The sequence below is a fragment of the Tinamus guttatus genome, unplaced genomic scaffold (genome assembly GCF_059628265.1).
Source record: "Tinamus guttatus ecotype Peru unplaced genomic scaffold, ASM5962826v1 Tinamus_guttatus_pri_ptg000459l, whole genome shotgun sequence".
Classification (NCBI taxonomy): Eukaryota; Metazoa; Chordata; class Aves; order Tinamiformes; family Tinamidae; genus Tinamus; species Tinamus guttatus.
Window position 1 is genome coordinate 4,861,835 of NW_028288993.1, and position 70,354 is coordinate 4,932,188.

A 70,354-nucleotide genomic window follows, 5' to 3' on the forward strand; every position below is an offset into this window, starting at 1 on the left:
GAGCAGACACTTCATCTTTCACTTGGATGTTCATGGTAGAGCACAAGACAGGGCTCTCTTCTGCACTAAAACTCCGTGACAGAGGCTAAGCGTGCAAGATGCTTTCATGGTGTAGAGATTCAAAACGGACGTGAGGTTCACTTGAAGATAGGCTGTCTCACACCTTCCCAAAGGCAGCGGAAGGAAGTTCTATGAAGAGAACAGATGTCCTCCTCCGCCCAGCAAGGGTTAGAGCTAAGCTCTAAGGGCTCCCATAACTCTAAACAGGGATTTCTGCTACTGGTTAGAAAGGTCACGCTGCCCCTCTGCACCAGGGCCCTTCTCCTTGCTCATGTTTCACGCACAGGTGTCTTCAGAGGGGATGGTCAGACCAACTACCAGCAACCAGGCTTCCCTTCGGAGCGACTGCAGATTCCAGGCTTCTGCAATAGGTTTAAACACCGTTACTAAGTTCTGCTAAGTGCTTATTTTAAAATGGCAATGCTGCCTTCACAAAGGCATTGCTGTTACACAAGTGGGAATTGAAGTAACATTTTGTGAAAACCGTCACTGTGAACTGATTTTGGACAAACTGATGTGGTTATAGCCCGCTCTAAAGAAAAGCCTTATTGAACGCCTCAACTTAAACAGAAAAAAGCATTAACTTACTTTTTATAATCAATCCCAAGCACTACTTGAACACATTAGGTTTCTAACACAAATAGTAGAGATGACTACACAGAAGATTTTTTTTTTCTAACAATCCGAGCTCAATGCTTTATTCACAGACAATGCAGCAAGTTGATGCATTAACTGAACTCCCATGTCTACACGAAAGGGAAAGTCTTCACAGTATCCGGGCAGAGGAGTAAGAACAGATACTTGACACATGCACAGACTGATAATTCATCGCATAAGTAGGAGATTAGGTACAGGAGTGTTGATTTAAACATTTCAGTCATTTAAGTCAGCAATGAGAACCACCACACTATTTTCAGCAAAATAATCTAAAGCTTTAATGAAAGTTGGTTTCCTGCACGTGACCTCATGATCCTTATGATGACACATGAGTGTTAAGACTGAAGCCAAGATCAGCCCTGGGTCTCATTCGAAAGATTAGTTTTTGTATAGAGTCACATTTAATGGATAATTATTAATACAAACCTTCCCCTATATACCCTGACTAGCTTTAGAATTCACAAAACATTTCAAATTTCTCCTAAAAAAAATAAAAAGAAGAAAAAAAATAAAAAAAAGAACAGTATTTTATATTCTGTCAATGAACTTATCTCCCCAGGTAGAGTGGAGGAGAAAGCAAATTAGTTACCAAAAGGATTAGACCTGAATCTTGAGCCTCAGGCTAGGCCTATATATCAAATATTTAAGTCATGCACACATTAGTGAAAAACATTTCCCAAAGAGAAAATAAAATGAAATACAGGAAAAATATCAGTGTACTGCTCAACATATGAAGCAAAACAAAGTAGTGCTTTGCTTCTCAGGAAGTTGCCTCTGTTTAGCTCAAAAATGCCTCCTAATTTTTCTTTAGAGGGTGATCCTTAATAGGATTTAGCAAGAGAAATAAGAAGATCTTTTAAAACTCAATCCACCATACAAAAAGACACACCAAAGTCAAACCTAAGTGCCAAGCCCTCTGTTTTGCACACAAAACAGTTTTAAGTCTTGTAAAAACCTACCATATGTTTCTCAGCTATAAAAAGCAGCCAGGATTTGGATGTGTCCAAGAGGAATTCTGTCATATAAGAGCATACACTTTTTTGTCAGAAATATTTATTAAAAAAAAAAAAAAGGATACTGATGCACATGTAGTCAAGTTAACATTCCCTAATAATAATAAAAAAAAAAAGCAAGCCTGTCGGTCAAGACCAAAATTATCTTCGCTTCTGGAAAATGTTGCCACGGCCCATCCCACGGCCTCTTCCTCTTGCAGCCACTGAAGGAAGAAAATATTAAGGATCAGGTGAATTGTGTATAACTGCATTTTTTTTTTCTCCCCCACAGAAACTGAGAAAAACATAAATGTCAAAGTCTCTTGTTTAGCAGTATGAAGAGTACTGTGCAAAGTTCAGAAGCTGATATAACATTAAAAACAAACAAACAAAAAAACAAAACAAAACAAAAACACAAAGAGAGAGAGAGAGAGAGAGAGATAGGACTGTTCTGTGAGAAGAACCAGGCCCAACATCTACAGTTTTGCCACTTGAAACAACGCAGTGTATAGAGACAGAAAGGCATTAATACAGCTTGTGTATGTTCTCATCTGTCACAATTCTGAACCACAGGAAATTTGCGTCATGGTAGAGCTGCTGTGTCAGAAACTTCATTGATGTTTAAAACCTCACACTGGGATTTTGCAGCAGAACTCGGAATATCCCAGCAGGTCCCACTTACTCGCTACCCCTGCTAAAGTTAATGCAGGATTTTGTAGCCAAAAAAGTCTTACTCAAACTTGTTGTAACCACACTACTCAGAGGAGTGCTAACGAGGGACAGGTAATTACAATCGCGCATAGGTAATTACAACTGCCAAATTATTTAGAGATTCATATTAAGAGAATACTTTTTTTTTTTTTCTCTATAAAACACTTCCTTAACAAAAACACTTAGCTACTTATCCAAGTGGTCCAAACTGGTAAAGGCCACGTTCACAGGAGAACATGCAAACAAAGACAAAATGTATGGGGGAAATAGAGAAACCAGTCATTATTCTGTATTGTAAGTTACTTGTTTCCTCAGTGATACAGATGAAAACTTTTGTGCTCCTCCATATCAAAATGCTAAAGCTGCAGAGGAGCAGGGGGCAAGGGCTCCATAAACCACCAACACTCACCTTGAGCTTTGAGAATAGCTGCTTTTCCTCGCCCAGCCCCAGAACCCTGGTTTTTATTCTTCATGCTCTTCAGCATAGGAGCGTTCTTCAGCATGTCTGGTAAAATGAGAAACCGTATCTTGCTGCCTCTGATGTACACCTGCTCCAGCTGGGCCACTCGGCCGTCTCTGTATGTCACGGTTATGTTGGACATCTGGGAAGAGAACAGCCAGCGTTTACAGAGACCTCCAACAAATAAAGTTTCTCTCACCTTCAGACTCCTCTGTGTGAAGACTACCCGGGTCAAGTACTTAGACATTTCTACAGAAAGCCTTTCTAGGCCTTTTTGGAGGTTTCAGAAGCTGCAGCAAGTTGTCAGGTTTGCATCAGCAGAATATGAATTAAGTAGGCTCAAAAAATAATAACAAAAAAGAATATTGAACGTGATTATTCCAATAAAAGGGTTGCTACTTGCATCCATTTTTATCTCACTTATGTTCATAGCATTTCCTTGCTACATAATTAGAGTAACTTGCACCTAATGGCATGCAACTGATTTAAAGTAATACATATAAGCAAGATACAGAACCACAGAATGCTTAAGGGTGAAGGGACCTCTAGAGATCATCTAGTCCAACCCCCTGCTCCAGCAGGGATTTCTAGAGCACGAGGCACAGGGTGGCATCCAGGCGGGTTTGGAAGATCTCCATGGAAGGAGACTCCACAGCCTCCCTGGGCAGCCTGTTCCAGGGCTCTGGCACCCTCACAGTACAGAAGTTCTTCCTCACATGAAGGTGGAACTTCCCATGTTTCAACTTACACCCATTACCCCTTGTCCTGTCACCGGCCACCACAGAGACGAGCCTGGCCCCATCCTCCCTACATTCACCCCTCAGGTACTTGAACGTGTTGATCAAATCTCCTCTCAGCCTTCTCTTCTCCAGACTAAACAGGCCCAGCTTGCTTAGTCTTTCCTAATACGACAAATACTCCAGTCCCTTAATCATTATCATACAGCAAGAAGAGCAGATGCAGCAACAAGAGCAGATAACACACAGAGTTTGCTTACAAAATGGTGCTAAGGAACACTCCAAGATTCAAGTGCCAAGGCCAAAATCCTTAAAGGCAAAGCCCTCTGACTGTAGCTGTGGCACAAGGTAGCCAGGACCATTGACACATAAGCCAGGCCTCCTACCAGTCAGGCAGAAGCAGCACATTTATTTTATACTGAATCAGAGCTAGAACAAACTCTGAGAGGAATAAAACTCAGTTTTGCTTCTCACATTAAATCACTTCTAATAGAACTCTGTTTTTCTTAAGTATTAAGAAAACACGTTGACTTGAAAAATAAGATTTTTATCAAAACGAAGAAAAAAAATAAGGCCTCTTGAGATGCCTTAAATCAGACGCATTTAAAACAAACAAACTCTTCAGTTGCTTAAATGAGACCTTGTAAGAAATAAATCTTAAGCCCCAAGCAATAAAGTGAAGAACTCCAGCAGGAACACTGTTCATGGAAAAAAGTCTTAGAGAGACCCTGACACCATTGAAGGGACTGCCCTGTCCTACTCGGGACACAGAAAACAGCAGCTCTACCCTCTTTGGAGCAATCTTAAGACCGCTCCACACAGCAAGAGAGTGCGACAAGAGGTTACTGCGGCTTGGCAAGAGCCTCACTCTTTAAGCTGAGCACCGCTGAGCCCGGGTCCTTTGTGGCCAAGACGAGAGCTCCCTGGCGACGGGGGACGCACCTGGCAGTTCATGTTGTCCTCGGCCTCGATGAGCTTGCCCCGATAGACCTCCCCCGTGTTGGTCTCGCATGTCACGATGTGGCCCTCGGCCTCGTGCAGGACTTTGATGGGCACCCCGATGGACATGTCTGCGGAGCGGCGGCCCTACACCTGCGGGCAAAGCAAAGAGCCAGTGAAGTTCAGCCTTCCCGGGATAAATGATGACGACCTTCTCCGGCTTAAAGAGCTGATTTCCACTTGCTTTGGTCCCAAACCCCACGTGCACTGATGCAGCGCTAAAGAGGCTTCTCGATAGAGACAGGCACAGGAGGAAAACTGGGAGATGAGCAGAAGCGGGAGCGGGGAGCTCCCTGCCGGGAAAGGGAAGGGAAATGGGCCCCAAAAGGACCGCCCGCACCGGGGGCGGCAGCGGCGACGTAGCGGGGCCCGGCCCGGCCGCGCCCCAACCCCAGGGCCGCAGCGGGCTGGGTCTCCCCCCGCCCGGAGCCAGCCCGGGCCTCCAGGAGGGCGGCCCAGAGGCGGCCCCGCCACCGGCTCCAGCTTCAGCCACGGCCCCGCCATGGCCTCACCCTGCCCGCGCGCAGCCCCTAATGGCCTCCTCCAGCTTCCCGCCCTGCACCGCGCACCGGAAGCGGAAAGCGGCTCTGGCGGCGAGGCTGCTTCCCGCCCCGCCTCCGCCAGGGCGGGCGGTGCCCCCGGCGCGCGGGGCCGACCGGGCCGCGGGGCCCCGGCACGATGGTTCCGGCCGCCGCTGCGCGCTGAGGGGCCGCGCGGGGGCCTCGCGGGCTGCGCGTGGGCGCCTGCGGCGCGACGCGCTACGTGGCGTCATGTCGCGACATGTCGCGTCGCGTCATGTCGCGTCGTGTCGCGTCCCCACGGGGAGGCGGCCGCCCCGCTCCGCCCCCCGCAGCCCCCGCCCCGGGCGCGGGCGGAGCCTGCGCCGCGCCGAGCTCGCCGGGCCCGCGGCCGGGCCGGTCGGCGGCGCCGCCAGGGAGCGGGCGGCCGCCGCGCCATGAAGAGCCCGCGCGAGGCCGCGGAGCCGCCGCCAGGTCAGTGCGGCCGCCGCCGCCGCGGGGATCCCGATGGGGCCGGGAGCGGGAAGGGAGACCCGGGGGAGCCGCGGGCCGCACGCACGGGGCGGAGCGGCACAAGGGCCCAGAAGACGCCCGGGAGGAGCCCCGGGTCTCCACAGGGACTTGTGCCTCCCGGGCCTCCCGTCTCGTTAGGCAGTAACATAACGTTAGTGCGGGGAAGGGCCCGGCTTGGGAAGTTCCGCAAATAAAATTCTACCGGAGCGAGAGCAGCCCGCGGTGCTGAACGTGTTTTCATCCCGCATTGAGGGGCTCCTGAGGTTGCATTAGCAACTTCCAAAGGCCTTCTCTAGTCAAAAGTGAAGGGATTGAAGAGCCTGCTAAGACTTGGGAAATACAATCACGATGGTTGGAAAAGACCTTTAAGATGACGAATTCCTACCGTAATCCCGTCACCACCGAGCTGCTGAGCCACGTCCCTGAGGCTGGCTCTGATTCAGGCTGAAGCAGCAACGAGGCCTGTGGAAAATAAAGTTGTCCAAGTGATGAGGGATCTTCCGAGAGGGAGACCACCACAAGCGCCCTGGGCCTGGCAAAAATACACAGGAAGGATGGAATTACGTACTTCCCGTTGCTAAAATATTGAGAGTATAATTTAAAAGGGCCAAATATTGTCATTTGTCAGCTTCGGTGACTTAGAATTGCTAATCAATTACAATCACGGAGGAAAAAAAGACACATCTGTAGGAAAGGCTCAGCTCTATGGGGCTTGCGAGAGATGGAAGCCTGGGGACTTTTGTTGCGTCTTAATTCTTTTTGTGGCACAGAAGTACATTTAGAAACCACTTTGGACACATTAGAGCTGTGCCTTATCTGCTACCAGTTAGGAGCTACCTGCAATTTTGGACCTAGGGTGGGTGGATTATGTCACCACCACCAAAAAGTGTAAAATACTGCACAGGGATGTAACAATAATACAAGATTACACCAGACACTTGATGGTTAATTTAACTCTACAGGAATATGAAACAAATCTACATCTTCCTAGCAAAAAGGACCCACCAATCAGGTGAAATGCAACCAAAAAACCTTCATAGATTTCTACCACTGTAGTGTTGAGTGTACCTGTAGAAGAGCAAGTTGTTTTTTAATGCCGAGGTATGGAAAAACATGTATATACAGAGAAGCATTTTTCCTGTTTTACTAAGTGTTGTTTTCATTGCAGTTGACTGCGTGCAGCTCAAAGTGCCAGTCATCCAGCAGCTCTACCACTGGGACTGCGGGCTGGCCTGCTCCAGGATGGTTCTGCAGTAAGTAACTGCTCCACATTCAAGGTGTTGGAAATGCCATTCCATGGGAGAGGGAGAGCAGACACCAGTGTCCAGGGAGAGAGGGTGTGTGGAAGCGGCTGTGAGTTTAACTTCCCAGCCCCGGGAGAGTGCACGGACTCTGGTACCTTGGATGATTCCTGCTGCCCCGGTCTAGAACAGCTCTCCAGCCAGAACAAGAGAAAATACCAACAAACTTGAAGAGATTTTGGATAATTTAATGCTTTGAGCAGTGCAACGTATCTGACTAGCACCGCGTAAGAACTTTGCAGACTAGCATGCTTAAGTTAATAGAAAGTTAGCTTTCTTGTTATAATTTGGAACTAGCATTTACCACAGCAATTCACGTTGTTTTCAAGTGACTGGTAGGTTTATCCCATATTTTTGAGTATATATTGCCCCTGTCTTGTTGAATCCCCCTCTGTAGGGTGAAGGTTTTCTGTTTCAGAAGTGGTTTTAACTTCAAGACTATTCACTGTATTGCCCTTTTATTTTTATTTTTTTTTCTTTAAAGTAGTAGCTGTCCTGCTGAACTCCTCTTTCCTTCCACAGAGGAACATGAGCTTAGGTGCAGGAGAAATACCTATTTAGATGTCCACTTAGTAGATATGAAGCAGAAGATTTTCATTTCTCTCCATCCCTACTGCCAAGACGTTAGTCCGTGTGCTGGTAATTTCCCATCTTGACTACTGTAACCTCTCCCTCTTCATTCCCTCTACCCTTGTTGCCATTCCAGTCTGTCTAGAGGTCAGCCTCCAAGATTAATCTTCTTACCTTGCTTCCTTGATTCCAGTCTTTTTCTTTTTTTTCATGTATTTCCATCTGTTTTCTGACTTCCAGAATTCTCTAACTGCCTTTCCCCAGCCCTTTACAACCTGACCTAAGCTTGCTCCTGACTTCATCTAACTTTTCTACCATCAACGCCCAAGAATATTCCTTTAAATATTTACCAACTGCCTTTACAGCTCCTTTTTTTTTAAATACACCTATTCTGTGAAGCAGGTGTTAGCCTGTATCACCCCTATGTTTGCTGTTATGTTGCTGTTACGTAATTTAGATTATAACCCCTTCAGAATAGTTCTGTACTTTCTCAGTATAGTTTACCCCTCATACAGCATCCTGTATAATTTTAGCACTGTAAAACAATTGAGATACCTGTGCATTTCCAGTAAAAAAGTCAATGATAAAGCCAGCTGAATATTCCCTCTTCCCTTCCCTTCCTGTAAATGTGGGCTCATTTGTGGGTTGTTTTTTGGGGTTATATCTTAGCCAGTTCCGTTGTTTCAGTTCTTCCGTGCCGTGATGTGGAGGCTTGGGCTGCTGCACGCCCTTTGCTTCTCCTAAGAACTGTGCTTCCCTTCCCCTACCTGTTCCACCACACTAGGTACCTGAACCACCTGGACAACGATGAATTCCAGAAAGCCATCCACGAACTCCGGTTAACAAAGAGCATCTGGACCATCGACCTGGCCTACCTGATGCGGCACTTTGGTGTTAAGCATAAATTCTGCACCCAGACACTTGGAGTGGACAAGGGCTACAAAAACCAGGTTAGCATCATTATTCATTGCGAAACAGCAAGACGTTTCAAAAGTGAGCCCTGTGTGCCACGCTATAAAAGTTTTGCTGTGTTACTGACAGTTGACCACAGTTGCTATAAACAAGATTTGAATCAGTTCTCAAGGCGAGGCTAGATATGATGCCAGATATTTTCCATCTTTGATTCCATAATGTGAATTTTTCAAGTTTTCGTTTAGTGTTCAAGAAAGATTCTGGCCTATTTGACAGCCTGAGAGACTGAAGCCCTCTATTTCTCTAGAGGGCAGGTACAGCAGCCTGGGCAGCAGCAGTGCTAGCTCCACTCTTGCCTCAGCCTTAACCTGCAGGAACCACCTTCAGAGGTGAGAGAGGAGCTCAGGCTTCATCTGCTCAGATTGGCCTCTTCAGAATCACCCAGGCAGGCAGGGAGCACCTATTCTGACAACAGTTCTTCTGATGCAGGTTCCTGCCCAGAACCAACCAAGCGACTTCCTTCATGTAGGCAGCTGAATAGCCCCTAGAGATTATAACAGGAGTGTATTTGAGCTGATCATTTAGAGCAGGAAATCTTAGCCTATTATGAGAGAACTAAAGGAGAGACCTCTTATCACATAACCAGATTTTTAGTTTATGCAGGCCCTTGCTAGCAGGGATTAACTAGGGTAAACTTCATCCTAGTTTGGACTTCTCTCCACAGTCATTCTACAGGAAGCACTTTGACACAGAAGAGAATCGAGTGAATCAGCTCTTTGCACAAGCCAAAGCCTGCAAGGTGCTGGTGGAGAAGTGGTAAGCTTACCGTTTTCTTTCTTTTTGGAGAGGGTAGGCCCAATGCTTTCCTTCGAATCATCAGGTTAAACTGGTGTAAGAGCCTCCTGTTAATTGGAATATTTTTACTGTGTCCGTCTCAAGAGTGGACATCTAGGTAAAATCATGATGTTTGAAGAAAAAGATAGTCATGATACCAAATGGTGATTTGAATTTGCTGACAAGACATGACTATTATTTAAATTTTGAATTTGATTTTCCATTAAGATAACTCAGTAGGGAGTGCCCAGTGCTCTAACAGGTCACTGATAAGGACTGCTGTCCTTGGAAGGCTGGCAAATGCTCTGTGGATATAAACCCCATTGCTCCCAGCTGCTCTGCAAACATTGCAGATCTCTGGCCCAAGACAGAGAGGCAAGGGAAAAGCAGACAGGTGAGCTTTTGCCAAGATAAGTGTAAAATAAAAGAACTGCAAACCTAGGAGAAGGGAAAAAATTGCAAAATTGTTTCACCACTTGTGAATAGGGGATAGCGATAGGGAATAACTGCCCAATCCACACGTTTTTTAAGTTTGAATTTAGTTTAGATTTTTGTTTTCAAAGTGGGAGAGTGATAAGGAGTAAGAAGAGAGCGGCATAGAGCAGCCACAGTATTACCCGAATGCTGCAATGCACCTCACATTACAGAATCATTAGTGTCTTTTAACTTAGCCTGTATAGCCCCCTCTGATTACCTAAACTGTGACCAGAGAGAAGGCACAGGCAGGTCCTTTCTTTAGAAATCTTAACATGGTGACCTTGATCTAGGCAGGGACAGAATTCATACTTACTGCTCAAGCTGGGGCATCACAGAAGAGAAGCACTGGAAAAGATGAAACAGCACATCAATTGGGATCAACATCTGGAACCTACCCAAGTGAGGAGTTCCAATGCATATGGAATATACCATCTGCCTCAATGAAGGACATTATATTTGGTTAATATTTATTTTCTGCAGAAGGTATTGTAGAAATATATACTTAAAAGAATGGAGAATCAGGTAGCTCTAACTTAAAACTGGGAGAGAGACAATCTTGTGTGACAGAAGCAAATTTGGGTACGTACTAAAGTTGATTAGTATAAGATCGTTATAAATAAAAGATCTTTAACTACTCAGCCAATAAAAAATTTATGCTTTAGATACAGAGTTTTATTTTTTTAGGAGCATGAGAAGACTTACTTTTGATTTTCCCACAATTTTCGTTACTGAATGAGTTGCCAGCTCCTTTAATACTCTTCTCCAGGGCATCTAATACATTCTGAGATTACATTTATATTAGTGAAGAACCAAGAGTTGTTGCTCTACACTTCAGTGGCAGACGTGGGATTAAAAGGCCTTAAAGGACATAGGTTTTGTCTCCTAAAAAGCCTTCAGAATTTAACTGCAAAGAGCTGTACCTGTCACATGTAAAAATCATACCAGCTGCATGTCATAAATACTTTCCATCACCACACACATTACTAATACTTGCCTCTTTCCTAAGGTGTTCAGAAATGTGTAATTTTTTTTTCCTGCAGCACAGTAACCATTCAAGACATCCAAAAGCATCTGTCCCAAGGTCACGTAGCCATCGTCCTGGTGAATGCAGTTCTGTTACTGTGTGATCTTTGCTCAAGCCCTGTCAAATACTGCTGCTTCCTCCCCATTGGGCAGAAATGCTTCTGCAGGAATCCCGACTACCAGGGCCATTTCATCGTGTTGTGTGGCTACAACAAAGCCTCAGGGAGTATTTACTACAACAACCCAGCCTATGCTGACCGTGAGTACCTCAGTCCTGCTTCCTTCTGATGTCTCCTTTAGTAACCTTGTTACTGAAAGTCAGTAATGAGAGGCAGCTGGACCTTCTGCAGCAGCATACATGCATTTTGAGCATCACTAACCAGTTAGTTATAAGCTGTTTTGCCACATTCATTGATCCTGTGCTGAGCACTGCCTTTGAGAGGAGAAGAACTAATTAGTTCTTCAGATGAGTAAAGCTGATAGGTGAAGTCCATGTGAGTTGTTACTTTTCTCTGTAGAAGCTGCTAGAGCCAGCATTAAGAGCCTTTCCATTGGCAACTGACTTTGTACTAATACTTTATTCCTCCTCAACAGGAACATGCAGCACCAGCATCAGTAACTTTGAGGAAGCCAGGACAAGTTACGGCACAGATGAGGATATTCTCTTTATCTACACAGACAGCTGACACCCACAGCTGGTGCTTCCAGTCGTTTCTGGTGCAGCCTGCCTGGCAGCTGGCTGCTCTTCTCAGGACTCCCCCTGCACAGACCTTGCTTCTGAACTGCAGTGGGATCACACGCAAGGGAGGCTTTATAGGCATTGCTAGGACTATACTGCAGTGCTGTCTTCACCTTTTTATTCCTGATGAAATACCCGATTTTGCAATGTGCATTTTTCCCCATTTTTAATATTGCATATTTGACAGCACTTTTAAAATTCAGGCCCAGAATCTTGTTGGCTATAGGATTATTTTCAAACTAAACACATGGAAAAAAAGCAACCAGTTTATGAACTTACACACTTAGGCATACATGCACAGGTTTAGGTAAACAAAACCAGAGAAAATAGTAAATACCCATTTTTCTCTTTCCTTCAAAGCATAAGGGCTGATCTTCATTCTATACCTATGTATTTGAGGTTCAGCAGGATATTTCGGAAGGAAGGAAAAATATTAAGTTAAGCCAGCAAAGCATTCTCACCATTTAGAAGTGGTTTATCAACACCGTCTTACACTGTAGGAATTAAACACTTAAGGAAATTTCCCATTTACTAAATTCACTTTACACAGCTTTAGCATTCATGTCACGAAAGTTTTGAAGTGTAGCTATTGGTATTGCACTACATTCTTAGTCTCATTTGTGACCAATTCCTCTAGGAATGAAGGCCCAGAGTTTTGCATTATCCCAAAAGCTTAAGCGAGGACATTTTATTTAGACTTAAAGAGTCTTTGTGAGAACTTCTGTACATTATGCCACCTACACGTGCCAGTTTTTAATTCGTTTGTATTTAGACTGGATACTGTAAACACAGAAAATCCACACACTAATGACACATTTTGAGAGTTACTTTTAAACACGTGATAAAGATTGGACTATATAAAGCTGAAAAAAATGCATTGTAATTTGAGGTCAAACTGTGCTGTTGCTATTAAATTTGTGACCTTTGAAGAAGAGCAAAAACTAACAAAAAATAGGATTACTGTCTTTTCTTAGCTAAAGTAAAAAGGCAGGAACTCAGATTTTTAGCTCTTCTTACACTGCAACTGTGTTTGGATTAAACTGCAGTTACTCACTCTGTTAGACATTTCCGAGTTAAATTATTAGCAGCTCATTCACAATCATTTCATGTATTACTCTGGTTTACTTTGAGGAGGAGCATTGTAAGGTGCAGGAAATAGTCACCTAGTTCAGACTTACCATCACAATTTCTTACATGTCTGTCTCCAGTCCTGCCTATATTAAAGTGAGTAGAAAAAAACAGACATTAATACTAAATTCAAGCTATCAAAATTTTGTTTACGCTTAAGACAAAAAATCCCACACCTTTGACAGTTTTACGAACAGAACTCAGAAATAACAACAAAAAGACATTGCTGATTAAGGGTGAAAATAATAAATAGGAATCTCTACTTCCAACATGATAAAAAGTTAGTTACTTGTAAGAGAAAACATTTTCTTCTATCAGTTGTTCACTTACTGAGAAGTAACCTGAGAAGGAACAAAAGAGGCTAAAAAAGTGGTATCAGGTATTTAAAATGCAGCAGCCTTTAAGAAGTTTTGAAAAAAAGCACATGACCAGAACCTTGCCGAGCATCTGATTCTGCTTATTGTTGTCTAAGCTGGAATACATTCTGGAACTAATATATCAAGGATGAGTAAGAATTAAGGTGTGAAATGGGAGCAGAACTAAAACACTAGTGCCATCGCTAGCATCCCAGAAAAAGATGAGAGTCCAAGACCTCTCATAGTCAGTACCTTCTCACTCCAAAATAAGCCACAAGCACACTGCTGATTTGGGAAATCATTATGTCCAAGGCCAACTTCATGATGTTTGATTTAGAGAGATTGTATTAGCTATGTTATTCATTAACAGATGTGTAAACTACAGGCTGTTACCTTAACACATGCATTTCCAGTCCGTTAATTTATTCAATTCCATTCAACTGCCATAGGATTTATTTTTAGAGTGAGCTTGGTTTTGCTCAACAATTCTTATAAAACAATTCAATTCTTATAAAAGGTTCAGAACTGATGTTTAGCCTCTTCCTGGATTCAGTTATCCAAATGTAAATCTTGAACTGTACATAAAACATGAGGATGTGCCAAATGGTCCGAAATACACATTATTGACTGTTAAGCAGTTGCTATCCAGGGTTCACATAGTTCAACAGAAGTGCAACATGAAAAGCCATTTAAGCTAATAAAGGCAAAACTAGGAGTTCTGCCACTGCAATAGGATTTCTCATGGCCAGATGGAAAATATTTATGAAAGATGAAAATAGCAGGAGAGGAAGAAGCCAACTTAAAAACAATACTGAGTTTTTACACGACTCGGACTAAAAGAAAGCTCACTGAGCAAATACTCAGAACATTGACATTTTTGGAAATTTTGTTCTTCATGACGAGATTGCTTATGAAAATATTCATTCTGAGAATGTTTTGTCTGTCGCTGTTTCCTTCATTATGTCCACAGCAAAGAAAGGGATATTTTACATGCAGGATTTTATACATAAATATATTTTTATTTGTAATTAAGCCATTCTCAATAAAGGTTTAAAGTAGTAGATAACTCTGTAGCATAATGTAGCATTTGCATTTATTAACTGGTTTACTATGCAAAAATGTTGAAAGATCTTTACAGAAAGTGTTATAAACTTAAGTGACACAGCTGAACCTAACTTGGAATTCTTTACAGTTTAAATATTTATTTCAGCTATAAATTCATAGTTGTTAGCCTATAAATTGTATTCCTAATGCTCTTCCTAAACACCTACAACATCACTGCAACTAAACAAAACAAAATTTCACGTATGCTCTAACTCCAAGTAGCCTTTGTTACCTATGTACGACAGTTATTCTGTATATTCCACCACCACTGAGTAACCACAGCAGAGAGCAGCAGGAAGGGGTTTTCAGGTCCCATTTTGAGCTGGTTCCTCATCCTGTCTCTGTGGCTTTCTGTTTGCAATGAAACCCATGCAATTGCACCAGCCTAGTCAAGCTGTTTAGCCAATGTTTGTATTTCTGCCTCACAAGGTAGCACTGACCTGGAGATGTTAAAAGCATCTGTCTCCAGCACTGCTTCTGGACCTGAAAAAGCCTTTCAAAGGCAGTGTTTGCCATTGTCATTGTAATGTGTAGGGTAAAGGAAAATAAAAAGACCAAAGCAGTCTTGCTTTATATATCGAAGCCTTCAGTGGCTGGTAATTACAAAGAAGGAAAAAACAAAAACAAAACACGAACATCTCCCTTCCCCATTCACCTTAAATTAAGGTATCTGAGTGCAGAGCAAGAACTGGGAATCTGAAGTAGGTAAACACACACTATGCAATAAATTAAGAAGCTTAGTTAAACATATTTTTGTCTCTGAAGTCATCCTTTCCTTCAAACTGTACACAGTCTATACACAGCACTGGAATAAACCACCATAATTTTGTATCCATGTATTGTTCACTTGTTTCCAATCTTCAGCTGTACTTTACTAGAAATACAACATTAGTGTCAACGACAAAAAAAAGAACAAAAACTCAAGAAGCCATTTTAAATTGTTTTACTTAACACAGTTTTGAATTCTGTTATTTAAAGGTGGTTACAAGAAATCAAAACAACAATATTAAAACAGCAACTTGTGATCCACAATAAATCTTTCATCCAGTAGTACCTTTTAATTTTTGTTGAAATGATGTCTCCTAGAATTTATTCTCTGATTATATTGGGTATAAATTCAGGCTGGACCGCATCACTGAGCTCATCTGCATACATTTCATATCTACCTGTCATCTGGAAAAGAAAATCATAGCTTAAATTCTGTTTTTGAGCTATGAAAGCACCTCATCAGAAAATACTTGTGTCCACGCTTTTTTGGTTTGCCCAAACAGCGAAATCATAATTCACTGAATATGTAAGATTCCCAGTGCCATAGCATGAACTATTTTACTTTCACTCAACTCATGTTGCCTAAAGCTATACTTTCACCCCCAAAGCAGCAGAAGTGCATTTCTACTCTAAAAAGTGAAAGTTTTAAATTACCACCTTTCTGTCCAGCAGTTCTCCTTCGTGAGCAGACTCATATTTGACATTTAATAATTACTTAAAACTATTTTGATTATCCTAGATAGTTAAAAGCTGAATGTGAAAGCTGGATTTTTTCTCTTGTGTATCAGCAAAAATCTCATTTAAATCAGTTATGCCAGTGAAAGCAAATGACTTTTACCTCTAATTAAGCCTTCAAATTATTATTATGCAACAGATTTGCATTGGTGTCATTGAGGGTATTTGGGCTGAAGCCACTTAATCCATTAATAGTACAAAATATTATTATTGCTCTGTGGTGTTACAAGAAGCTAATAAGCTGAATTATAGCTTTCTTCTTGCTAAAGGCATAGTCTGCAATGTTGACTCCGTAAGGGATGAACTGCTTCCTTCTTACCTGAGTATACTTTAAAATGCAATGAGCACAATTTAACTCTGCTGCTGCTGCTAAATTTAGTGAGAACATTCTTCTAACTTCCTCTTTAGGTGCCACTGGATGCAAATAGCAAATACTGGAGCTGGTTAAATAGGTGACTACTTGCTATCAAGGTTTTTCTCCATAGGGTAAATTAGACTTCATGCTTCCTCACTACCCTGATTTCAACAACTACCTTTGTCTGGGCCACAAAGGAGAAGAAAAGGAAATAAATATTTCCTGTTGTATAAACAAAAGCCATAGTCATTGTCCAAACAAAACTGTAATGTGCTGAAAGCACAAGACTCAAAGACAACAAAAATAAACAGAATTTTATACAAAACAGCTAACAGTCAGCTTTGCTTGCACTGTTTGTTTTTCCTACACAGTACAATTGCTTTTGTTTGAATGCCCCTACTAAGCTGCTACAGGCAATGCTCCATCTGCTTCCTGACACATTACCCACCTCTACACTCTACAAAAAGGACCTCAGGTTTCAGCAGTAAGGCAGAATTAAATGACAGCCTGTCTTAAAAAGAGAAAGGATCTTGGCAGAATTTAAGTACACTACCTTAAAAGCCTTATACTTACACAAGCCCAAATATGTCTTTTTTTTTTTTTTTGTCCTTAGTCACCAGGTATTGTTTAGCAGCATTAACAAAGAAATTCAACTTTAACTAAGAAATGACCATGTTCTAGTCTAGTTTTCACTCAGCATTTCAAACTCTCATAAAGCTTGCATTTTTGTATCAAATTGAAATCAGAACACTGATTAAACATTGCTCAGTAATATAATGCACAAAGTGGTTCCAGACAAAATAGCTCTATAAAAGAAGTGTCTCTGTCTGCAGTAACATTATATACAAAATAATCAGTCATTCTTAACGTGTCTTATTTCAAATATTAGTGATATCACTGAAGAACATACACATACTGTGTTAGTTGCTACCCAGGAGCTTTAGTCTTTTAAATTTTTGTTAGGATTCAATGTTGTATTAGCACAATGTTTGCAGGGCCTACTGAAAACTTGACCAGACTGAAATAAGAAAATAGCTTGAGATTTTTTAAATCTGCATCTTCACTAAACCATTATATAACATAGCCCTGAGATAACTGCCCCAGCACAACCAAAGGGTTAACAAACTGCACTGCTGAAGTGGCAACTTCCAAAAGCTGCTGCTGAACAAACTGTATCAAATTACACCCTCAGGAAAGATGATCCAAATTAGTTTTGGTTGAGAATTACGGAAAAAAAAATTGCTAAAGCCTTTTGGAGAGGTTTGCAGTCACTTAAATCTGGTTTAAGATGAATATAGATGGTTCTTTTCTGTGTGGCTTCAACAAGCCATCAAATTCAGGAAGCTGACTGCAAGAAGTTTACATGCAGAAAGCTCCTATAAGCAAAAAAAAAATAGATTCTTGGGGTTTGATTTTTTTTAATACATTCCACAAAAAATGAACAATATTATCAGTGTTAGATTAGTAGGTTAGACCTAGTCACTCAGAACTCGGCAGTAAATGGTGTAGGAACACAATATAAGAATCACACACAAAATAACACTTCCCTTACTGATCCTTCAAGTTTCTGGCAATCAACACTTAGGGACCAAAGGCTGGCCCTTCATTTAAAAGTTACTGTCCTAGATTCAATGAATGTGTCTATGCATTCATGCCTTTAACGTCCATAAAATCCTGTTCATTTCGCAATTTACGTTTCATTTGCTAAGCAAAGGCTTCCTTATAGCTGTTGCAGCATCATATGATTATGAAAACTGTTTGATTTAGTATCATATGTAAGTTGGTCTTTAAAAAAGGGCTGTTTCTTTATAGTCAGGCTTACCTTAAAATTCCATTTGTCACCAATTTGCCTGCAAAGATTTAAATCCATCTCTACCACCAGAAGTCCATCCTGAGTGCGTGACAGTCCTGGGGTTCTACTGCCATCTGGTGCAGCCACATAACTCGAGCCATAAAAATGCCCCAAGTCATGGTGCGCTTAACAAAATTTTTAAAAAGCATATAATACCATCTGTTAATATATGCACAACTTAACATGCATTTTCCTGTAAAATGTGGTTCACAACATCATTGGGTAGTTCAATCCCTGTACTTTAAGCAAGTCTCTAACCTAAAGGGTCATATCATGACCCTAGGGTAGCTGTAGTTTTAAACTATTTGTTAACTTTCATTCAGCTTTCACAAATAGTAATTTTTAAATGACAGTATTAGCTTTTAACTTATGTATTATTTTGCTTTCTCATTACTAAGTCTGTATGTAAGTAAAGGCTTTGCTTCCATTTTTATTAGAATTTAAATGAATGCTAGATGTCATGCTTTTCCAAAGTGGCTGAAAGATACACACATTCAATGTTCAATGCAAGATCAGAGCTAAAAACACTAGGATCTGAAGCAGGTAAAAGTCTTACTTAAAATTACACAATGCACAACAGCAGTCCCAACTACCCTAGCATTGGCTAGGATAGCTGCCTTGGCCCAGGCACAGGGAGCAGAGCTAACATTTTTTCGGGACTTCCCAGTCAACAATTATTAGCAATGTGCTTTCTGAACATACCTTTCCTACCATCTCCAGAAGTAAAGGCATTTTTGTAGTATTCCTGCAAAATAAAATGAATATGTAGGTGGCAGTATAATTCCATTTCATTCAATAAATCCTTACTGGTCTATCAGATTAAGCATAGCATTTTGCATAGATCTATTAAAACTTTTCTGGCTACTATCTGCCCTGTCTAAAGAAGGGAGTCATTGGAGGGGGTCTAGCTTCTAGATTCACACTATAGACCTGCTAGGATCTTATGATGGACTAGGTTGGAAAACAGCATTTTTTTTTTTTTTTGTACAACTGCCTGTGATTCATTCCTAACAGTTGTGTGCAGGTGAGAAAAGGGCAGAAGAATCCCAAATCTGGATTTGGAAGAGAATTTTCTTTTTCCTTATAAAAGAAAATGCATTTAGGGTTTTCAGGCTAAATTGTGGGCAACATTCACTTTGATTATAGGATTTAGGCAGCCAGAAAGAGGCAATACCTGGGTAACAGCAGCCACGTCTGCATCACAGGCTTGAGGATATGGTTCACTTTCATTCTGGCTAAGGGAACACTACTTTAACCATAGAAACTAGGAAAATTAGCAAAAAGAGTGGGCACCTATTACAGAGAGAGCAATTCAGGAACAGGAAGCAGCTGCCAGCAACAAGGCAGCTCTCAATCCCCTTGCTAGCACCAGTGCATCACTGTCCATCTTTAAAGCACATCATAAGCACTAAAAGACAGAGGCCTTCCACAGGAATCTGTGTATCCTAGTGCTATTTAATTCATGAATCAGAATTAACACATGCTTCAATACAAATTTATGAAATGAAATGACAAAGTGAAGATACTTACTGTTCCTACTCTGTTGATGGGACATGTAAAGCAGTGATTAGCTATGGCAGCATTTCTTGCTTCAATTGGCCACATTGACTCACTGCAATAGAGGAACAGGAGAAGGCCGATTTTATTTGTCTACTCCAGAGCAGTCTTCTGCATTTGGATTATTTATCAGTGTGGGACACGGTACATTTTCTATCGAATCAAAGTTATTTACGGAAATGGACCTTGCTGTTACGGTTTAAAGCTCCTCACACACACAGCCAAAATACAAGTATTTTCTGCTCAAAGACAGGTATGAACAATTTTATGCAATACCTAAAGATTTAAGAAATAAGGATTTTTCCTGGCAAAAAGAAAAAACAGCTCTCAAGATTTTCAAAGCAATTACAATTAATATAGAAACTTTTACTCTACAAAACGATGCAAAGAATTTACACGCGTGCTTTCAGATTTCATTCATTTTCAATGATCCAAATAATACAAAAGGATCAGAGTAGTTAATGGAAGTTCTCAGAGTCCCAAAGTGAAGATGAAAAAAATTTTATGTCTTGTGACAATACGCACCAGCCAGATTCTAAGTACTAAGAAAGTTAGGCAAGTGTCTAAGACAGTTATGGCAATTGCCATTAATTTCCCAATCAGACCCAAGAATCTTAAGGGATGGCCACATTTGATTGAAAGAACTTGGTTTACTGTCTTTTTTTCTCAATTGCTCCAAGTCTGGCTGCCGGCTATTCTAAGAAAAAGGGATTTTATTAAAAAGCTCCTGCAAATTACTATTTCACGGAAGAAGAGAGACAGGAAGAAAAAGCTATAGCCAATAAGTTACCCTAGAGACAGTTTTCTATACAAGCTTCAAGAGTCCTCTTCCTGTAGTAAAAATTATACACTTAAAAACAATCAAATGAAAGGCAGTATTTAGGAGAGTGAAACACCCAGAGTAGAATGAAGTTCTACATGAAGACAGAATAATTTCTGTTTGCTCTCTTTTTAATGGGCTCTAAGCAGACAAACATCACAAGCATTATTCTAGTACTGATATTCATAAAATGAACCCAAATTGTGTATTCATTCAATTCTCTTCGAAGGATATTTTCCAACATTACACAACCTAAGTAAGACACTTTAATATTGAAAAATAAAGGCAGTCTGAACGGCAGAATATTTGATCTAATCTACAGTTCTGCTCCCCAGACTCACAAATACCCAGTTCTCTGAACTAGACTGCTTGTGGATATGAAATTCATATGCCTCTGTAATCTGTTTTTCACAATTTCCACACTACCGTGAATTGTCTGTGTTCAAAAATTTTTCTAGCTGGTAAGCAACAAAAATTGCTATGAATATTCTCAAACTTTCTTACAGAGCTATAAAAACTCCAAAATTGCATTAAATAGGTGAAGAGAGGGAGCTGGGGGAATCCTAAATGAAATATTAAAAGGCTTCTCCTCTTTACAATTTACCACTCCTTTATCCTCCTGCATTCTTGGGCAGCAAATCTGCATTGCTGAATACTTTATACTTTTAGATTTACACAATTTACACTGGAAAAATGTCTTCTATATTTAAAGAAATTAAACATTTTTTTTTCTTGCAATTAGTGTGTGCACACATGTCCAGCCAAACACAGAGACAGGAGGCATGAGAAAGAACTTCAAGTATTTTGGGAAGAGATCAGTACACTTTTATTTTATTTATTTTTTTTTTTGCTTGCAGTTGAAAACTATTTGAATTAAAAAAAAAACAACAACAAAATATGCTCCTGTTGAGTTCCCAAAAAATCAACTCCGGTGCTGTAAACTCAAAAACACTTCAGCTAGCCCCAACTGATGACTTGAACTCAGAAAGGAAAGGCCTTTGTTCCAAAGAACTCCATACAAAGCTAACTACCTCTAGTGAAAAGGGTAGTTTAAAATAGTAACACCTAAAATCCTGAATAAGCTATCATCACCTCCTCAGTCACATACATATAAACATCTTATATGGTTAAATTGCTTTCCAGAGCCTACCCTCACTATCTGGGGAGGAAGCACAATTATTGCATCATGTATTAAGCTTATGGCTGACACATTCAGGAATCCTGCACCTCAACTTGAAAATAGTCCAATCTGTAACTTCAGCAGTAAGGCAAAGAGCAGAAAACAATGAGACTAACAGGAAGCCATGGTCATTTTGGCAAGAAGAGTCAAGGTTTCTGCATAAAGGAAAGTTTTTAAAAATTATTTCACATCACATTGCATCCCAAGCAATACACAGCCTGCGTCGGGCACAGTGCTTTGGAAGCATGTCATGCTTAAAGGTTATTATAATGAAATGCGACCCATGTTGATACTGTAAAAACACAGAATACTCAAGATCTAATCCACACATTAATCATTATGGGCTAAGAACTCTATCTTCTTAGTTCAGAGAGTGAGTTTTCTTTAGGAAATCAAGTCAGTAGGGTGCAATTAGTGACAATCTGTAGAAGATTAATCTCAAGGGAAAGTTTACACTGGTGTAGTCTGGTTCAAGGGGCCTGAGAATCGTAAAATGATCAGCAGTAATATAAAAAAAAAATTCTGAGAAAAGGATTTGTCAGCTTGGCTCTGAAGACTGCAATTTAATAGTGCATTTACGGGCTCCTAGGTAGAGGATGGATCTGGCAAGCTAACCTAAATGTAAATTAGTGCCATCTATCATAAAACAAAAATACTACACACACAGGAGAGGGGGAAAAAAAAAACACATTAAAAAAAAAAAAAAACACTACACACACTAAAAACCAGCCATTAGCTTCTCTGTTTCAACAGGACGACCTGCAGATATACAAATAAAGCTCTGGAAAAGACCTAGTGACTGGGAGCAGACTGATGCCAATACTCAAGATGAAGAATGCAAATTCCTCTGTAAGGAAAACGGAGGTGATACCTGAGGTTCTAAGACCTCAGCACAGTACACCTTGGAGCCAAAGCAAGAGGCTCAGAGGTTCAGTTAAGTCAGTATGCAACAGCCTGAAGCAGCCTGAATATTTACCTGAGTGATCCGATAGTGGCTGAAGGGTTAAAGATGATCTCTGCCCCATTGATGCTGTACATGAGCCAATTCAGAGGGTGATGGCGCCCATAGCAGATATTCACAGCAATTGTTCCAAACTGTGTCTGAAACACTGGGTGTCCAGTATTTCCTTCCATGTAGTAGGTAGACTAGAAAAAAAGCAAATTTCTTAAAAAGAAAAAACTCTGAGTTTTTGACTCCAAGTTGTTCTGACACTTTACAATGCCTGATTACCATCTTCAAAAGTCAAAAGCCTGTGAGCAAGCCATTATTTTAGCCCTTATTTTAGTACACAGATGCAAGAGAATAGTGATTTAACAGAAAATGGCTCTCTGAAGTTGATAAGATCAAATTCCAGTTTATTTCTGCCTCCCTTTACTCATACTAAACTTAACACTGCCTTTGACATGCACTCGTCCAGTAACGCTGGAAGCTTCAGCAGAAGCTGCAGAGACTCACAAGCTGCCGAAGTGCAGGCACCTCTCTTAATAAGACCAAGGATTGTGACTTCTCTGGAGAATTTACACATGTAGTAAAAGTACTATGTAGAGAGAATATGAACCCTGTAAAATTAACATGTAATTCCTTTACATTCAACTGTTAATACCAATATACAATAATTTTATGAACATTATAGGTGACGTCAGTATATAGCTAAGATGGGTTATTTGAATTTCAATATGACTATTGCTCTAAACTAACAGAAGGCCTCAAAGAACAGGGAAAAATCACAGGACAAATCTAGATAGCACTCCTTAAAGAACCTGGAACAACTGCTGCCTTCAAAGATCTCATTTCCCATATGCTGCCAGTTTTATCTTATCAAATCAAACATTTCTAAACAGTTAAAGATGCACTGGTTCCTGTAAAAGACTATGGTGAAGAGAAGCAGAAGACACAACTATCGAGAGGGACAAACATCCTGATAGAGGACTAAATGAAATCTACAGAATGGGTCTACCCAGGTAGAAGAAAAGAGTAAGAGTATGGGTGGAGTCATTCAGTTCCTGGAAATCACTAATTTAACCTACAGTGATAAACAACAAACGAACCAGACAACCCACACACCACAGACATGAAAAGAAAGAGTACTAAGAATATATATATATATAAAAAAATAGCAAACAAAAAATAACCCACATCATTTTACTGGTACTTAAAAATTCTCTATGCCCATAACTTGAGTTTTCTCTAATTTTAGTGCCTGAATCTCAAGGATACATTAGGGATAGAACGAGCAAAGGCCACTAAAATGATTAAGGGAATGGAGTAGCTGCCCCATGAGAGGAGACTAAAAGGCCCAGTGTCTTTAATCTGCTGACAGAAGGCTGATTTGTACAAATGAAATGCACAAGTAACAAAAGCAGTAGATAACACAAATGCAGAAATCCTGAAAAAGCAGCAGATATCTCTGAAATTAGTAGTCTTGTTTAAACCAAAGTTTTTTTGTTTGTTTTTAAACATAGCATAGAGAGCTCTTCTGGAATTTGCTCCTACAAGAGCAAATCTGTGCAGGCAGATTTTATCAGCAAGTTCAGAAGGGACTGGACAAAATCACGGGCAAAAGGTCCACAAACGGATAAGAAACAAAACAGCCAGGAATGTACTATCTAACATTCCTAATATGACCACCATGGATACCGAGGGAGTGCAAATGCCGCAAACAGTGGCCAGACTCATTCCTAGGAGTATATCCTTGTAATGATCTCAGAGGCAGAAGGTAGACAACCCACTGGTCTGACCCAATGAGGCATCTCTCTCACCATATGAATGGCATGTTGTAAAATAATTAACTTTTTCCCCTGAAACTGTCTGTCCACTGTATCAGCAACTGCTATTAGTCTTGAAGGAAACAGAATCCCAGTGTCAAGCCTACAGTAAGCACAGTAAATGCTGAGAAAGTATCCAGAAATCCAGAATCTCATCTAGAGGTCAGTGAACGGCACACTGGAAGCAACCGATACAACTCTGAGGGGGAGCATGCCCAGAAATCAAGAAGGGCTAGAGGTTCTTTCTGCCTGGTACATGTGGTAATCTCAGGTTTGTTATCTGCCATCAGTTCTCGTGAAATTGCAGATTACCCTGGGCATAGATTTTTGTCTTCTTTCATGTCTGTAGAGAACACGCCATGTAGCGAGTACTCACATAATCCTGTTTCAAAACAGTTCTGACTAAATATTTTTTCCATTTTTTTCTTCTATTCTCAGTTTTCTTTTATTACAATAGGGGAAGAAAAACAAGAATGTTAATTGCTTCAGGGAATTCATCAATTCTTATTCTTTATTCCTCAGAGGACACAGTCATCTCCAAGCAACTAATTCTGATGTCTCAAGAAGGATTGATTTTTGTTTATTTATATGCCCTCCCGCACATGGCTGAAGAGGTTAGAGACCAGTCTCTTCCCCCTTTGCATTTTGCATTGATTCACCAAGGATGATTGTAACGAGGCTGCTTTTCCAACCTGTTCTACAGACACAATTTATACAGCATAAATTTCAACTTCTTGGGGGATAGGTTTGTTGATTAAAAAAAAATATATTACACAAGTATAATCCTTCCTTGGAGTTTTGTCTGCTTCTGAAGTTTCTCTACGAGAACAGGTCAGCCTTAATACAATTCCGAAAGTTCTTCCTACTTCTATTATCCTCAGGATAACAATTCATGAGCAGAATGGGCACAACGCTTTCCTAGCAGGACTAGTCAAAAAGTCAGCACTGTTTGGGTAAATACTACTCACCTGGTATAATAAAAGAGATACAAGAACTGTCAACTCATTATAATGTCCTGGCAATATTTTAATAGATTGTGTCCTGTGATAATTCTGGAACTAACTCATTTTAATAATTATATAAAACCTCCAAAATAACTATAGTAATACTTCACATGGAAAAGTAAACATATTTTTATAAGCAATTATTAAATAGTTTATAATTTAATTCTTTAAGTGTCTTTCATCACAATTCCATAGTTAGATTATTCTTGGAATCTGTTGATGCTCCACAGACTACTGTCTGGAAAATGGAAAGACACTGTATTTTAGTAAGAGATTTTTGTGTGTGTGTGGTTAACAAGAAAGGCATCAAGAATGTGCAAATAAAATCCTCAAATTTATTTGTATTTATACTTATATTTTATACAGCATTGTTTGTTCTTGTTTTGCTAGCCAGAAGACGGCTCAGACAAAATAATTTTAAAAAAATGTAATTATTAAAGATAGAAGTCAGGCTCATGCCTGTCAAGCCTGTGACAGAAGTTCACTCTGTAAAAAAATATTAACAGCCTCCTGAGAAGAAATATAAACCAGTGTAATCAGGTCTAAACTTCCAGAGATCTTAAAAAAACAAGAAAACAAACAAACAACAAAAAAAACCCTCATCAAAAAAAAAATCCCACAGTTGAGTTCTTCCCAGCTTAGTGTTTGAACATTTGGAAAGGGAACAGAAGGAATTGTGGGTATATGGTTACCAGTGCTTTGAAGAAATGCCTGTTAATTACCTACTTCAGCTGACAAGGAGAGATTAAGTTAGGCAAGACAATGTATTTTTAGACTTTAGTTAATTTTTAATCCTGATCTTTCTACATGTGGTAACTCTATGAATAGATAAACACATTTCAGACCAAGCAATTTCTTTCTCACATTGCTTTTACTACCATCAGTTTCTGAAGTTGATTCTAGAGCACAGTTTAAGAACAGCTGGGGCTTCAACGGAAGTGATTAGTAAACAGAATATGCTATGAACCAGTGATTCACTCACAAGTGTAGTGATTTAGGGATTCCACTTGAGAAACGTAAGCATAAGAACTGTAATTTCCATGACAATCCCATGGGCAAAAAGAGATCAAGACCATAAATATTACTCACACCTGAACCATGAACCACTTCCTCTCCAAATTAAATTAAGTCAAACAGGTGCAAAAATTCTCTGAGACCATCACACACAAGCAATATAACACAGCTGTGAAAGAATTCTGTTACAAAAGTCCTCAATAGTTTTATAGTTTCTATCAGGCCAATAAGACTATATTCAGTGTCACTGTAAGGGTCACCATTCTCCATTCGCAATAAACAAACTTGTTATATTACTATAATAATATAATTTTACCCGGGAAAAACTGTTATGATGCTTAGTGAACCACATTTTCCAAAAATACATTACATTTCCTTCCACTGTGGCTCTGATACAAGATGGGCAAGAACTGCAAAGCAAGATTAGCTTGATTATCATAACACAACATCTCACCTCATTGAAATCTCCAATTCGTGGAATGTGATTTTTCCTACTTTTGCCAAGGACAGCTCCAGAATTAGAGATGACGACTGCAGTATTCCAAAGAGTTCCTCCATGTATTTCATCTCGCTCCAGGATTGGAGATACCACAACCATATTGTATTTCTTTGCCAGCTATACAAATTAATATAATTTTTCTATTACACATACAATTCTAGGGTAATTAATTATTTCACCTTATGTTCATACAGAAGCATTAAAAATGCTTTCATTTTGTGCATTATTTTGACTATTATAAAGTGCTAATGCTTAATCACACTGGAACCACCTGTGCTGCCACTTTCTCCAAAGATGGATGTATCACTGAGGGCCTTCCACCTAAATCAGTCAATCAGAAATGCAAGGTACCAATTAGAAAAAAAAAAAAACAAAAACCTAACAGCAGTATTAAATCTACAGGGCTGACACCTATCTTTGTAACAGGACGTGACACTGCTTTCATTCTGGTATCCCACTTATATGAATTTGTTTAGCAGCTCAGCTTGCTGAAAAAAAATACTCAAAATTATGGGAAATTTTAAAATACTATAATGTATTAACTATAAATGTTGACAAATATAGGTGTGAGAAATATAGCACTATCTGGCTGCTAGTTTATTAGTACATTGCTGTCTTTCACACCTCTTTTTTTTTTTAATATTTCTCTGAGCTTCCATAACATCAGTAATCCCACAGTGAGAATCAATCTATACTTGCCCTAGATCAGACTGAAGATAAACACAGGACGTTATATAGGCCAGGTCATATCTGAACAAATTTAACTCCATAACAACCTTTTGTGAATACTGTAGTAGAGAAATCATAAAAACTCCTTATTACAAGAATTAGTTGTCAGAATACAAAAACATACTGTCACTTCTGCAGTCAGCAGTCTCTGGAAGAAAAACAGCCAGTCACATCTCCATAGCTGCATAAAAAAGCTCCCAACGTTTTTTTTATCATTTCACAGAGAGATGTAGAAGATTTCTGTGAAAGCATTTCTTTTCCAGAAAGGGCTAGCTATTCCTCTCAGGACCATGCTTCACGCAACTATTTTTTAAATGCTCATCTGTTCTATCCAAGAAATGCCTTTTCAACAGAAGTTAAAGATATCTGGCTAGAAAATTGCTTCTCACTGTAAAACTCTGGAATAGTTAAATGCAGAAATCTTCCAGGCTAGAAGTCAGTCTATAAATGCAAAGTAATTTAAAGAATATTGAGCATAGGTAGTGTTGATCAGTTCTGTTTCACTCGCTTCCTTAGTATTTGCCAAACAAGTTGAAAAGTTATTTTTATTATTTCTATTTTATCAGTACTAGAAAACTGGCATATAAAGAAGTTCTTGCTCATCTGTGGCAATTACGGCTTCGGGGATGGCAGGGAGGTGAGTTTGGCACATTTTGTTTTATTTGTTTACCTCTTGGCAGAATTTTGTTGTTGGCCCATCCTCTGCTGACTCTGCAAATTCAGTCCAAGGAAGCTTCTCTCTTGTACAAAATGCAAAGGGCATGGCTAGAAAACATCAGTGCAAGGCACACTTTACAAGAGCATCCTGTCACTCAAAAGACCCACAGGTAGTTCTGTTTCCATGAGCACATAAATCATTAAACATTTCAGAACAACTGAAATGTTCTTGCTCAAAGTACAACTCTTTTTGTACTTATTTACCAATGATGAGGAATGTTGGGCCCATACATAGCCCACTTATTGTGCATTATATTAGTCCTAAAGGAGGTGAAGATCTAAAATACATCCTAGTCACTACTACACACTTTCTGCAAACAACCTATTTCACAATGGGGTCTTCATTTCAGTTTTGGCTCCTAATAAGCTTCGAGGACTCCATTTTAATTAAAATTTATTTTTATTTCTTAATATGTGTCTACATGAAAAAAGTTTTAAGAGAAAAAATGAGGAAAGGATCACAAAGGATGACACACAAAAAAGGAGTGTATATTAAGTTATTGCAACATATACCCCTTCTACAGACTTCACACAGATCTTGTACACAGTTCTACAAAGACTCTTTGTTTTTCTTTAAAAAAAATATAGTAACAGTCAACTGTTGTAACTTGGAAGACTTCTGTTGTTTGCCTACAAGCCATATTTCAAGTCCATTAAAACAGAAAGAACCTGACCTCTGACAAGCTAGAAGGAATCTGAGAAAATACTCACTCCAAGCCTCCTGGAAACAAACTATGTTGACCCCACACATTGCTGCCACCTCCACAATCTCCTCGATTCGTTTGTGCAGCGCAGCCACCTGATTGTGAGACGTTTCACACTATAAAAGAGCTGTATGTTCTAACATACTCACATATTAGTAGACTGGTTTTACAATCTTCATTCACATTAAATATTTTTATCTTGTTCTGTACTTAGTCCCAATGCTTTCCCATTACCTCAAGAAGTAATAATTTATGAGCACTGATATCAGAATTATGACCTAGAGAGTTAAATATAGGTTGTAAATAAATATAGGTGGTAAAAATAAAGCTGGAATTTTCAAATTCCACAGTTGCCACATTTAAATATCTAAGCCAGACACTGTAGATTATGGCCAATGATAGCTCTACATCTTCAAAGCAGCAGCAAAAAAAACTCTTTAGTTGCTTAATGGCAGCAACTGCCTAGCAATTAAGAAGTTTGACTGCCTAAGCCGTTAAGAAAAACTGAATTCAAAATAAAGTACTCAGAGTGTTACAGCATGAAGTAAGGATAGTCCATTTCCTCGGTTAACTTGGTTAAGAGCAGCAAATCCTGCTGACACATGTGAATCTTAGATACCTTCTAGAAGTTATTAACACCAAAGTGTTTTCTCAGTCCCTCGCCCTGAGATCTAAGTAGATTATTACCAAGAAAAACAAGATTTATTAATTAAAAAAATTTTGTTTCAAAGTATTTTTTTTCCTTTGAGCTACAGTTAAAAGTGAGCACAGATACAGCACTTTTTATTGATACTTTAATGTATTAATAGCAACAACAAAAATGGATGCAATACAAGTCTACAATAACTATACACTGAGTTTGTATATACTTACCAAAACAGTTATCTAGTAGAGGTCTGTCTTGTGAACAAAATTATTACTCCAGGAAATGTCATATATGTGGTAGCTTCTTTCATTTTTTAAGCAAAACTTTTAAAAGTCTATTTCTACATAAATGTGCTTTTTTTCCCCTAGATGTTAAGATGTGGCAGCCGCCTTGCAATATGATTTAGTTTACTGCTGTACAAAGAGTAATATAGCTTTATTAATCCATGTTTGTGCCAATGGATCCTCCTATAATGCAGGATTTTTCAATCAAACCAAGAAGGGCACCTATGTTTTCCATGGATTATAATCTGTGCTGTATTCAGGAAAATGAACGTTGCTTCATTTTTACAAGCAAAGACTTTTATTTACAAAATCAGTGATTAAATATTTAGCTATGGGCAAATTGCAAGTAGATTGGGTAAGTCACTCAATAAACACACCACAGACATTTCTGAGGAACAATAAACTTTCATGTGTCATTCTAACTTCTCACAGTAAAGGATGTAAAGAGAGCATTGGGCCCTATGTTGTTGCCATACAAACAGTATGCATTTCATGATGGAGATTAACACCAACAACTAAAGGGTGATATTTCTCAATCCAATAAAAGAGTTACAAACAAATGGCCCACATAGCAGCTTTTCTACCTGGATTGCCACTGCTGTGTCAGTGGGAAGCGGGATTTTATTCTGTATCAGTCCCACTCGAGCAATGCGGGGCCTTCTCAACTGCTCCGGAGCAGCTTCAAATCCATAGCCCTGCAGCTCAAAATCTCTTTCCTGAGCTGCGGACACAGCAGCAGCTGGCAAACAAAGTTTTCTGCAATAAAAGACATTGCAAGCTGAGCCAGTCTCTTTTTTTCATTTGGGGTGCAGTAGGCCCAAGGGGTAACAGCACCCTCCACCCCTGCAGCCCCATTGCGGCCTCAAGTTCCCATGCTCAGGCTGCGAGAGGGAAGGTGAAATCAGCTCATGGGCAACCTCGCAGCTCTCCTCCGCAACCGCAAACTCCCAGCCTTGACTTTGATCACTTAGATTTGCAGAGATTCGCACCTTACTAAGAAATCACAGAGCTCACACCTACAGGCTCCCACCTGTAACTCCCAGGTTACACTTTCCCTCCAGTCTAGAGCACTTTTATCTGCGTTTGCTCCCCACTTTACCTACCCCAACCCCCCAAACCACCCCTCAGCTCCTCCGCTCCAGCCAGCCGCTCCCTCACACCACTCCACTTCCCTCCACCCCAACGGAGGGCTCCCCTACAGCCGCCTCGGCACAGCCCGAGCCGCTCACCCGCGCCCTCCCGCCTTTGCCCTCCCCGGCGCGCACCTCGCCTCGCCGCCGTACAGGATCCGCTTCACCTCGGCGAGCTCCTCGGGCGGCACGTACCGCTCCAGGCACGACTCCACGGACCACGCGCCCGCGTCCATGGCGCTGCCCGGCACTGCGGCGAGGCGCGGGGCGCTGCGCGCGTGCGGGGCGTTGGGCACCCGCCCCGGGCGACCGTTACCGGCGGCGGCCACGCCCCTTTCTCTCCCCCCTGAGGCGTTCGGCCCGGCGTGAGGCGCCCGCGCGCGACGCAGCTCGCGGGTGGCCCCGGGCCGGTGCCTTGTGGTCCCTGCGGGGCCTGTGTTGGCCCCATGGCCATCCCAGGAAACAGTCAAAACGGGCTGAGCCCCATTACTGCTGGGCCAACACCTCAGCTCAAAATTGGTTGAAAGCATAAGTGTCTTTAGGAGGAGTTTGTGAAGATACTCTTCAAAGAGGCTTAGAAAGAGGAAAGGGATCCTCAAATACTGTAGTTTCCACAGCGGTTTTTGTGAGGGTCTGTTTTAGTTGTGATAAGACACTGAAGAACACGCAATCCGTTTTGGTCTCTTAGTTCCCGTGTAGACTTTCGCATTGATCTTCTGTTGCACAGAGTTTAAAGACCTGCCAGCCGTGAGCTAAGGAAATGTTCCTCACGTGCCTTTTAAATTAGCTAGTAAAGCAATTAAGGATCATCAGAAGAAAGCTATAATGTAACTATCAGTTACGAATCAGTTTTTATCAGAAAACAAGTGCTGTCCCCAAGACGCATTCCAGGCCCAGTATCATTAGAAATTCATCCTGGAAACAAGTTAATGTCAGAGCAGAAATCAAAAAGTCTATTTGGCTCAAAGAAAAATGTGTCTGAATAGAGGGTATTTCTCCTTGGTTAGGTATCATGAGGCCATCCTGCTTAAAGCAATTATTAGCACCAGAAGTAACTACTGGCTGCTCTTTCTGCTTCAAAATGTGATTGTGAAATGAAGAACGTAAACTCACGGAGAACTGAAGAAGGTTATGAAGAAGATGACATGCAAATGAGAAAACAGCTTATTGAGTCCAGGGATGGCTACAAAAGTCTAAATATTTCCCCCTGATTTTAAGCATTGCTGTATGTGTCTTCTGGAAGCCAGAGCAATGTTCTGCACTGAGCACCTACAGCTATCAGGCATTTTAAGTTAAATATTAAGCTTTTCAGGCCATCTAATATTTAACTTTAAGCAGAAAGAATCCAGGGACAAGCAGGTTTCATCAGGGCATTTTGAGTTGTGGTTTCCTTTCATCTACTCTTTTTAACCCAGGAAGATGCCGCAATGCTCTGTACGCGCGGCAGGCAGCTGCGCTGTTCTGCTGGCCCCGGAGGGAGTACAAACCCTTGGGGTGACTCCTAAGGGCTGAGGAACTTTTAGATAGAAAACAGGAAAATCCTTTAGTCTTTGGGGGACTTTTCAACATAAGCTAACCACAGGATGTACGTATGGATAAGCTTGCACGTAGGATTAATGTCCTACAGCAGTCTTAATGTTCATGAAGCAATGGCCTAAAAGACTGTTCTAAGAAATCGCTTTTCTTTCCCACACATATGACCAAGGTACAATAATAAGCAGTAATTGATAGTTACATGGTAGTTTTCATCTGATGATCCTTAATTGCTTTTAGCTAATTTAAAAGGCACGTGAGGAACATTTCCTTAGTTCATGGCTGGCAGGTCTTTAAACTCTGTGCAACAGAAGATCAATGCGAAAGTCTACAGGGGAACTAAGAGACCAAAAAGAAAATTAATTTCCATGTCAATACTCCCAGGATGTTAACCAACAGACAAAGCCTTTCCAAACAGATACTTAGAAAGAAGCAGGATGGCCTGGCTTTGTCTGGTAACTCGTCACATTTCTTCTGATGGGACTGCAAGCTAAAGAGAAAAACAGCAGGTCTATTTTGTATGCAGCTCCTGAAGAAGGTCACGTAACTGAACTTTTCTCCTCAAGCTTCTATTCTTAGTGTGAACTTTCACTGACTTCTCTGTTGGTGCCTTGTTTATTTGTAATTTGTTAGGTTGTACTACATGTAGGAAATGGACTTCATGGCAATAAAACCGAAGCCCCTGAAAAGAATACTCATGGACAGTCAAGATCTGGGGGAAAAAAAATACATTTCCTGTGCGGCAACTATCCTGCAACAACATTATAAGTCCAGACAGCAAGAATAGGAAATGACAAGCCTAGAATTACTAATAATGATGAAAGGAGATCAGGCTATTCCATAGGGACCATGCGTATATAAAAGTATAACTCTAGCCAACACAATAAACCTTCAAAGCACGAAATGTTAATATTCAGCAGGAAAGTAACCTAATAAAGGAAGATGCCTTCCATACCCCAGACAAAAGCATATTAGAGAGAGAGCTTGAATATAAATCTCAATGTTCCACCTCAATCATTGCAGTTATATTTTAATTACAGTGCTAGAATCCAGATCTTAATTCTGGTTTTGACTTCTTCAGAGCTCTGTATTCAAACTTATTCCTCATTCTGCACTACCTGAACTAAGTAGTTATTCTGGGAAATAGCTGAATCCTCTGGCATAAACCCAGGCTGTGATTATTAGTTTACAGAGAAAATTAGTACAAAACAGTTCTGAAGCGTGCATAGTTTTCCTCTTTATTGCCCTCAGTCAGGGTGGTCCAGCATGTCAGCTAAAGAAATTAGGACCACATGGGTATATCTGCATAGAAAGCAGTTTTGCTACTGTGGGGAAGACCTATGTTACACAGATAACATCTCAAAACGCAAACTGGGTTTTGATAATACTGGTCCACAGCCTGTGCTTCGAGACTGTTCCCAAGAGTTCCCATAAAATCCCACAATAGCACCATGGCATTAGTCAGAAGCACCCTGGAGAATGAATTTAAGAGCCAAACATCTAGAGTTCAGGCCAAAATTGGGAGCGACCCAAAAACAGACTTAAACAAACAAAGTCTTTCCACTGCAGCCCAGGATAAGAGCAAAGGCTGAGTAGCATCACACATCAGGGCTGGTAGACAGGACTGCAAGCAAAATTTCTGCCTCTCCCTCTAAATCAGCAGTATGTAATTATATCCCCTTTGAAACACACAGCTTCTTACAAACCGTGCTACTGTCTTGTAAATTGTGTTTTTGGACACTTTTTCTGCTGTCATTCCTTGCAGTGAATCACACAGAGTTCTCCAGAGCAGTTAAATAAATCAATAACTGGCATCCTTGATGCGCTGGCTGTCTCAGATCATCCATAGGGTCATGCTCCTTGATATTAACACCTATCAAGGGATTTAAAAGTGCACATGGACCCAGACATGCCCTGCAAGGCCATACAATATTGATGGCCCTTTTAAACCTTCTTTCTAGCTGCTGCCGCACCCTTTTAGAATAACCTCGTACACTGTCCTGTTCCAGTGGCCACAAAGTGAAATACCGAATTGTACTGCAAACTAGATCACTGAGATCTCTAGAGCAGATGCATTGCTTTGTAGCTAATACAGATACCTTCACCTCATGTAGGGATATACAAAAATATTTCTTAGAGACACATTTTGATTCATAACATTTCAAATATCAGATGTAGACACTGAAGGGCAATCAGCAAAATGAAAGCTGTGAGAGAAGAGACAGCTCTAAAATGCAAGACGATAAATACCACTTCATGCTTCATGGTACTTAATAGCTAGAAAGGAAGAAGACAGGAAACTTTCTTTTTGTCCTGCATTGCTTTCTAGATCAATAAAACGAAACTTTAGAGGTGCTGTGATGTAGGAAAACTAAAACTCCCTGTTTCTTAGACACCCCAATGTACCATGACCTCCTGCTAGTAACACAGATGGTTTCATGCTGCTTACAGGCATAGAGTTCTTCTACTGATTCTACTTAAATCTTTAAAAACGTTCATACTGGTTTTAGAAATGGGCTCCTGTTCACATTCTAAGTCGAAATGGAGGTGAGGATTTTGATAGAGATGGAAAATTGTGGTGTGCTTTTAAATGTCATGCCTTTTTGGTAGATTCCGCGAAAGCTGCAGGTACAATACAAGCACCTTTAGAGAATAGGACTCAGCTTACAAGTCTCATACAGTTGGCTTTGTTTCATCTGTCTTTGGCCTCCTGCCATTCTGGAGGCTGATTGAGGGGAAACGGGCTGAAAAACTAAGGAAGTTTATTTTTGACAATACAGTTAGTCAGCTCTCAGACATGCCTGGGGCCAAAGCAGTCCTAAGCCAGCCCCATGTCTGGGGACCGAAACGTAACTTTTCAGTTACCTTTCCCTCCTTCCACATGTCTTGAGCTTCATCAGATGGAACAAGGAAAGCTCTGATCACAGCTTTCAGAGAGTTAATGTGGCTTTGACAGATCCCTCCCGTTGCAAGCACTAGTGTCTTTATAGCTAGAAATATTCTGCTTGTTTGTTTTAAGCCACAACTGAAAAGGTGCATTTCAGCTAGGAGAAAAGAGATAAATCGAGTCATGAATTGATGATCTTCGCCAGTTAACAAAAGGACTCAGAAACATTCCCAAATATAGTTGCTCCTGGAAAACGTCTATCTCCCTGGTGCACAGGAAGTGCATTAAAGAAGTAATAAACACTCATAAAAAAGAACTTCTAATGATCTAACATTTAAGATCAGCATTCTTGTTCATTACCATAACCTTCTGCTAAATTATCACTACCAAGATTGCTCATGGGCTCAAAAGGTCATGTTATTTTTGCTGTTGAAATCATAGGGACTGGGAAACAACTGTGTGTAAATCGCTGATAAACTGGAACAAAGAGAGAAGAGAAAAACACTGAACATATAAGAATGCAAGTAAACCAGCAGGAAAGGAGGGGAGGGGAAGAATCTCACGGAGAGTTTATTAAAAGAACAAAAGAATAAAATCTGGTGCATTTGTTTTCCATGGGTTCAGGAAGCCCGGTCTTTAAGCATCTACTATAAATAGAATACTCTAATCCTTCATCAAAGCGGGCACTTGTCTAAACCAAAACGAGTGAGTTTTAGGTGGACTATGGGAAGGGAAAGGTGTCTTCCCCTTGAAGTAGAAGAAAAATCTGTGTTCTGAATCCTTGCAGAAAAGATATTCCATAGTGCAAGAACTGTAGAGAAAGGAGGCCTGGAACATCTGCCCTATGAGGAGAGGCTGAGGGAGCTGGGCCTGTTCAGCCTGGAGAAGAGAAGGCTGAGAGGGGATCTAATTAGTGTCTATAAGTACCTCAAGGGAGGGAGTGCAGAAGGCGGTGATGGTCTCTTTTCAGTGGTGGCCACTGATAGGACTAGAGGAAATGGCCGGAAACTGAAACACCAAAAATTCCATAGGAACTTAAGGAAAAATTTCTTGACAGTGAGGGTGACAGAGCACTGGAACAGGCTGCCCAGGGAGGTTGTGGAGTCTCCTTCTCTGGAGATCTTCAAAACCCGCTTGGACGCAGTCCTGTGCCACGTGCTCTAGGTGACCCTGCGTGTGCAGGGGGTTGGACTGGATGATCTCTAGAGGTCCCTTCCAACCCTAAGCATTCTATGATTCTATGATTCTATGAGGCAAAGGCTGGAATATGGTTTCTGTACCAAGACTTCTGGCAAGAATATTGTGAGAGGGGAGAGAATAAGCAAATATCTAATTTAGGGATGAATAATCTGATTTTGAGGAAGACGGACTTCAGTTCATCACATGGCTGACCTGAAACTCATCATAGAGTTCCCCTCCGAGGGAAGGCTGCATAAACTTTGAAAAAGCACTTTATAGGGTCCGTAGGGATATCATTTGAAAAATTACAGGAATTTCTCTGAAGTTCTAAAATGGACCATTTACAGTCATGAAAGCTTTTTATAAACAATTTTCATATAAAGTAATCCCAAAGAGCCACCCAAAATAAAAACAAAGGCAGAAATACTGGAGACTTCTATTGCCACTGAATAGAATTGACCAAAAAACTAATTTCAGGGAAGAAGTTTTAAATTGTTTCAGGAGAGCTCCTTAGAATGGCCCCAAAGCCAAAATCTTCAGGCAAGACAGTTCTGGCCAAAAGCTTAGCAAGTAGCAAAGTGGTACAGAGTGACTCCAGGGTGGCACTTTTTGCAGTACAAACTAACGCAGCAAGGAGTTGGGAGAGGTGCCTCTCCTCTAGCTGCTGCACTGGGTACCCATGAAATCCTGTACCCAGCCATCCATAAAGGGCCATGAGAAACTCGGATTAACCAAGATTTACTTTGGTTTCACCCTTAGCAGTGCAAAAGGAGTAACAACATCCACTAACAGTCAACACATTGCATTTCTGGAGAGCTGTTTTAGCTGTGACGTGCAAAATTATAGCAAGACATCAGAGCCTCTTCCCTCACAAAGAACAAGCCCCTTCCTACCACTAGGATTATCAAGCGAATCCCTCTGATTCCTATATTCCCACAGCATTATGCTCTCTACATAGCAGCTTTCAAAAATGCCTTTTTTTTTGAATCATTGAATCCATGCATGACAGGCTGCGTGGACTGGCCCAAAGACGGCACATCCTCCAAGTTCCTACGGATCATCTGATCCTACAGATCACTGAAATGCTTCACCATTAGTTTCTCACCATAACCATTCAACTCGCAGTCCCTGCAGACTGGAAGTAACCAGGGCTGGGATGTGATTTGGGTGGAAAGGAAGGAAAGAAGAAAGGCAGCGCTGCGGGACCGCTCCGCCGCGATACGGTCTGCAGGATGGAGCTGTGCTAAGGGCTGGGAAAGCGAGCGGCAGCCCTGCAGCTTCATTTCCCCAGTGAACTGGTGAAAACACCAATCACTTGGGAACCCAAGCTCTCCAGATTTCAGGCATTCCGGACTTTTATATACAGGCCCTAGCATTGACAGCCAGTCTGGAGACTTTTGTTTCAGAATAATTTAATCCGCTTCGGAATTTATTTCTGAGTAAACATCCTCATATTCCAAAAATGCATAAAACAGAAGTAATATTCCACTCGAACTGCAGACTGCAGTGTAATCCAAATCTGTTGTCCAGAGTAAACAAGTCCTTGTGTTCAGAGAAGCGGGGAGAAGACGAGCATGACATCTTTTAAGGACAGCGCATGGGAAGGACAGCACATGGCAGGGACATTGCTGGGCCTCAACAGCACATTTGTTTGGTGAAGGCCAATGTCACTGGCCCACAGCAACATATGAAATTGTCAGACAGTTGCAGCTGCACTTGGCAAACAAACAGTAGTAACCTAAGCCTGACACTGTAAATGGTGGCTAATGAACTAATATCTTCATGAAAAGGCTGGCAAAAGGGCATGAGGAAGACAAACTAGAAGTTTAATTAACTTAACAGGAAAGCAAAAATCTCCCAGATAAAAGGGAGAGAGCTGTTTCTGAGCCAAGTATTTAAAGGGTTCTCAGATCTTCCCAGGGCGAACAGCAAGCATGTGTAATGCTGACTTCCTTCCAGTGCTCTCAGTGCCAGAAATAACTCTTCAATGGAGAATATCTCATCCGTGTACCTTTTACCAAAGCTAGTCTTGCAAAAGAAAGTGACACTTGCTGCTGACATAAAAGGCAGATGAGGAGGCTGAAGGAAACTGCTTTAATAATGTAGCTCATTCTGCTGTCCTTCTGCTTCAAGTACATATGAACCCTTGCTCGGTTGTGGCATGAGGTATAGATAAAAAATGAGAACCCGGGGAAAAGAGGATCTGCAGTGACCAGGAAGGATAGGATTGACCGGCCTCTTCACAATCTCAAACATCTTCAGCATTTTACAAATACTCTTTGGCATCTTACAATGCTCATATTTATATTTTGTAGTTCCTAGCGAAGCGGGGACATTTAGTACAGATTTCACACAGTGCACTGAAATCTGAGCAGCCCATATTGTAAGCAGAAAACACACTTACATGTTGCCTGAAGACACAGTACCCAACTCCTAACCTGATAGAAATACTGAAGAAATCATATTTCTATATACAATTATGCATTCATCCATCAACTGGCTGTGGTTTGCCTGACCTTAGTTTTAGTACATTTCTAGCTTTCATAGTCTCAAAGAAATAATCCACACAAGATAAATTGCAGTAGCTGAACCAGTGTCTATAGAAATCTGCAGAGAACCTGAAATCAAAGCTCCAAGAAGAGCAATTACCTTCCTCCCAAGAATCGCTTGGGCTCCAAAATTCAAAGAGTGGCTCTATGAAGAGAAGAGACAGAAAGAAGTCGGCTTTAGCCATGTTGAATATGTTGAATAGCAGCGCAGGGAGACTGCAAGTGAAATTAGTTGGACAGAGAAGACAGGATGGATTAAAAACACATAGGCTAATGAAAGCAGAAAGAAGGGATGAGATGTGGAGGACCTACTAATGGAGATAATTGTCCTGCTGAGCATTCGTTATAGCAAGAATAACTTCTGAGCAAACTTCTGTCAATGAGTGTTGTTTACCAACTAGCCTCCCTACTAGACCTCATGTCCGACCTCCCAGTGCAGGGTTCCAGGGGTCCAGAGGAGAAGACAGCACTAAGTTTGTCCTTAAGGATGGAATTTCGTCCTTTCCAAGAATGAGCGACACAATCCTCCCACGGCAAAAAGAGGGGCATTTATCTCTTTTTTCTTTCACACAAGTTACGCCCCCACACACACTGCACTGCACTGCATGCATGGAGCTATTTCCTGAAACATTTCAAATTTGTTTTCCTTAGGTTATTTGTGTCTACAGCCACCAGCTGGTCTGTGTCAGAGCCGTTATGTTCAACATATTATTCCATTATCCCATTAGGTTGAACATGTCCTTCCTCCCATGAGAGCTGTTAAGCGATCCGTCTTGCAGAGGGGAGACAACCGTGGTCTCTCCATCTCCTTTAGAGTAACACACCGTTTCACTGCTCCTACAGCATACAGGTAACATGTTAGCCCATGATGATGTTCTGTACTCAAAAATGATACCTGGCCGTAAATATCCATCTCTCTGACTGGTCAGGCCACATTCATGGATCAAGCTGGGGGAAAAAAAAAAAAAAAGACTCCTAAAGACCTAATTTTAGAGCCTAAGCAGCTCTGAAGACAATGACCATTTTTTATTTTAAATAGTAATTTTCTGTGTTGTATTATAGTACTGCAACATTTGCAATCATCCCTCTCCATCACTCCTCCATCAGGATTTAACTCATATTTCCAGAACCTCTCTGTGTTTTCCAGAACTTCGTAACATCTCTGACTCAGGTCAATGACTTTTAAACTGAGGAAATGGTCACCTTCATTTTTCCTCTGTGCGCTGTTCATGCTGCTGGGAATGGGAGAGCAGAAATTCCTGGCTGGTTTCCATGACTCCAAAGACAGCACATTGCTTGTGTGAGGAGCCTTCCCAAATCATGCACCAGCCATGGCGAAGGCAGCTTGTGTCAGCAAAGATCATTCAAACGGAGCCACTTAGGACTCGATGGAGATAGGAGGCACTGCCAAGGCCCTGAGAGAGCAGAGGCAGAGACAGCCAACACACAGACAAATGAGGCCACATCAAAGATGTGCAGGATTCTCTTGGGGGAACACTTAACAGAATGCCCGGCAGTGATAGCAGTAGTGGCTTTTGCTTCCCTCCATCTCGAGATCCAGGGCTGTGTGACAAAGACCCTGAATGAGGGACCTTTCTCCTTTTTTGACCCCACAAAGAAATGCTTTTGGAAACAATACATTGCCCCCTTGGTTCACACGCCTGGAGATTTCCATTACCTCACGCCCTACATTTTCACAGAAGCACAGAAATAACTGGCAAGAGAACAAACATCCGTCAAGTCCCATGGAGAGGAAAGAAGTGCAAGTCGAGCTCCCTGGACAGATCCAGGGAGAGGGTCCACCCGCAGTGGGAGGCAGCAGGAGCACAGGGTAGAGGCGAGTGTGTCAGGGACACGAGGTGCACAACAACGGCCTTGCGGGAAGAGGGAGCTGGGAGTGTTGCCCTAGGAACTGGTCTCCTCATCAAGTCAACTCCAGCTGCTCAAACAGGCTGTTCTGCCCTGCTAGCAGAGGCGAAGATGCGTGGGCAAGGTCCATACCATTCCTGCAAGAGGAATGGCCAGAGGCTTCCCCAGAAACGGGGTTCACCTCTGTGAGTGCTGGATCCCCTCCAGCTCTCCTTCTTCATGGTGCTGTCACAGAAGGTTGGACATTCTTTCCAGAAAAGTGGGCGGTGATGCCAGAGAGCGAACGCATGCACAAGCACAGGGGCTTCAGAATGAGCTGATAGTGGCACAGAGTGGCGGAGCTGAACACCAGGAGTTCCTGTTGCAGGGGGCTGGCAAATCCCCCTGTGCAGAGGATGGCAGAGGGGCTTTCATAGATACTCATCGTGAGGAGCAGCAGCTCTCACCAGAGCCGAGCAGCGGTGCTGCTGCTTTTGTGGGATGGGACGTTTGTTAAGGGACACCAGAACGTCTCTCACAACATGCTGTGACTCAGACGATGCCCAGCCTCCTTGCTAATATCCAGGGGTGCCATTTCTCATTTCCCTCCTTGCTGGGCTGCTTTTGTCACCATAGATCCAGGTGTTCAGGCTTTGGGAGAGAAGGAACAACTCTACCACAGGGCTGCTCAGCACTGCCAAACAGCAGCGAGTCCTGAGGAGCTGCAAGAGCTGAGAGAGTTGTTCAGACCTTGCATTCAGCGTACAAAAATACAGTGCGCCAAGTTTCACATGAGCCGGTCCGTGCTATCTCTGTTACCCTCCTTCACACTGTATGTTTAATTTTGTGTTAAATTACAGTTCTTCAAACATGTTCCTTGTAGCATGTTGTAGTTTTCCACTGTAAGCAAGCCCTCTTCAGAAACCACCACCAAACTACTTGGAAAGCTCTCTGCACACAAAGCTGAACTTTTCAGTCCAGTAAACTCTCCTTAAGGCTAGCAGCAAAACCTTAGGGAAGCGTTCCTCACTTTCCCCAGGTACAAAGAGCCATTCTCTAGTCACAGTGAAGCTTGATTTACCAGTCTGGTGTGAAATGTCACTTGCAACATGAACCAACACAATAACTCAGCAGAATGCTAGGACAAAGGTGGGAGAAGCAGCATTATTTGGTCTCATGGAAAAAAAAAAAAAGAAAGAAAGAAAACCACCTCTGCTCGACCATGGTTTCAGAACGGTAGAGCCAGTGCCTCAAGCCACAGAGAAGCGGGCAGGGGCTGGGAGCAGCTCTCGGGGCTGCCTGCGGATGCTGTTCGAAACGATAGTGGGATTTACCCGGCTCGCATGAAGGCGGATGAGCGTGGCGGGTGCATCAAGCAGTGGCTACAACGGAGCAGAGGGGCAAGATGAGATTCTGCAATTTGCAAATAATGAGCATGTCCGTAGCCTTTTTTCACCTTTCCCTCTCCTCACGCATTAGGCACAATATCCACGTCCCAGACAATAAACCCCTTTCCAGTTTAGAGCTCCTCATCCCACTCTTCTGCCTTTGATTTGCCAGTAATTCAGCTTCCCTAACCCATATACAGTCTTTTACACCCACATATACAGCCTTTACAGTGGCACCTATAGGCTGTGCAGCTTCCAATGTTGCTTGCACCATGGAGAAACATTTAAACGCAGGGCTGAGCAGGAGTGTGCACTTTTAAAGCGCTGCGCGCATTAAATAACTCTATAACTCTCGAGATCCTTCGCTTGCAGTTTCCTTGACCCCGAAGACGTTGCCACCCCTCGCTTTCTCCTTCCGTTTGCTGGCAGCGCGCACAGCTCCGCGGGTCCCCGACACCCACCGACAGCAGAGGGTGCTCTCGGTGCTCCTTGAGCACTAAACCTGAGGAGCTGCTTCTCCTGCCAGCCAGAAAGAAAAGGGACCCTCAGCCGTGACCAGGAGGGACGGAGAGCACTATAAGCAGTAGCACAAACGCTGCTGAATCTTACACTAATGAGATACCCAAATCCAGGGTAAAATGGGCCATGTTTAGAAGGTGGTTTCTCCCGCTACACCAGCTGGCTGTGAGCAGCCTGCACCAGGTACCTCAGGCACAGTAGGAGACGCAGGTTTTGTCCACAGTCTGGATTAAACTTAGAATTTTACCAGCAGTGTGGAGGGAGGCCTGGCCTGGGTTGCTGAAGCCTACGTTTCTGCTATGTTGCTGGATGATGCTGAGGAAGACTCCTCTATCCCACCTGGTGCCCGCGTCCAAAGCTCCTCTGAGCTCCTCTGCGAAGGGCTCAGAGACCACTACAGGAGAGAGGGCTCTGCGTTAGGAACCGAAACCAGCTGGAACTGTCTCGTGCCAACACCCAACATGAAGAGGCTAAAGAGGAAAAAGAACGAGGGGTGACATGGCAGCCGGTGCTGTTGCAGTGCAAGGCAGATGCTCCCTCTCTGCTTGCCAGGACACGGCTGGTGGTCGGGGTGTCCGCAGCTGCGACGCTCCTAGTTGCCTAGACCTGGAGGAGGACCCCAAGGTCTGACTCCAGGAGTCACCTTTCACATGCAGCATCCGGCCCGGCCGGCACAGTGACCACCCCTGCACTGGAAACCCAGTGATCCTGCCCAGAGAAACCAAGTCCTGTGCAGAGCTCCCCAGGTAAGCAGGAGGAAATGCTGCAAATAAGCGGGAAGACTCAGGGCTGCTGCTGTTTGCTGGCTCCAGCACCAAACGAGAGCGCAGGGCCTGGTGATCTAGGAGAAAAACCCCAGTGCAGAAGCAGCAGTATCTCAGGTCCATGGCCTGAGAGCCTACAACATGTGCCAGGCTGCCTGCACTGAAGTCTCCTCTGCTCAAAGAAAAAGGCAGCGTCTCAGTCAAAAAGCAGGACGGCCACAGCAGCAAAGGAACAGCAAGGCCAAAGAGGAGCTCAGGACTGACCGACAGAGCAGCCGCCTCCGCGGACACGCGCGCAGCAGACCCTGGAAATCTCTGATCAGAAAGGCCCTGTGTGCCTGCAGCAACCCCTGCACCCACCTCGCTTCCCCCGTCTCTGACCTCATTTCTTTCTCCCGATGACTTTGTTCTCTGCTCCCTCTTCCCTTCCTGCTCCTGCGCGGCCCCTTCAAAGGAGCAGCAGGGGATCAGCTAGAGATACAGGCAGCAGAGATAGGGCAGCCCGGGGCTCTGCCTCGCATACCACAGCACGCAGCTCCGGCAAGCAGGAGAGTGTTGGGGACAGGAAGAGAAACCAGCAAAGAACTGAAAAGCAAACGCAGGAGAAGAGCAGAATTGATATATGACATAGAATCAAGTAGAATAGAATAGAATCATAGAATCATAGAATGCTTAAGGTTGGAAGGAACCTCTAGAGGTCATCCAGTCCAACCCCCCTGCAATGAAACAGTTGCAAAAAAGAAGGGAGAGCATGATGGAGAGTGCAGGCATCTTTACGACACTTTCGTGTGCCATAACCATCATGTTTAAGATTTTAAAAATTATTAAGACCAGACGGAAAGCACTGGGATGAACACCTAGGCAGGGGAGGCCATCCAGAGATATCCCTTTTTCATCCACATGCTGCAGCTCTAGTGACTAGCTTCACTCAGCCCCAGATGCCCTTGGAGGATGTTTAAACCACAGATCTTGACTGGGGTCTTAAGGCATCGGAACCAGCAGCTGAAAAATCACATGAAGCAATAGCAAAGAGTGCTGGATTTCTCTGTAAGTGGGGAAAGGAGAGAGCCTTCACGCAGTACGCAGAGGTCTCGACTGCAGCAAATCTAATCAAACAGTTGAAAGCTCTGTTGGGGATACAGCGAACCCTTCAGCACTTTTCCCCAGGTGCTGCGCAGCGATCCCAAGCAGCGGAGCCTGCGGCAGGCGATCCCGGCTGCTGTTCCAGGCTCAGGATCACGGCGTCCCTGCTGCCTGCATCGTCCCGCGGAGCCGGGACGTAGCCTCTTGCCAGCAGCTGGGAGCAGACAGAGCCGTCCCCGCAGCAGCTGCCGGGCGACCGGGACCGCGCGGAGAGACATTCCGATCGCGGACAGTAGCCGCGGGGCTCCGGGCAGACGAGCAGCTGCGAAGCACCCACCTCTCTGCTCCGCTTCAGCTGACCAGCACCTCTGGGACTCCGCTTGGAGCCGTGAAGACAAGGGACAGAACGTGCCTGCTTCTGTCTATTTTTATATCGCAGATCCATCTGCTCCTCGCCACAGCTGGCAAGGCTGAGGCTCAGCTTGGATTCTCCCAACAAAAGCCTCTTTATGGGGCATGGGAACCCCCCACCACCAGCAGCACCAGTTGGTTTGGACTGCCCAGGCAGAGGCTATTTTGGGCAGCACAGGTGGCTTCTCCACCTCCTTGCTGAGCGTGGGGATGGAGCCACCAGAACAGCCCGCCGTGCTGTCAAGGATGAAGCCCGAGCGTTGTGGAGGCTCTGGAGAGCCCACAGCAGCCGGGGGCACAGGGTGGGAAGCAGATACCAACAGGAGTTCAAGGAAGAGGTTTCAGAAGAGAGAAAGAGCAGAGTTTCCACCCATACAGAGGTCTCAAAACTGCTTTTGAGACAGAAGTGACATCCAGGTGGAGCAGAGCTAACCAAGGAGTCTCTGCCCTGAGGAAGGCCCTAACCCTGCCCCTCGACCCAAATCTTCCTTCCGCAGACCCTGTACCCTGGAGAGGACCCGTTGTGCTGCCTGGCCACAGCAGAGACCTGCTTTTCTCTCCCTTCCTCTCTGTCCAGGCAGTAACACTGTCCCTTACATGAGGACTAAACATCTGCTCGCTGCTGTTCCAGGCTCCCTTCCCCCCACCACACACGCTGAGCTCTCCCAGCCTCCTGATCCCTGGTATCTTACAGCATGGATGCTATTTCCTGTGTTTATTTTTCTTGTCTAGCTCACTAGCCTGGAGGGTCTCACCTGCTGGAAAGCTGCCATTACCGCTCCATCTGCAGCACTGACCAAAGCTTAGCAAAAAAAAAAAAAACAGCCTTAGGTCACTCGTGGCTTCCTTAGGACGCCTGGCTACCAGGAGAGGCCAAAGGCCAGCGGGAGAGCAGGTTCCTGTGCGTCTTACCTGGGAGCCGACAGCAGCTCTTCGGGAAGCAGCACAGGGACAATATTTGATGCACTGAGGTCCATCTGGCAGAGAGCACGACCAGGAAAACACCAGCTACGCTGCCACACGCACCGGGACCTCCCTTCGGAGGGAGCACCAACACGCGGAGCGCGGCCTCCTCCAGCCCTGATCCACGCACACGCACCGGCCTCGGCGTCACCCGCTGCCACTGACGAGGGCTAAGCTCCCCTGGGAGGACGGTGTGTCCGGCTCCGGGCTTCCCAGCAAACGCTGGTTGAAGGATCCTCCTGGGAGGGAATCACACGGAGGCTGCTGTTAGTACGGGGAGAGCTTGTGCAAAACATTACAGGAATGTTGTCACTGTTCTTTTAAAAGCCCAGGTAATGCTGAAGCACTGGAGGGGATGGACAGCCCAGCAACTTGGAAAAACATGTTGTGCTGCCCGGTCTCACGTACCGTAGGCATCTCTTGCAAATGGGACAGGTGGAAACTTGCACGGGGAATCCGTGGTCAGAGGCAGCAAGCAGTAAAGACCTGATTAAAAGCCTTGGTTGCCAAGGGTTGGCTCAGTCTGTAAGGAACAGAGATCTCGGGTTTAATGTCTTTGCAAATGAATGTTACATGGGTTAGTGCTGCAGACTGAAAGGCCTCAGTGCAAGTTAAGGATATTACTGTATATTTCCTCTGGAAGGAAATCAAAATGCTATTTCTCATGCATTCAGGGAGGACACAGCTGTAAAACAAACAGCTGACTCTCAGCCTTGGTCATGGCAGTGAGTTACCAATGGTGGGAGAGAAGACTCTCTGTTTTTCTAAAGCAACCTTTAGCATTTTGATCCTTTTGGAATTAGGGGATGAGCCTGAGGAGGGTCTGAGATTTTTTGTCTCCACCCCATTCTGTTAGTGCTTTTGGCCTGAATATAAAGACAGGCAGGAAGCACTTGGACTATTGGGTGACTTCCAGATGGCAGACACCTAGAAACTTGGCGAGCAGTTGTCCCTTACTTCAAGGTGCTGCGAATGCCTGTGGCCCAGCACCCTGGTGCTGGGTGCTCCCCCCATGAGGCTTTAAATCAGGCATGATCCTTGTGAATTAACTGCAGCTCCTTCCCTGGAGTGTCTCTGGGCTGGACATTCAACACCCGCCCTCCTCACCCCAGTGTCTCCTGGCTCTGTGGAGGAACTTCATAATCCAACATGTTGCCATCATGGAATGGCCTCAGTTTAGCGCGTGATTCCCAGCTGGCTCCGAAGGAGTCCTGCTTATCACAGCCCCTGTCACCACAGCTAGCTCAGGAAATTGAGTGCAATGGCTCTGCCCGAGGGTTAGCAGAAGAGATGGCATGACGAGGACTCACCCAGCAGCAGGCAAGACTCAGAGCTGCCATTCCTGGCGCCTGCAAAATCGGCCACATCCTCTGGAAGATGAAGAGTTTAACATCACAGGATCCGCTGGGCATGGCAGGACCGCTTGGAAGGCAGTGCGGAAGCAACGCTGCTCAGCGCTGACTTTGGTGCTTGCACGGGTAAGCAGTAACACGAACGAATGGAAGTCCTTCTCGCCCCAAGGTTCACACCATGGCGAGCAACATTCTCAGTCTGCCAGAGCTTTCTTCTCTTGCACAGCTGCAAAAGGCGGTATCAGCGTGGATCCAAAGTGACCTTCCTGCAGCCCGGAGCGGCAGGCCCGGAGCGCCAGGCCAGCGCACCTGCCTTGCAGGAGGCGTCAGCATCTGCCCCGGCTCAGCCCTTCAGCACACCTCCAAAATAGGAACTTGGCAAACGGAGCCAACGGAGTGCATTGCTAAGCAGAACATTCTGCTGAGTCCCGGCACCAGGACTGTGTGTTATAGGGCACTTGCCAATTCCTGAGTCAACTTTATTTATTATACACTGGAAAGGTCATGACGAATCTCAAAAGATAAAATCTGTGTCTGTCAAGCCGCCTTCCTTATTTTCATTGGCCCAGACCCTCATGTTCCACACCAACAATAACAGGACATGGGTTCAAGAGGCACCATGAGTGCAGCCTACCCTGAGAAGGCCCAGCCTTGTTTTGCATTCTTTGTAAAACCGACCCGGGCTGCTCAATTTGCTCTTCATTATGCGCTTTTGTTCGTGCTCCGGATGCAGTCGCCACACTGCGCAGTGCCCGTGTACCCACTGCCATCTCCAAGTGCAAGACATCCACCTAATGCCAATGCTGCAACTGCAGGTTCTCCAGCAAACAAGAGCATTCAACTCCATTTAGGAGAGACATCCTGAACTAACACCAGCCTAAACACATCCCTCTGACATCACTGACAGCTGGGTCAGCAGGATTGCCCATGCACACAGTTTCTTCACTGTAATCCTGAGCCATGATCTAATGTCTTAGGCATTTTTTTTGCCTAAAAAAATAGGCAAACCAAAAGCAGAGCTGCCGAGGCCTTGGGTAAGTCCTTGGCCACCACATCCTGAGTGGCTGCATCTCCAGAGCTGTCGGTGTCCAAGCTGTCACCTTTAGAGCGCACTCAGGGCTCTGCAGAAGTTGCAGTTACCTGCATTGCAGGTTGGGCATTTCCAAGAGCCACAGTTCCAGCTCCTGGCTTTAGAGCAACCTGCTCAGATCACAAACTGCAGATCTGCAGTCCAAATAACCTCCTCTTTACTCAGCTCATTCTGCACATGCAGAGTTCTGCTTCTGTTCCTTGCCTTCCATTTGCTGAAGAATCATGCTATTCCCAGCTGCAAACGTTGCTTAGATCATTTTCTATGATGCACTGCAAGAACTGCACTTCCTGAAATGACGTTCTGATTTTCTCAGATCTGAGGGGCACTTACCCATCGATCTGCATGATCTGAATAGCAACTAGATCTGGTCACACAGCAGAGAAAAGATGCTCGTGTAAGAGCAGTGCGTTACACAGCCAAGGCTCCTCTGACAGTCTCATCCACCAGGACATTTTTGAGGCAGCATCTCCGCTGCCCGGACGTGCCCTGTTGATCTCAGAACAGCTCTGAGGAGACCAGGAGGGCAGGCAGAAATACAGGTTCACATACAGTCCATATCCAGACTCCGAGTGGCAGCAGGACACATGGTCTAACTTCAGGGCATTTACTTGAGGGACCAGAGAGGTGGATCCGCGTGACTCAGAGCCAAGTCTCTCCCTCTCCCTCTTTGCTGTGAGGTCCAGAGCATCTCAAAAGATCCTGAGACCTTTTATTTCCCCAAAACATCTCCTGGACACTCATGATGTCTAAGAGCACTGCAGGGCAGCGCCGGGGGCGCTACCTGGGGGCAGAAGCAGGGAGGAAAATCCTGCTGAAGTTTCTTTTAGCCTTTAACGTTATTCAGCCTCAGCAGGGAGGACACCACCCTCCACTGCCCCGTCCAACTTCACGGGTTAGAAACACCACGTTTTTCCCTGCGCACTGCTGAGCTACAGCGTCCTCAGGCAGATCCCTGTCTCCAGCAAGAGCCTCGCAAGGTCTGCATTCCCTGCATGCCGAAGCCGAGGTGCGGATGTCCTGAGGTGGGATCTCCAGACGGTGCCGTGGACGCGGGAGCTCTTTGTTCTTTGCAGGCCTGGCCCTCGTCCCCGGGCGAGCAGGGCCATTGTTCGCACTCCTGCCACCCCCATTGTTCCCCAGCTCCTGCCCTTTGATGCTGCGGAACAAAACGCACAGTGTTTGCGAAGGGAGGGAAAAAGAAAAAGCTTTTCAGTTACACACTTGGTTGAACTGCTCGGGCACAGCTGCCCACGGAGCACCGGGCCCGGCCACCGAGTGGGGCCTCCGGCCTCACTGCAGAGCACCCTGGCGAGGGGACGGCCTGAGCTGAGGGTTATCTGGAGAACTTCCTCACCCCTTCCCAATTCAGAATGCTCCCGGATATAGAGATTTGTGCTCATCTCCACACACACGTTCAGGAGCTGCCAGCTGGAATGGTTTCCCACCGCACGCTGCCGGCGCTGCTCGGCCAGCCCCAGCAGCACCACAGCAGCATCGTGCCTCTCTGCCTCCGTTTCCAAACCACCTTGGCCGACCTCAGGCCAGGCCTGGCACGGCACCAACGGGGCTGCGTGTGGGGAGAGCCAGCGGCCTGGGGTGCTCCTCACAGCTCGCTGCTTCTGTAGCCAACCGGGAGCTTCCTCCGGGCCTCGCTGTGCAGCTCTCTGGAAGGAGCATCTATCTATGGAAAAAGCTAATAAAATAGTAAGACATCTGCAAAAAAATGGACGTCCAGCTGGACCTTCCAGCCCTGGGACAAAGGCACTCGCACTCTCTTTTATAAATATATTTTATTTTAATGCTTATTAAGAAATGTAACCAAGACAGACTCAGCAGCACCAGCAGCTCCTCACTGCCCAGCAGTCTGATGACTTCACAGCTATGAAAACTTCACAGATTCAAAAAAACAGAAAAACAAAACACAAAACAAAACCAAAAACTTTGGTCGACGTACTTTAAATACATTTGCATGCACAGGTTCTCCCGCCCCCTCCCCTCCCCTCCCACTGGTAACTGACAGAGGGAAACAACAACTATTTTCATGAAAACATTTAAATTAAAAGAGTGTTTTATAGTGCCAGCATGTGCAGCAGGGTGCTCATAGTGTCCTGGCTCACTGATGGCTGAGAGAACCACTGCTCAGAGCAGAGCGCAGGGAGGGGGGAAGCAAAAGACATTCACAGATCAACGGGTTCCAGGCTCGATCTCAACACGTCCTTGTGTGAACAGTGCCAGCAACCGGAACGAGAGCGGGAATTACATGGAACAGACAGCACCCAACCTGGGGATTCTGTCTGGCTGCTTCTGTTCACGTGTCAAACAAACCAGGAATAGCAAAAATCATAGCAGTTCCTCATGTGTTTTACTGCAAAGAAGGCCAAAAGCTCAGGGTTGGAAAGCTCCTTGGTCTGACTCAGAGTAGTTTGATGCCCAAAATAAAAGGGGAACAAGAGGTGACTATTAGGCAGCTAAGCTTAACAAAACCCCACTGGAGAGTCTCCACTTTTAACTCATCACAGCAAGTTCACCCTTCCCACAAAACATGGCTGTTTTTTTTAATTATTTTTAAGGATAAACCATAAATTGGTTTATTTTTGGGGCTTTATTTTTAGCGGTCTCATGTTCATGACACAGAAGGGCTTTGCTACACCTGGATATGCTCAGGAAGGGAGACAAAGCACCTTGCAAGGAGATAACCGGGAAGTTCCCCCTCTTCCTCGGTCACACACAGGCCGCAGACTTCTGCCTACACCAGGGCAAGGTTTCCTGTAGGCCGTGGCCCTAGGAAAGCCACAGCACTCCACGTACCTTCCTCCCAGTCCCTTCAGTTTTATGGCAGCCGCTCTCCCCTGAGCCCATCCGCACAATCCCCAAGCTTCCCCAGCACATTCCTGCCCTCCTGAAATCCTCCCAAACACCGATCCTGCGGATCCTCCTTCCCGCTGAAACTTGTCGTCTCACACCAGCACTCCAGCCTGCTACCACACCAGAGACCTTCTTATGCCCTCAGTGTCTCCTACAGCCTCTTTTCAAGGAACGATCAAGAGGTTCAAATGACTCCACGCAACTCCCAGGTCTACTGCAGCGACCACCAGCTGCAATCAGTGGCAAACCGTTTGTATCTCAAAATCATGATCCCTAAAAAACAAGATTCCAGAATTCTGCCTCAAAAGCTCACGCTCTCCCCGCCAACCGCTTTGGAAACACTTTCGGAAGGTCCACCTCAGACAGAAGTGTGCCAGAAGGCACAAAACACGTGGTGCACTTGGCCAACCCTTCCTTCCTGCAACTGCTAATTCCCTATAAACCCACTTACGCCCACCACACTCACTCCTACACACATCCCATGGGCCCTTCACACATCCTTTTCATTCTGAATCTCGATCACTACTACAGAAAGGGACTGGACACTCTTGGGGGTACTTCAAACAGCCACAGAAAAACTAATTTCAAGACATCTGGGAATTCAGTAATCTTGTATGGCAAACATTTTGGGCAGAAATGTTTTTCAGAGGAATTATCCCAAGTTCATCACATCAACACAGATCAATTCTATTCTTACGGCCACCAAGAAGCTGCCACAACTGAGCATGAAGCAGCTGAGGAAACAATAGAAAGCAACCAACCCACATCAGCTGTTGAAAGGCTGATGCAACGTCCCATAAAACATCCTTTTACAATGGCAACCAAAGCTCGGGGAGAGACACTTCTGCACTTGTGTGTGTTCCAGCACACGAGCGATGCTGGTATTTTCCCACACTTCTTTCCCTGCTCTGTTTCTTTGTGGACCTAATTGTTATTGACATGAATACCGGATGCAATCTTGTGTTATTCTTAGAAACGTTTCGGCTTCCAGCTGAGGCCCGATGAGATCAGACCCCCTTTTTCCTGCCTCAAATGTGCTGCTGTTACAGGAGGTCAGAGGAGAGACCCCTCAACCAACCTACAGAAACATTCCATGCGGAGCGACCAAGAGCAACAAGATCCAAGTCGCCCTACAGAGGAACTACCTACGATGACGGTTCCAGGAAGGGTTTAGTGTGTTACTGCTGCTGGAGTGATAATCCACTGCTCCGACGTCAGCCTGCATGGAAGAGTCACGCCAAGAAAGCGGCAATTCAGTTGAACTGTGAAGTCTATTGTTCTAAGTCCTTAGGTTCCTGCCTACATGAACTCGTCTTTCTGGTAAATACCATCTTTCTTGTCTTTCTGATGAAGATTATGGCAGTGACCACATCTTTTTATACATCTCAAAATAAGCTTTGTGCTAGCCTGAGGCTATTTCATCCTTAAATACTTTCAGCAATTATGAACCATTTCCCACCTTCATCCAGGGAGACGGGCAAAAATAAAGTTATTTTCATTTTAATAGTTTGCGATACTTAAAATACATGTGGACAGAGAACACACAAATCTAATCTGCTGCTGTTCCTGAATTATTAAAACCCAGTTCCCCTCTCCTTTCTGAAAATGACTCTGATTTGAGTTTTGAACTGTTCAGGAAGACTCAGTGTTGAGGGCTGATCCCTCTGATTTTAAGCTAGGGAAGGCTCTCCAGATCTTTGGAGCTACCACACTTGGAGCTTTCCAGTGGGATCATTTCTGCCTGCCTCCAGGTCCAGGATGGTGGTTTTGGACATAATACTGGAATCTTTTTCTGGAAACAAAGACTTAGGGTAGGATATGAGCTGCTGTGGCTCTCTGCTGTCCTTGTGCTACCAGGCTTCATAAATGACCGAGTAAAACATCAACCAAGCTGCTGTAAAACTTCTCTCCAACAGACCACATCAGTGCACGCCCTCAGTGCAGCATGGATTTACAGCTCTGTCTTACATGGACACACTGATGTGGTTTCTAAGTGGACTGCCACTAGCAGCGGTGCCTTCCAGCTCCCCAAAGCAGGAGCATCTTCTCACTAGACAGCACCTCAGCTCTGTTGGGCATCAGAAGGTCTCTGCACTGCAGCAACACATGGGGTGTCGCAGTAAAGCACATCAGGCATCAACTGAAACTGGGAACATTGAGCACTCAGGGAATGGATGTGAGCCCTTGCCCAGCTTTTATAACTTAACATTAAGTAATCTGGTCAAGACAGGGGAAAAAGAAACAAACAAAATCTGAGGAACCTGTTAAAGTTCAAGTTGAAAAACACAAACTGAAAACCAAATGCCATGGTTGAAGGTATTCAAAGTCCCCATTGGGTAGGTTCCCTCCTTCTCCAGGAAGCCGTTGGCATCCTCCCTGGCCAACAGGAGTTGCTCCCCTCTTCAGGTTGCGGAGGGCCAAAGCACTGACCGGCCTCTCCCTGCTGCTCTTTGCGCTCAGTGAATATTCCAGCCGTGCTTTTGTTTCTCTCAGTACTGACAGGAAAACCAACGTACAGCCACGGACACGCAGTACACGTAATGTCACAGCATGCCCTGCATCAACAGAGTCCTCCCAGTGCTGAACTTGGAATCCATCTCTGACCGGGGCACTGCTCCTGGTGACAGCTCTTTGATGGGCAACGTGCCCCTTCCTCCTGCAGTCCATTTCAGTGGCCTCTTGGCTTTTCTCCAGTCTAGTATTTAGGATCTTCCCAACAGTCCTGGGTAGGGACACCTTTCTCCATAGCATTCTTTATACAAACATCTCCCCTCCAGCCCCCAGCCTCCCTTTCTGCCACAGCAGAGGCCACCAATGGGAAAAAAAGAAAAAAAAAGAAAAGTAATTCAACCAGGAAGACTTTGCAAGAGTCATCAAGAAACATCAGATGCTGCAAAGGCTGTGCTTTCTAGATCTGAGTAAGAGACATGGGCATCAATTAGCTCTTCACCATGAAGCTCCCTGTTCACACACACATCTGAGAGAATCCCATTTTTGCAGGAATGTGGAAGATGCCCGTTTGTCTCCAGGTCCAGAGCATTTCCATTCTGGTGCCATTCCAAGGCTGCTTTGCATTTGCTTAAGTCCTGCTTCTCGGGATCCCTGTGGATCTCCCCGTTGGTGTACACCTCTAACGCGTACTCACCGAATCGTATGCTGGCGTTCTCCCCATCCCCGCCGTGCGTGGAAGTCCTGGAGCTGGCTGCTCCCGCCTTGAACGGCTCCTTCCGGCCCAGGATGTGCTGGCTGATGATTTTACGGAAGGTGTGACGGAACTCCCTGATCCGGTAGGCGTAAATCAGAGGATTTACGACGGAGTTGGCATGAGATAAGATAATGGCCAGGTACATCAGCCAAAGGGGAGCTCGGGCACAGTCTGGGCAAAAAAGGGTAAAACAGTTAATAATATGTAGGGGAAGCCAGCAGATTGCAAACAACCCAACAATGATGGCTAAAGACTTGGCCGCATGGACCTCCTTCTGCAAAGTGGAGCGCGAGCGTTCCCCATGCACCATCTTGTTCTCCATCTGCTTGAGCTGTCGTCGGGCTGCCATGAAGATTTTCAAGTAGATACCAAACATAAGGAGGAGAGGCAACAACACACAGGCAAAGAAGTTGTAGTAGACCATGTATTCCATGGTGACCACAGCCTCAAAGAGACACACCACCATGCTGTTACTGCAGTTGATGGGAGAGGACTTATTGGCTCCCTGCTCTTCAAGCTGCGCGCGCTTGTGCCACCCAAGCATGGGTGTCAGGCCGATGATGAACGATAACACCCAGCAGATCGCAATGATTCCTTTGGCTCGAGAGCCAGTCACCAAGCCATTGTACCTGCAAAGCAGAGGAGACCAGAATTACTACAGGATCACTGGATGAACCCCCAACACCTAAACAATTTGCCAGCCTCCCAGAAGGCAGAAGAGAGTGAGAAAGGCTCCTTCTTCTTCACATGAGCCCTTGAACGGCCATGCAGAAGCCCCCCAAGCCAGCTGAGCACCGCAAGGACTCGGCGGTGACGTTGCCTGCCCCCTGCTTCCCTCCTCTCTTCCATGGACAACACGCAGAGGACGGAAAAGCAGGGAAATGAGCACGGTTTTCATCTGCCTTCTCTCTCCCCTTGCTCATATGTATGAATCCTGGACCTGCAGCAGCACCAGGCTTCCTTTGGCCAGCAAAGCCCTCCAGCCCAGCCCGGCCATGCTGACTCCAGGCCTTTCTCAGGAGGAGGAATTGGGCTGAGGACAAGCTCTGACTGCAGGAATGCTGTGGGCTGCACTGCACACACTCAAGGACACCTCAGTGGGGAAGGTATTGATGTGCCCGGCTCAAACCAGTGCTCCTGGTAATAAATCTTCTCAAATATTTTGAAAGAGACAATAAGCAACATGGTAGAAACCTGACAGTGCAGCCAAGGACCTTTGTTTGTTTGAAATATCAGCCAGTTCCCAAGGCCTCACAGGTTACTACGAGTGCTGAGCTGACTCCACCAGTTCTGCTCTCAGAAAATGTAAATCAGGGCAGCAGTTTAACATTTCAATGCAATTTCCTTTCCTTGGTAACACTTTTCATGGAAAATAGATGGCTGCATTCCCACATTGTCCAACACAGGTCCCACACTGTACTTGACCCCGTGTGTCTGCTCGGACGGCGGTAGGTTTGGGCTCCCTCTGTTTACCTGATGTTCCTTCTCCCTTTGTCCACATCTCAAATTCTTTCAGCAAACATAAAAAAAAAATCCAACAAGCTATGGAAATTTCTCCCTCTCTCAATGAAGTATTTAATCCCCTGGGTTTATGCTGCTATCCTAGTGCAAGCTGAAGACAGGGGGAGAGAGATGCTGCTTTCTCCAGGCACGGAACAGAATGGAGATCCTGCACATGCTTTAAATCCCAGCTGATGGGTCTTGGAAGGAAACTGCCTCTACACAAGAATTGGCAGGTCTGAGTCTCCCCTCCTGAATTGCATTTCAAAGGCAGAAAAGAGGGAGTTAAGGGAGGCAAGCACACAGTTCCTGGCACCCAAAATACTCTGAAATCCCCTTTCTGCAGATTCAGGGAAGAATTCAGCTGGTCCTGGGAGATATTTTTTTTCCCAGCAAGCGGTGCATCCTGCTGAAGGCCTGGAGGTGGCCTGAGGGTACTGTGTGAAGGGTCGAGGGGGAGCTGCTTCCAGTCAGACCTCAGCAACAGAGCAAAACAGCATCTGCACTTGAGAAGTGCACCGAGGGAGCAGGAGAGTGGCCAAAGGCCCTCGAAGCTTGAAAAAAGCCCGAAGGCCTGGAACTGGCTACATCTTTGTCAGAGGAATTTTGAAATCGTACAGCTGTTATCCCACGACTAGAGATGTCCCTTCCACTAAAAATACATTTATTACTGCTCCAGGCAAACACCCCCCTGCTTCTCTCTCCCTCTTGGCCTCCGGGGATTCCCAGACAACAAAACTTTACAGGGCTCTGGAGCAGTGCTGGACCCCAGCAGACTCCTGCTCTCTTCCTGCAGTGTATTTTGCCAGCAGAGGTGATTACCAACCTCTCGTGTATGTGTTTCCATAATGCACAGGATTGCCAAGGGTCACAGCGTCTTGTGCTACCGTGTGTGGCATCCCCTTCACGCTGGCCAGGCACCTATTGGGAAACATCCATTCACTGGGGAGGTCCCCCCTGCGATGCTGGCTGACTTGGTTGAGGTAGGGTTACTGTCCAGACAGATGTTTCTGGATTTACTCTTTCTTTCCACCTAGAAATGTCACCAGGCTGGCACCGAAGGTTCAGTGCATCTGTCTAGGCATATTCTGAGGCTCGCAGCAGCCATGTCAAAGCTACAGTCTGTCTTCCCAGCGCTAAACAGCTCTGCACGATAAGTTCAGGGCTTCTAGGAAACACTCCGTTTAGCGTGAGCTGGTGGCACCTGTGCAGGGGATGCAGCCTGCTGAAAAGAGCTGGTTTCACCTGCAGTCCATGTGCTGCATAGTCAGCGGGTGACTTTGTCGTGTGTCTGACGTGTCCAGACAGCACCGGATTGCCCGTGCACAGGCAGCGCCTGCGCTTCCAGGAAATACTGGGCTTGCTGCACAAATAATGACTTTTACTCATGAAAACCCAGACACAAATAAAGAACATTAGTGCAGAGCGCAGACACGCACAAGGTGGGGTTGGCTGAAGGGATGTGGGTGCCTGACTCCTCCAGAAAACCAAGCCCAGTTTTGCAAGCACATAAAGAAAGTGGATGCCTTCCTCAAAAAATTTTCTTCAGCATCTTGAGAACAGACAACAACAAGACTCACCCAGGAACTCTGCCTGCCTTGCTGCTCTCCCAGCCATAGACCGGCACGCTGCCCTTGGGAGAGCAGCCACGCTCGGGGAACGCACACCCCATCCACGCAGCCTACAGCGGTTTGGCCAAGGACGTGACTCTTCTGGATCCCTGGCCTACGCTCTGTGTCATCAAGATAATGATCCTGCAGAAGGACCGCACTGGTTTAATAAACATCAGCTATCAAGCTGGGTGGAAGCTGAAATGAGAACCACAAGGTCCGTACGTAGAGGATGAAATCCTTCCATACACTGCATGATCTGTCACTGACCCAACTTATCTTCACCAACCATCCATGGTATCCAACCAGCCAGGCTGCTGGTCTTCCAAACCCACCTCACTGCACACCTTGGCCAGATGGCCCTGCCATGCTCAGAGCTGCTGTGACTGCACGTGTTCTCTGTTGAGACACGTGGCCTTCATTCCCATTCCAGCAGCCTCAGTGGTTTTTACCAACTTGCTATGAAACATTATTCATCCTCCCAACAGCCCGGGCCTCCGAGAGCTGCAGTCACAGAGGGCAGGACAGAAGGAGCATTTTGTATCCCTATTACACACATCTGGAAATGAGACATCAACACAATTCCAGATCATTCAGAAAAACTTCTGGCAGAGCAAGAAACCCAGATCTTCTTGTGCAATGCCTGGACAGCCCTTTCCCAAACTCATTCAATAAACCTTCTCTCCTTTTATCAGAGCAAACAGACACTAGTGCTCAACTACGCTGTGCAGGGAGGGCAGGGTGGGCTCCCACAGATGGGCACCTATCTCTCAAAGGCAGATGTCACGACTGTGAGCAGAGACCACTCCCCTGCACGCTTCCATAGCCTGGCCTGTGGTTTTCAAAGGAGGAAGCAAATTACTCTCCTTTCATATTAGGATGAATCTGCTCATAATATGTGAGACAAAAATGAGCACCTGTAGGTAATGTCTGTCCTAAGGTCAAAAGTTTTATGGAAAGCAGGATACAAAAGCAATCCAGATGTCTCTCAAGATGCCAATAAAATATCATTTGTTCAGCGTTTTCATACATCTCCATTCTTCCCATCCCAGATTCAGAGATGCAAGTTGTGCCCAGCTCCCCTAGGCTCTGGCAAAAAAGCAACCTGTCATCTCAAAGCCAACTCAGAGTTGCAATTTTAATCACTGTCAGATGGCTGAATGTGGCCTCATGCTCCAAGCATTAGGGAGCTGCATCTTAGCAGTGCTTTCCAGAGAAGCATCCCAGTACCTTGGGCAGTCAATCACCTCTCAAGCAACTTTCATCAGAGGAAAAGATCTGCACTCCAGCAAGTTCACGTAGTTGGCACCAAGTGGCATGCACAGGGATTCATTCTGCAGGTGAACACCTAAAGCCAGCAGTAACCTGATAAAACTTTTCCGTTTGGCTGCAGGAAGAAAAACTTCCCTCTTTGCAGTGCATCCAGCGTACCTGCCCTTCACTGCAGGAATACTTTTACCACAAATGCATGCACAAGAGCTTGCAGCTGGGCACTGTGCCTTGGAGCAGTTGTTGGCACTGAAGAGCCTGGAAAGTGACAATTTTTCTTGGCTCATGACTTCATCCTGGAGCTCAGACTCCAGCCAGTTTTATTTAGAACACCCAGGGGGTTCGTATCAGTGAGCGCAGGATTTCAGGCACCTGCCATGCTCCAGAGACAGTTTGCTTTTAATCCTAGACCAAAAAATGGCTGGGCTCACTTCCTCGGGAATGCTGCACTGCCACTCTCAGCATTACAATTATATAAAGTCTGGCAGGATGTGTTGTCAGTCCCTAAACTCCAGGCAAAATTCAGCCAAAGGTCTTACAAACTTTTGGAAAGTTTATCGTATTCTGCATAATGTTATAATCTCTTTAAAAAGTGGAAAACACAAGACATTCCCAATCAAAATGTAGCAAAAATTATTTTTATGTATTTTTAAATTTTACCTGTGATTTTTCTCATTGCAATTTCGGAGGGATGGTCTTGTATGCACAGAAAAATTGTTCCAAAGGTAACTCTAACTTTGTACTGAGGTATTCAAAAAGAAGCAGTATCAGAAATCTCATTCTTCAGCCTCCTTCATATAGTCTCCTTCACATATAATTTGTATGTGTTGGAACTCATACGTGTAACCACATCCACCCAGACGTTTCCTTCTTTTAGGACAAATCAGAAATGAAACCATCAAAAAGAAAGAGAAGAAGAAGAAAAAAATAGGTTTAGGTCTCTGTTTTCTTCTAGGATACATGAAGGATGTCTGTTTGTTTAAGAAACTTTATCTAATGACCATTAGGAGTGCCTTAGCTGTTACCTTCCTCATCCTCTCAGATATTAAAGGATGGGGCGAAAACGTTACATCTTTAGTGGTATAACTTTCCTTCCAATCATTCGACACATTTTTGAGGCAACCAGATACTAAAAAAATGAGGAGATGAACAGTCTGAATCCTATCACATTTCAGGTAATCAGCTTTCACCTCCTCAGCATGTCTGAGATCAGAAACCTGATGTTTATTCAGCCATGGAGAAGACAGAGCGGGTGAGTTGTGCGTTCCTGCTGTGGAAGGACAAGCTGGCAGGGACAAGAAGTGGGGAAGCCGAGGATGTACCTGGGGGTTCCTGCGTCCAATCAACTCCAGGGTTTCTGGGGTAGAAGAGGGTGTGTTTTGTTTTTTCAAAACAAAAGAGTGAAACAGGTAAAATACTCAACACTGGTGAACTCAGACTTTTCTGAGAGAGTTTTTACTTTGGCTTATTCCAGGAAATTAAAGTCTCAAGGCAATATAACTACAGCAATGCCAAAAAAGGGGCAGAAATCCAAATTTTTAAAATCCTTTTCCTTTAAAGTCATCTTCTAACAATATGAATGCTTAAATTGTCAGCAAAAGCTTCCAAAGTTAACTCAGAGGAGATGAATTACAGACATCAGACATTTTCAAAATCAATTCAAAGGCAAGCTCCCGAGCACAACCCTACATATGTCTCTTTGTACCGTTCATCATTATATTGGCATTAAAAATGTCTGCTTGGTAGAACTGTAGAAAAGTGGGGGCAGCCCAAATTTAGAGGTAGTAATATTGACAGTTTAGGGTTTGTTTTGTTTTTCTGCAGTGGCCTGGAATGGTTCCTCCCTGCAGCTACAGCAGGAGCAGAGGCTGTAGCACTTAGGGATGTAGGTTGGGGAACTCGCTATTAAGAGTAAAGCTTCGGGAGATCAGGCTCGCTGAAAATGGTCCATATGGAAAGGTCACTGCCCAGCTCCAGAGGGAAGAATGTTCGCTGTTTTTGCACGTGAGGGTTTTTTTTTTGCTACAAAAACTGCTGGATAACCAAAATATTAACCAGAGACAAAACGGAGCCGCAGAGGGCAGCACGAGGGATTCAGCCTCCGCACGAGTGCGAATGTCCCAAAACCGGCACTCAAGTGCCAGAGAACCGGAAGGTTGTTCGCTCCCGGTCGGGGCCGCGTCGCCGGGCGGCACAGCAGGAAGGGAGTCTCTCCACACGCGAGGCCCGCGGCGCCCTCCTCAGCAGCACGGGGCGCCAGGGCCTCCTCTGCTCCGCCGACCTCTCCCGAGGCTTCCTCGGCAGCCTCAAAGCTCGCGGGGGGCATCACCACAACACGTTCAGCTCGGACATGGTGCACCCCATGGCAGCTGTACCCCCGGCTGGATAGATCCATCCTGTCAGTGAGCTCCGAATGGAGTCGCAGCCCCACGTGTGCGGCTGAACTTCCCCTTGACCCACATTAGCCCCCTGCTCACACACAAAGCAGCCCCTACTACCCTCAGCTTTTGAGCTCTGTTACTCAAATTGTGTTTTCCTCCTCTGAGCTCCAAGCTAGAGACCACAGCCAAACCACCCTTGGGGGCTGGAGAGGGGACAGCCTCAGCCTTGATCCAATACACGCTTTGCTTCCAGGGCCAGTGCCTACACTAGTCCAGCTCCTCCTGGACGTTTCCTTAAAACTGCTTCTGCTCTTGCCTTTAATGGATTCCCCCAGAGAAGACACCCAGGCCCTCTCTCCGCAGCCCTGCTCCTGTGGTGGCCGCACAGAGCCCCGCTCTTCCCAAGGGGATGGAGGCCAGCTCTGCTCAGCCCCTTCCTCCCCAGTCTCACCCACAGCAGTGCTCGGCTCTCCCGCAGCAATCCCGCTACTGCCATTCCATGGGAAGGCGCAACACCGCTCCGAGGCATCACCTGCACGATGCCACAGGCGCACGCACTGTGAGGACGGAGGAGAATGGGCAAAGACAGGCCCTGAAGATCCAGCAGCCAGGGCAGTTTTCAAGACCCTGAAAAGTGTTTTTCCAATTACAAGGAATTAAATGTTTAACAATCCCTGCTCTCAGCTCATCTGATCTGGTGCTTTCACTGGCAACCATCCCTCACCAAGACCCCCCTTCTCCCCCAACCCGGCTGGCCTCACCTGAGGGGGATGCGGATCGCAATGATTCGGTCAATGGCGATAGCGAGGAGGCTGAAGATTGAGCTCTGCGTCAGGACCAGGACGAAGCAGGCAATGAAAAGGCAGCCGTAGAAGAAGGCACAGAAGCCAGTGCTGATGGTGATGGCGAAGGGGATGGCCAGCACACCCACTGCAATGTCAGCAGCGGCCAGCGACACCACGAAGTAGTTGGTGACGTTCTGCAGGTTGCTATTCAAATAGACCGCCCAGCAGACCAGGATGTTGCCCAAGATGGCCAGCACGGCAATGACCAGTTCCAAGACGATGTAAGCTACGTCTGAGAGGAAGTCTTCCTTCCCATGTACTAGCATGGTGAGAGTGACCAGGCCAAAGCGAGAACGTGCCAGAAAAGCTCAGCGTTCATATCTGCAGAGCACTGAACAGCCAAGACACCTCAAAGCTGCCGGGGGTCCGAGGAGCGCTCACGCGGCGGCCAGCTTGCAAGGGTGCTTCACAAACACTCTTTTCTCCCCATGGCAGTTCAGGAGCTTTACAGCAACAGGTGTAAAGAGAAAAAACTTGGCTTGCCAGCTCCAGCAAAGTGGATTAACCAGGTGCAGAAGGATTCACCGAACTCCAGCAGACAGGGTCCCCGAAGAGTAGCTCACGCAGACAGATGCTGCTCCCCAGGCCTCTGAGTCCAGCAGGCAGCACGGCACAGTGAGTGCACCGTATGGCACCATCGCACAGGCTCTCAGCTTTGGTTTCCTGTTGACAATCACGCTGCTAGTCATGGTTTCCTGTCATTTACATACCTACCAGCAACATCCTGTGGTTCTCTTTTTCCCCTTTTCCCCCCAGGAGTTAGGAAATAGTCTCTTCAGCTGAAGCAAGCGTTCAACTTCTTCACTTGCTACTTCCTTAAAAAAAAAAAACAAAAAACAAAAACCATACACACTAAGTAATCAGCTCCACGGAGATGGAAAAAAGCAAAATCTCATTAAAGTGGCATATTAAATTGATAACGGATATTAAACAGACCTAGAAGAATACATCACAGGCAAAAATCTCACATTTTGTCTATGCAGAAAGCTGCAGAGACGAAGCAAGGCTGGGAAGGCAGCATTTCACAGTGGCCATGAGAAACAAGGGATGTTTTGTTGTGGAGGCTACCCAGCGAGCTGGCACTTCAGCAGCTGCTCAGTAGTTGGCCCTGAAACACGAGAGCCCCACTAATAACTGGGCCTTGGCGAGCGCTGGGCCTGGCCGGGGGAAAGATGCAGGAGCCTTTTCACATACACCCGTCTGCCTCCCATCACCAGGACTCGAGCCACCACGTGCTTGCCACCCTCGTGCAGGCACGTCAGTGTGCAGGAGCCACGCTCGTGACACCAATGTTCATTCACAAGGGGTCCATGGTGCTGGCACATGTCCCCTCTGTCTCCATGTGGCTTCCTTTGAGTGTGTGGACATCGAATCGTGATCAGTGGCAGGGGAAACAGTCTGGGCTACGTCAGACAGGGACACGTTCCGGTACTTCCCTGCTGAGAACGGATATTCCCTGCAAAGGTTTGTGCAAGCTCCCGTCCCGCAACACTGTCTTTGTTACATAAACCTTCATGCTATTAGCACTATGACTATTAGCTGTTTTATTCTTCATACCTGCCTTTTACGTAGGGTTTTCTGCATCCACAGATTCCGGCAGGCTCTATAGGCAACGTCAGCATCACTTTGCAAGTAGAACCACCCAGAAACACACTCATCAAGTTACCCCTCTACATAGCCCCAAAGAAAAGCTCACAGAGACACAATAGCAAGGTCACCTCTCAACATGAACATTTACACTCCTGCATGATCATACACACAAACCTGGCACTAGACTTGGTGCTGCTTGCAAGGACATATGCTCCATACAGCCACCCTGCATACAAGCGCATATGCATCTTCTACATGCTTACATGCCTCCCCCATCTCCCCAGGTTATCTCATCTCTTTGATTTCAGATGTGGGTTCATTTTACAGAGATTCAGCCAAAACACACAGCAATAAAGAACACAGTTTCCTAGGCTTTGTGCCACGCAGTCAGTCATAGTTGACTGCTGTCCTACGCTGTCACTGGGTTTTACACTTTATTTAGCCAACTTTTTGCAGCAGTATTTTCTCATATATTTAAGAGAAGAGAACAGCTATTCCAAACAAACGTCAGAGAGACACAGCATTAACTAACAGATACTGAAGCTCAGCTTTGGATGTAAAATGCACCTCCAAAACAGAAGATCTGCAAGTGGTCTGCTGTGGTCTAACCCACCCCGGGGTTTCATGCCTTCACAGTTGCCTTTTTGTTTTGAAGTTGGAAACCTAATTGCTCAGGACAAAATAAAAGGGTAAAGACCGTGATAATACAAGAAAATATGATTAACTAGTGATTCACATATGATCTCAGGAATATAATCAGATTTTGGACATTTCATTGATTTAGAGCTCTATTGCTAATGCTGCATTTGAAAGGAAAGTGTGTGGTTCCTGGTGGTTTGGATGGGCTTCAAAATCTAGCTTTTCCTCTACCTTCAATAATCTTGTGTTTGCATTTTGTTTTGTTAGTGTGGGAGAAATCGACATGAGATTAGTTTTTGATCTAGTTATAAAGAGAAAGATAAAGATCATTGATTTAATCTTTTTTTTTTCAAGAACAAAAAACCCCCAAGAAGTTTCTATATTGCTTATCTTCTTTTAGCAAATATCCTGTTTTCCAATGACCTGCCAAAGATTGCTTCTACTTACTTGTTTCAGTGATGTTAATGCTATGCTCCTGTATCAATTCTCCAGTGTCTGATTACCCATTTCAAGCCCTAATGGGTTTTTTTCAAAGCTGAAAACACCCCCTACTAGCCTAACTTCCAGGGCGCAGATTAGAATTAGCATCAAATACAGGCAAAGAAAACCAGGAGGGAGAGAAAACAGAAAGGGCAAGGTGAAAATTAAGCTACAGAGCTCTGTGCGTGCAAGAAAGGGCGGGGGGGAAATCAGGAAAAAAAGGTGGCAAGGAAAAAAAGACCTGGAAGAAGAAGTGGGGTAAAACTGGTCTGTGAGAGAAAGAGCTTCTCCATCACATAGATCACACGGTTATGCCCGAAATCTCCGAGTGGGAGACAAATCTCATGTCCATTAGTATCACAGCAGCACAGTGGCCATAGAGGAGGAAGCCTCCACATTCCCCACCTCCTAACACCTCTCCCATTTCCATGCGGGTCAAGCTCATGACTCCAAGCTCAACTCCAGCTGTAGAACAAGTTTAGAAACATCTCCAAAGTTATTGGGATGTACCTGAGGCAAAGGTAATGCTATGTAAAATAAAACAATCAAAAAAAGCACAAGCTGTTCTGTGGGATGGGGACAAAAGTAAGAAAAAAACAGCTTTCTGGAAGCAATCAAGGTCCAAACTGGTCAAGCACATCCAGACACCAAGATCATTTACTTAAAGTACTCCTGGGTTGCCCTCACACCTCCTGCTCCAAAGTTACCACGGGCCAAAGTGAAATTACTGGAATTTCCCATTTCGGAGCTTCATTTAGGAGGATTACAGACCACACGAATCCCAGGTGCATTTTGTATAACCCGACTCTTTCGGGGGTCCTCTCTGCTTTCCAGGTGGGGAGGGATGAAGGAACAAACCCGTGCCGTGGAGGTCCCCCAGATATTAATCATATAGTGCAAAGACCAACCTGTAATTTCCTATGGTTCTGCATGTGTCCTGGAAAAGAACAATGCTGGAATCTCCAGCTTAATGATGACATCAAATGCTATTTTCAGACACCTTGGAGTTTTTAACCTTCTCCTTTTTGTTTGTTTCCTAGATTGATTTGACCTTTCCAATTTAGCTCTGAGTTTGTCTAGACCCTTGTTTCTCACCTGTCTTCACAAACAGTGGCCTGATTCTTCAACTCAACGCCTAGCCATTAGTTTCTGAAGTAATCTGTGAGATGTCATGTCCAGAAGAGGACAACGTGTCCTCGCAGATGGGCTGGGAAGCAGTGAGAGTCCTGCAGAGCCTGCATACCTCAAAAAAGAAATGACTGGAGCTAAGTGTCCACGCCAGGACAAAACCACACTGTGTGTCCACTCCAGCACTGCTGCTTCTCTAGCAGCAACAGACCTTAGAAAAAGCAATTATTAGGTGCATAACCCCAGCATGTGAAAGGCCTCAACTTGCTACATACAAAAGGTGCCACAACCCAAGAGGTTCTCATGTTTCACCTAAACTTACCCCTCATCTCAATCGTCTCCTGCACTGTCAGCCTGTTATATATTTCATCCAACGTGATACAGGGTCTTTGATTGTAGAAGTGTTTCCAACTTGTTCAAAAACACCAGGCCCAGTCCTTCTGCACACATGGCTGGTAATTTACTGCATTTACAGGGACAAAACAAAATGCAGGCTACCTAGAGAAGACAACGCATATTCAGAGGAAATAGAGATTTATTATAGAATCATCTACTTCATGCAAGACTCAAAGGCTCAGCAACTAGGACTGACAAGACAAAATTAATTAACAACCTGTTTTACTCACTGGGAAGTGTATATTGAACACCTCAGGCCCTTGAGGGATCAATATTGCAAGCTTGTCAAAACTTAAGAAAAATATCCTGCATCACACAGCCTGCTGGACAGCTACAATTAGTATTTCTTCTGAAGCTCATGTTTTGTTTTGTTAATTGGATTAATTCTTCCTTGATACCTTGGGCTATGTTCCGGCCTTTTCCCCATTATTAAATAAACCTTTCTTGCCACTCACGAACCTGTAAAGCTGTTGGCCTGTTCGCTTTTAGTGATTTGGAACACTCTGTTCTTGCTCATATTTCAGCCCCAGTGAAAAATTGCTCCTTTAAAATTCAATAAAGCATCTGAGCAGCACGTTCCCATGAAGCAATTCACCACTGGAGACTGAGCAAGCTTTTGTTTGGGATCTCCAGTTGGCTTTTGACTAAGGTGTTGCTCCTACAGTCTACTGAGCGCCAAAAGAGCCCAGGTGAGCACCAGCCAACGTTAGGTTTAAACCACCCTCCTCAAACAAATTCATTTCCTATTCCTGTCTCCTTCAGGCTGCGTTGAGTCATCTTGGTTTGGATACCCATGCTCCATCACATGAGTAAGATGAAGACTCCCTCTTCTCTCAGCATGTGGACTGACGTATTTGAGAACATCTGTGATGTTTCAGTTGAAAATTGCTCTTGAGACACATGAGCAAAAGCCCCTAATACACGTCTGCGGACATGTAGGTACCAAACTACAGCTTGCCTGGTCTTCCCCATGAACTGTAGCTCCCTCCAGGCTCCAGAAAAGACTGGTTTCTCCTTGTTTGCTTCAGGAGGCGGGAGGTAAGGTAGGAATGCAGCAGGCAGCTCACGAGGCCAGTAGGGAAGGGGGAATGGTGGCCCTTTACCGAGATGACATCAGGGAATGAGAGTCATTCCACAGATAACAGCCTCACTTCTCCTTCTGACAACACAACCCTTCCCAGGTACCAGACACATACAGATTACCTAGTTCCCTTAGGGAAAAATCCTTGAATTCACATACAGCAATGAACAGAAAATTGCTGCTAAGTCACTCGTCTGCTATTTTCCCAAGCCCAGAGGGGGGAGATGCTTGTCTGCTTTTGTCCTCTTTGAAAGCTTTCCGGCTCAAAGAGAACCTCTGTATTTTTCAAATGGAAGTTCCTAAGAAGTCTTGTCTCTCACATCTTCAGAGGGCCACGGCACAACAAACAAACCAACCTGCTCACGTGTTTTACAAGAATTCACAAAACACACGTGACGAGCACCTCACGCAGAACGGCCTCCTGGGCCCCTCGCAGCTCCTCTGCCTCCCGCTGAGGGACGCAGAGAAGTGACGGGTGGGCAGGAGACAGAAGGCAGGGAGGCATCACCTGTCTCACCAAGACATACTTCTTCTGGCTCCTCTATTAGTGTTATTATTGGTTACATTTTTAAATGATCGTTTAGGTCATCTGCTTACAGTAATAGGAGGAAATTAAATATTAATAACGGACTATTTCCCTGTAGACTGTTCTTTGTTAACAAAAGATACAAGTGAAACAAAGCAGGCAAAATTATCAATACCCCAAGCTCTTGGTTTTCAGGTAGTTGGAGCACTTGCAGTTTCCACTGGCCTTCAGTGGAGCCACGGAAGCCAAATCATGCTTGTTCCTGCCCTCACTGCACTTGCACAAAGGCAGAAATCGGTCATGTCTAGGAAGCGCTGCTCTACCGAGGGGCTCCACACGGCAGCTGGACCCTCACAGGGCACCTCGCTTCAGACTTTATCCATAACATCACCTGGGTCACAGATGCGCTGCTGGAGAAAACTGCAGGCCAAGGGTCCTCCGAAGCGCAGAGCCTTCCTCCCTGCACGGAGCCAGCTCTCCCTCCAGGGCCAAAACCCACAGCTGGGCAACGGCATCCCCGGAATGGCTCTGCCAAATCTCCAGAAACATGGAATGAAATCAGGGCTCTGGCTTTTCTAAGCGTGGTCCACTCCGCTCTTACAAGAAAAGAGCAGCCCTCCAAGACTTACAGCCTCCCTGCCACGAACTCACACAGGCAAAGCAGGAATCTGGACTGCTCCTCATCTTTGTAAGCTCGGGCATGTGACAGATGGACAACATTTCTGCTTTACATTTCCATTTCTGCTGCAGTGCAGGTCCCCAAAGGAGTCTCTGTTCACAGTGAGAGCAAACGGTGAATTTGGGTGCAAAGTCTTTACTGATGAGGGAATTACTAGGATAACAGACACCTACACTGCTGTATCAGTAACAGTGATAAAAAGCAATAATAATCATACTCTTCCTATTTGTCCCATATCTCTCCTCTCTTTCTGTTTATTCCCAATATAAAATCACAAATCAAAACAGTAAAAAAATCATAAATTGGATCAGACAACAAGCAAAGGTCATAACAAGAGTAGCCAACTAACAGAAATGGCTAATCTGAAACCAATACTTCAGCTTTGCCTCCTGCCCTCCAAGTGCTAGAAGTGGATTCATTTTTATTGTGGTAGCAGGCGGGGTAGCAGACCAGGACTGAACACATTTGACCTTTCTTTCCCCTTTTTGCCCCACTAGGTGGATGTTATAAATGTTTAAAATCAAGGAAGAAAACCCTCTTGGTAATGATTTCTATTTTAACGATCACAGAAAGCTAGGGAGGGCAAAACTAAGTAAGGCTGAATGACCAGCAGCTACAGAGGCCGGAGTAACAAAGAATGGGAAGGAGAAGGATCCCGGTGCCCACTCGGCAGAGGAGGTTTGTCTGGCTCCTGGGCAGCAGCATCATGATGTGACACCAAAAGTGGCAAAATCGCGTTGGATTTTTCAACAAACCACTTGTATCCCAATTAATGACAGCAATTCTCTTGCAGGGTCATTTCCAAAAAATGAAGAAGTGGAGCATTTGAATGACTTGTCGTAACGCAGGCATGTAGAGAAGTCTAATTAAAACAAAGCAGCCTGGCCACAAAGTTACCACGGCCAACAGCAACTATAACGTCTCCAAGATCCAGTTGTCTTTTTCTGTGCGAGGGAAGAGCGGGATATTAACTTTTGCCTCCCTCAGCCCTACCACAGCCAGCTGCAGTCCCACACAAGGAACATCCAATTCAAGAACAAAATGAAAGAAATGAGAAGACAGGATTTGCAGAAGAGGTGAGGATCACCAGCTAGGCAAGAGTTTGCTTCAGAAGTACTTGCAATGCAGTAGAGGTAGCTAATACACCCCCGCTGGGATGGAGTAAAGCAATGGTGTGGACCTGAGTGAGTGGAGATGAGCGGGTGCCACCTGCCTCTGAGGTAAAGCAGAGCTGCGTCGCGGCCGTCGCTCCCCTCGCTCGGGCACCGACACCTCCGAGCGACGGTGATTCCTGGGCCCTCGCGCGGAGCTTCCCCGTCACCCAGGGCCAGCCCTGGGGTGGCTGTGGCCGCCCAGCGCCTGCCCTTCGCACCTCGGTCCCCTCTTTCATCGCTCTGAGCGGGGGCAGCGGGTGCGCTCAGGCCGGGCTCCGCGCGCTCGGGCTCCTCGGGCCTTGCCAGGGCCATGCTCTGCCCTCCCGCCAGCCCCTCGCTGGGCACCGCAACCGTCCACTCGGCTCATCTCATCCCAGCCTGCCCACGAGCTGCCAGCGAAACAGTGTTTAGACAGACAGCACCGGCGCCTCGTGCTCACCCAAAGACAGGCGAAAGCCGAAAGAGCAGCTTTCCTGCCCACTTCGCTGCCAGAAACTTTCCCTCTTCCGTTTCCTTCAGGTAGTTACCTGGGCTGGCCCCACCAGCCTCTCTGCCTCCGTCTCAAAGCCATTTACAGAGGATTTTT

At 44.8% G+C, this 70,354-nt stretch overlaps 4 protein-coding genes and 1 long non-coding RNA gene across 5 annotated transcripts; 1 reads left to right on the top strand and 4 right to left on the bottom strand.

Moving 5' to 3' along the window:
• Positions 1 to 1,408: 1,408 nt before the first annotated feature.
• SNRPD3 (small nuclear ribonucleoprotein D3 polypeptide) lies at positions 1,409 to 5,269 on the bottom strand. The gene is made up of 4 exons (XM_088532371.1): positions 5,129 to 5,269; positions 4,560 to 4,709; positions 2,830 to 3,022; positions 1,409 to 1,933 (listed from the first exon to the last, which is right to left on the bottom strand). The coding sequence occupies exons 2-4, from the start codon at positions 4,683 to 4,685 to the stop codon at positions 1,872 to 1,874; spliced, it is 381 nt and encodes a 126-aa protein (XP_088388497.1). The 5' UTR covers positions 4,686 to 4,709; positions 5,129 to 5,269; the 3' UTR covers positions 1,409 to 1,871.
• Positions 5,270 to 5,526: 257 nt separating this feature from the next.
• On the top strand, positions 5,527 to 11,650 carry GUCD1 (guanylyl cyclase domain containing 1). Its single transcript, XM_010217403.2, has 6 exons — positions 5,527 to 5,608; positions 6,816 to 6,900; positions 8,303 to 8,468; positions 9,155 to 9,246; positions 10,782 to 11,023; positions 11,359 to 11,650. The coding sequence occupies exons 1-6, from the start codon at positions 5,572 to 5,574 to the stop codon at positions 11,448 to 11,450; spliced, it is 714 nt and encodes a 237-aa protein (XP_010215705.1). The 5' UTR covers positions 5,527 to 5,571; the 3' UTR covers positions 11,451 to 11,650.
• On the bottom strand, positions 6,848 to 7,121 carry LOC148593100 (uncharacterized). The gene is made up of 2 exons (XR_015913814.1): positions 7,035 to 7,121; positions 6,848 to 6,998 (listed from the first exon to the last, which is right to left on the bottom strand). It is a non-coding gene; the product is annotated as an uncharacterized LOC148593100 (long non-coding RNA).
• A 3,395-nt stretch (positions 11,651 to 15,045) lies between the features above and the next one.
• UPB1 (beta-ureidopropionase 1) lies at positions 15,046 to 31,117 on the bottom strand. The gene is made up of 10 exons (XM_088532370.1): positions 30,987 to 31,117; positions 30,306 to 30,477; positions 28,799 to 28,886; positions 28,041 to 28,135; positions 26,597 to 26,758; positions 22,335 to 22,504; positions 19,332 to 19,413; positions 18,504 to 18,546; positions 17,772 to 17,926; positions 15,046 to 15,264 (listed from the first exon to the last, which is right to left on the bottom strand). Exons 1-10 carry the CDS (start codon positions 31,085 to 31,087, stop codon positions 15,181 to 15,183), a joined length of 1,152 nt encoding a protein of 383 aa, XP_088388496.1. The 5' UTR covers positions 31,088 to 31,117; the 3' UTR covers positions 15,046 to 15,180.
• Positions 31,118 to 53,925: 22,808 nt separating this feature from the next.
• Positions 53,926 to 62,466, bottom strand: ADORA2A (adenosine A2a receptor). Its single transcript, XM_010217405.2, has 2 exons — positions 62,012 to 62,466; positions 53,926 to 55,119 (listed from the first exon to the last, which is right to left on the bottom strand). The coding sequence occupies exons 1-2, from the start codon at positions 62,359 to 62,361 to the stop codon at positions 54,159 to 54,161; spliced, it is 1,311 nt and encodes a 436-aa protein (XP_010215707.1). The 5' UTR covers positions 62,362 to 62,466; the 3' UTR covers positions 53,926 to 54,158.
• Between the last annotated feature and the right edge of the window lie 7,888 nt (positions 62,467 to 70,354).

Bases quoted from the DNA above. Each gene is read 5' to 3' on its own strand.
- ADORA2A (XM_010217405.2), bottom strand. From the start codon at position 62,361: ATGCTAGTACATGGGAAGGAAGACTTCCTCTCAGACGTAGCTTACATC. The intron at 55,120-62,011 runs GTGAGGCCAGCC...TCTGCTTTGCAG, and splicing joins GCGATCCGCATCCCCCTCAG to GTACAATGGCTTGGTGACTG.
- GUCD1 (XM_010217403.2), top strand. From the start codon at position 5,572: ATGAAGAGCCCGCGCGAGGCCGCGGAGCCGCCGCCAG. The intron at 5,609-6,815 runs GTCAGTGCGGCC...TTTTCATTGCAG, and splicing joins GGCCGCGGAGCCGCCGCCAG to TTGACTGCGTGCAGCTCAAA. The intron at 6,901-8,302 runs GTAAGTAACTGC...CCACCACACTAG, and splicing joins TGCTCCAGGATGGTTCTGCA to GTACCTGAACCACCTGGACA.
- SNRPD3 (XM_088532371.1), bottom strand. From the start codon at position 4,685: ATGTCCATCGGGGTGCCCATCAAAGTCCTGCACGAGGCCGAGGGCCAC. The intron at 3,023-4,559 runs GTGCGTCCCCCG...TTCTCTTCCCAG, and splicing joins AGGACAACATGAACTGCCAG to ATGTCCAACATAACCGTGAC. The intron at 1,934-2,829 runs GTGAGTGTTGGT...TTCTTCCTTCAG, and splicing joins AGCTATTCTCAAAGCTCAAG to TGGCTGCAAGAGGAAGAGGC.
- UPB1 (XM_088532370.1), bottom strand. From the start codon at position 31,087: ATGGACGCGGGCGCGTGGTCCGTGGAGTCGTGCCTGGAGCGGTACGTG. The intron at 17,927-18,503 runs GTATGTTCAGAA...AATTTTGTTAAG, and splicing joins TTCTGGAGATGGTAGGAAAG to CGCACCATGACTTGGGGCAT. The intron at 15,265-17,771 runs GTAAGCCTGACT...TTTCTTTTCCAG, and splicing joins GTGACAAATGGAATTTTAAG to ATGACAGGTAGATATGAAAT.